This window comes from Somniosus microcephalus, chromosome 5 (assembly GCF_052327205.1).
Source record: "Somniosus microcephalus isolate GS21.2 chromosome 5, FLI_Smic_1.0, whole genome shotgun sequence".
NCBI classification, from domain to species: Eukaryota; Metazoa; Chordata; class Chondrichthyes; order Squaliformes; family Somniosidae; genus Somniosus; species Somniosus microcephalus.
Window position 1 is genome coordinate 298,134,895 of NC_140991.1, and position 72,089 is coordinate 298,206,983.

The window sequence follows — 72,089 nt, forward strand, 5'->3', positions numbered from 1 at the left end:
CAATTTTGCTGTGGACTGATCACCGTGAGAGCGCGAAGACAACAACAACAACTTACATTTATCTGGCACCTTTAACGTAGTAAAACGTCCCAAAGCACTTCACAGGGGTGATACCAAACAAAATTTGACACCGAGTCACATAAAGACAGGCAAGATTTAACCAAACAATTGGTATGATATTCTGTGCAATAATGAACAGTCAGCAAACAGAATCAGTGCAAAAGCAGATGAGAACAAAGAAGCAGTAAACTCTCATCAGGAAAACTCAACGTGAGGCAAATACTGAAAACTGAACTCTCGTAAAACCGGCAGATGGAAATGGTGAGGATCACAGATCTCTGCATACAGCAGTTTTGTTGGGCAGCAACTCAGCAGGTGCAACAAGGAAGGTGGCCGAGGACTAAAAGGCCAACTGTATTTAGCTGGTCAATTAGAAAGTCGCGCCTAGCATTGCAAATTGTGCAATTTTTTTTCCTGTAACAAAACTTCAGATAGAAACGTTAAACAGTAATGAACAACCGTAAGGAAAGCCAGCACGGATTTGTTAAAGGCAAATCGTGTTTAACGAACTTGATCGAGTTTTTTGATGAGGTAACAGAGAGGGTTAATGAGGGCAATGCGGTTGATGTGGTGTACATGGATTTCCAAAAGGCATTTGATAAAGTGCCACGTACTAGGCTTGCCAGCGAAACTAAAGTTGAAGCCCATGGAATAAAAGGGACAGTGGCAGCACAGATACAAAATTGGCCAAGTGACAGGAAACAGAGAATAGTGCTGAATGGTTGTTTTTCGGACTGGAGGAAGGTATACAGTGGTGTTCCCCAGGGGTCGATACTAGGACCACTACTTTTCTTGATATATACTAATGACTTGGATGTGGGTGGACAGAGCACAATTTCAAAATTTGCAGATGACACAAAACTTGGAAGTATAGTGAACAGTGAGGAGGATAGTGATAGACTTCAAGAGGGCATAGACAGGCTGGTAGAATGGGCAGACACATGATAGATGAAATTTAACGCAGAAAAGTGTGAAGTGATACATTTTGGTAGGAAGAACGAGGAGAGGACATATAAACTAAAGGAAGGCACAGTGGCAGCAGCCAGGCCAGCCAGAGAGTTGAACAGAGAGACCTGGGGGTATATGTGCACAAATCGTTGAAGGTGACAGGGCAGGTTGAGGAAGCAGTTAAAAAAGCTTACGGGATCCTGGCCTTCATAAATAGGAAATAGAGTACAAAAGCAAGGAAGTTACGATGAGCCTTTATAAAATACTGGTCAGACCTCAACTGGAGTATTGTGTCCAATTCTGGGCACCGCACTTTAGGAAGGATGTAAAGGCCTTGGAGAGGGTGCAGAAAAGATTTACAAGAATGGTTCCATAGAGGAGGGATCTCAGTTACGTAGATAGACTGGAGAAGCTGGGGTTGTTCTCCTTAGAACAGAGAAGATTGAGAGGAGATTTGATAGAGGTGTTCAAAATCATGAGGGGTTTAGACAGAGTAGATAGAGAGGAACTGTTCCCATTGGCGGAAGGGCCGAGAACCAGAGGACACAGATTTAAGGTGATTGGCAGAAGAACCAAAGGCGACATGAGGAAAACTTTTTTACGCAGCGAGTGGTTAGGATCTGGAATGCGCTGCCTGAAAGGGTGGTGGAGGCAGATTCAATCGTGGCTTTCAAAAGGGAATTGGATAAGTACCTGAAGGAAATACATTTGCAGGTGCTACAGGGAAAGGGCGGGGGAGTGGGACTAGCTTGCAGAGAGCTGGCACGGGCTTGACAGGCTGAATGGCCTCCTTCTGTGCTGTAACCATTCTATGATTCTACAATGAACAGATCTACATCACCACCTTTAAACTAAGCAGCAGCAGCGGTAACACTGTGTTGAGGTAGTCAATTAAAATGTAACGCACAGCATTACAAATTGTGCAAAGAAATTCCTGCAACACTTTAAATGGAAATTGTTCAACAGTTTTAAACAATTTTTGAAAGAACAAACGTGGCAACATTACTTGAGAAAAACAATTTTAAATATCAAACTATTTACAAAGAAGCACTTACAGCAAGCAATTAGAAAAGCAAATGGTATGCTGGCCTTTATTACAAAAGGATTGGAGTATAAGAGTAAAGAAGTCTTACTGCAATTATATAGGGCCCTGGTGAGCCCACACCTGGAGTACTGTGTACAGTTTGTAATGATATCAGCAAATAGTGATGGTATTTGCCTGTTTGATTATGATGCCTTACCAGCATAGTTGCCTGATTGATTACTTATGCCTGACCAGCAGAGGGCATGTGAGAGACAAGCAGTTTAGTTTCAGTTTCGCTTTAGATGGATTTCTAGCATGGTGTCTCCTGTAAGGCTGTTAACCAGAGTTGAACAAACTTTAGATTAAAAGACATTCTCTTTCATAAATGTCTCGTCATTGAACCCACAAAGAAACCAATACATGGTGTCAGAAGTGATTGAAAGAGATGAAGAGGAAAAATCTGAAGTTAAATCAGCTCTCCACATATTAGCAAGCCAAAAGAGAACATCGTTACTTACCATTGGAGAATAGCTAACGAAGTGAAAAATGGAAGCTTTACACCCACCGGCGAAGCTTCAGTTGACAGGTAATGTGGCTGAAAATTGGAGGAGGTTCAAACAACGTGTGGGGTTGTATTTAGCGGCAATCGGAGCTGACGAGAAAAGTGATAAAATGAAAGCGTCAGTGTTCTTACATGTCGTGGGTGATGAAGCGCTGGAGGTGTATAATAACTTCACATTCGCTGCTGATGGAGACAAAATGAAGCTAGATAAAATAATGGAACAGTTTGAGGCCTACTGCATACCTAAATGTTACGTGACATTTGAGAGGCACAGATTTTTCACATGTGTACAGAAAATGGGAGAGACTATTGATCAGTATGTGACTGAACTGAGAAACCGAAGCAAAGCATGTGAATTTGGGGGACTGACAGACTCGCTGATAAAAGACAGACTGGTGTGTGGTATTCCAGATAATGGTCTAAGGGAAAGACTGCTAAGAGAGCAAGATCTAGACCTGGGAAAAGCCATAGCACTGTGTAGGGCTACAGAGACTGTGAAGTTGCAGGCAAAGGAGCTGTTCAGTGACAGTAGCTGCAACGTGGGTGCAGTGAGAATGAACGGACACAAACTGTTTAACAAAAAGAGCGCCAATGTGAAAAAAGAGGCGTGGCCAGCGAACAAAAATGAAAGGGACAATCGAAAGTCATGTAGTCGATGCGGTACACAGCATACACCAAGAAAGTGTCCAGCATATGGTAAAACATGCAATAGTTGCAACAAAAACAACCATTATGCCCGTTGCTGTAAGAACCAAGCGCAACAAAGCAAGGTCCATACAGTAGATGAAAGCAAGATAGAGGAGTTCTATGTAGATGTTGTGTCTGAAAACATAAAAGAAAAAATAGACTGGATGTTGACACTAAAAGTGAATGACATACACATTCCATTTAAATTGGATACTGGAGCACAAGTTAATGTGATATCAGAGACTGATTTTAAGAAAATTAGACCCAGACCAAAGATACATGGAATAAAAGTGAAAGTGACAGGATACTCAGGTACTGATATACCAGTGAAAGGAAGATGCATTGTCAAAGTGACACACAAGGACAGAGAGCACACGTTAGCATTAATCGTGGTGCCAAAGGATGTGCAGGCCATACTAGGTTTAATAGCCTGTGAGAGACTGAACCTGGTAAAGAGAGTCCTCGTTGTGGAAAGCGAAGGAGAGACAGTCTATGATGAACTCATGAAAGAGTACAACGACCTATTTAAGGGTCTAGGCTGCCTTCCAGGAGAACACACGATCAGAGTAAATAAAAGTATGCCAACGGTCATACATCCATGCAGAAAAGTTCCGTTTGCTCTTCAAAAGCAACTGAAGGCAGAGTTGGACAGGATGGAAAGCCTGAACGTGATACAAGAGATAGATGAGCCAACAGAGTGGGTGAGTTCCCTCGTCGTTGTGGACAAAAAGAATGGAAAGCTCAGAATTTGCCTGGATCCAAGAGATCTAAACAGAGCAATAAAGAGAGAGCACTTCAAGCTTCCTACACGTGAGGAAATCATGTCACAGTTTGCAAATGCAAGGTATTTCAGCAAGTTAGATGCATCATCAGGATTTTGGCAGATGAAATTGGACGAGGCAAGTTCAAGACTGTGCACGTTCAACAGTCCATTTGGCAGATACAGATTCCTAAGGTTACCATTTGGCATTGCCTCAGCTCCTGAAGTGTATCACAAAACTATCCATATGATCTATGAGCACCTGGAGGGAGTTGATACATCAATGGATGACATCATAGTATGGGGAACCACGAGAACTGAGCATGACGAGAGACTGAAAAAAGTGCTGGAAGCAACAAGGAAAACAAACCTGAAGCTGAATAGAGAGAAATGCCAGCTCGGGGTGACAGAACTGACATTCGTGGGAGATATCCTTAGCAGTGAGGGCATCAGACCAGATCCCAGAAAGGTGTCCGCCATTGAGAATATGCCAAAGCCACAATGCAAAAAGGACGTGCAGAGGTTTAATGGAATGATAAACTACATGGGTAAATTCATATCCAACCTCTCAGAAAAGATGGCGCCACTGAGAAGACTAACTGAAAAGAACATAGAATGGGAATGGAATCATGAGCATGAGAAGTCATGGAGCGATCTAAAGAAACTGCTCACAGAGGAACCAGTTCTGAGGTTTTATGACCCAGCGAGACCCATCAAGATATCATCAGATGCATCACAGAGAGGGCTCGGTGCCGTTCTTCTGCAAAAATATGACTACTGGCAACCTATTGCATATGCATCGCGCTCAATGACAGACGCGGAGACGCGATATGCTCAAATAGAAAAGGAGCTGCTCAGCATCACATACGCCTGTGAAAGATTTCACCAGTTTGTGTCAGGAAAAGCAATCAGTGTAGAGACTGACCATAAGCCCTTGATTGCATTGTTCCAAAAGCCACTAAATAGCTGTCCGCTTAGAATACAAAGAATGATGATCAGGCTGCAACGCTATACACTGAATGTTGCGTACACACCGGGTAAGCTGATGTATACAGCAGACACGTTGTCCAGAGCTGTAGACCCAAGTGAGCCCGCAAACACCAAAATGGATGAAAAAGTGAACGCCTACGTGGACATGATCACAAGTGCACTGCCCATAGCAGATGCAAAAATGGAGCTCATAAAGACTGAGACAAACAAAGATGAAACAATGAGACGACTGAGGAAAAGCATCTTGGATAGATGGCCCAACATGAAGCAAGACTGCTCACCTGACATGGCAGAGTACTGGAACTGCAGGGCGGAACTATCGGTGGTCGAAGACATCATCTACAAAGGAAGTAAAATAGTTATCCCAAGGAGTCTGAGAAAAGAGATGCTAAAAAGTATCCATGGAGGACATCTGGGAATCGAAAAGTGTAAGAAAAGAGCACGAGAGGTGATGTACTGGCCACGAATCAACCAAGATGTGACAAATGAGGTGTCAAACTGCACAATATGCCTGAAATATCGAGCAAGCAATCCGGTAGAACCACTAAAGCCACACCCAGCGCCAGACAGACCTTACCAGAAGGTAGCTGCTGACCTATTCATATGTCAAGGGAAGGACTATCTTGTAGTCACAGACTATTACTCCCTGTATCCAGAGGTTTGTAGACTGTACACCACCACTGCAGATGCTGTGATAACATGTATGAAAGCCATATTCTCCAGACATGGCGTGGCAAGCGAGGTCTTCACAGACAACGGACCCCAGTTTTACAATGCAAGTTTCCGACACTTTGCCAAAGAGTGGGACTTTGTCCACGCAACGTCAAGTCCTCACTTTCCACAGTCCAATGGACTAGTGGAAAAATCGGTCCAGACAGTGAAAAGACTGATGTACAAGGCAAAAGACAGTGGAACTGACTTCTACCAGAACATGCTTGTATACCGCACAACGCCGCTCGAGTGTGGTATGTCACCAGCCCAACTCCTTATGGGACGTCTGCTAAGGTCAAACCTACCCATCCCGGAGAACCTCCTGAAAACAAAAGAGGGGGAGAAAGTGAGGAAGTTCAAAGAGCAACAGAAAGAAAAGCAAAAGTACTACTATGACAGAGGAACACAAAACCTACCTGAACTCCACACTGGTGACCAAGTAAGGTTCAAAGACAAAACAAACATATGGACTCAGAAGGGAACTGTCCTGAGTGAAGTTCAACCAAGATCATACACCATTCAGACAGATGAGGGTGCTGTTCTGAGAAGAAATCGTCGAGATCTTCTCATGGGACCAGCCACAGCAAGTCAAAAGACTGATACTGTTGAACAACCTGATCACACAGCTGAGAAAACATCATCTGAGGCAACAACTCAGATTCAAGGACAATCAATCAGAAAATCCTCAAGACACGTGAAGCCTCCTGAGAGACTCATTGAGCAAATTTAAGGACTATTGTTATAGAAGGAAGTAATGTTATCTTATTCTTTCTTCAAGTTCTAGTGTATTTACATATTTCATGTGAACACACAAAGCAAGGTTAAAAAACCTTGATCATGATAATGATAATGTAAGTTCATTACTTGTTACAGTTAAAATGCAGATTAATACAAAGAAAACATGTTGTTAGTTAAAAGTAAAATACTTTTGTTTTAAGAAAGGGAGATGTAATGATATCAGCAAATAGTGATGGTATTTGCCTGTTTGATTATGATGCCTTACCAGCATAGTTGCCTGATTGATTACTTATGCCTGACCAGTAGAGGGCATGTGACAGAGACAAGCAGTTTAGTTTTAGTTTCGTTTTAGATGGATTTCTAGCATGGTGTCTCCTGTAAGGCTGTTATCCAGAGTTGAACAAACTTTAGATTAAAAGACATTCTCTTTCATAAATGTCTCGTCATTGAACCCACAAAGAAATCAATACACAGTTTATGTCTCCTTAAGGAAGGATATACTGCAGCCTCAGACAGTTGCCAGGGAGAGGGATGGAGTCGGTGGCTTAGAAACAGAGTTTGTGGTGGGAACAATGGCCGAAATTTTGTTCGGGGAGGTGGGTTAGGCATGTGGGGGGGCAGGGGTGATGGGGGGGTTCCGAGGCGGGTGCGAAGCCCGGGCAGCCGAGCTTCTTGCAGGCCCTGCCGATTTATCGACAGGGCCTAATTTGAATGCAAGGCCTCGGTTTCCCGGCCGCAGCCAGCCAGCTTGAGAGGCTGACTGGCTACGGCAGGTAAGCTTCAGTTGCGAGGGGTTGGTCTGGCGGAGGGATTGCGGGGGGGGGCGGGGGGTGTCGGGGATCGGCGGGATGGGGGGAGCAATCGGGAGGGGGGTTGGCAATTGGGACGGTAGAGAGATGATCGGGGGGGGGTGTAATATATATACCTTTAAGTGGGGAACTAACTTTTACAGCTCATGTATACTGTAGTACCGGCAGTGACCACACCTGTATATAGCCCTGAGTAGTAATCTGTACAGATCAGTTCCACTGTGAGCCACATTGAGTAAACACCTGTTGTACCGTTCTCCGCAGTCTGTGTCTTATTATACATGGACACAACATTGACGACGAGGCAAGTTCGAACCTACCTGCAACTCTGCATCACCTCCCGGGGATTCGTTCCTGGAGATCAGTGGATTGGAGGTCAAGGCCAGAGACTCGGGCGTCGACCACGGGCAACCGCCCAGTCATCCAGCAGAGACTCGAGAATTGCGGGGGAGGCTGTCGAGAGCCAGGCTTGGCTTTCCAGTCGAGGTGGTCCAGCGAAACGGGCTGGCAACAGGTAGTGCGCAGACCCTTCCCTGACAGCGGCGGGCTAGAGCCCGACCGAGCGGCACAGCAAAGGGCCGAGCAGCGTCGACGGGGGAGAGAGAGAGGGCAGAGCGCACAGGGCGCAGCCGGTGTTCAGGGGCCGAGCAGCGTCGGAGAGAGGGAGAGAGAGACGCGCAGAAACCTACAGGGCACCGCCATTGCCACGAGAACCGCCGGGAGCGGCGTTGGCAGCAGCGGGGGAGGAAGGAAAGCGCGGGAGACGCCATTTTAAGCCATTGGGAGACGCCATTTTAAACCACACCCAAAATGCCGAAGAGTGGCAGTATCACCGCATTTGACAATGAAGTCGAAGATTGGACTACATATGTCGAACGAATAGAGGTGTACTGCAAGGCAAATGAGGTGTCAGATGACAAGAAAGCATCAGTATTGTTAAATTTAATGGGTGCAAAGACGTATGGTTTATTACAAAATCTAGTAACCCCAACGAAGCCAATGGAAAAGAGTTTTGAAGACATAGTAACGATACTAAAGGAACATTTAAACCCCACACCGCTGCTGATAGCAGAAAGATTCAAGTTTCACAAACGGAACCAGCATAAGGATGAAAGCAATGCTGATTATTTAACAGAACTGCACAAACTATCGAAACACTGCCAGTTTGGAGTGGGACTGGCAGATACCTTGAGGGACAAGTTTGTGTGTGGGCTTCAAAGTGAAGGAACCCAGAAACGGCTTTTATCTGAAAAGGACCTTACGCTGGAAAAGGCTTACAGCATTGCGGTATCATATGAAGCAGCAGCACGGGGCACTGCAGAGATACAACAGAGACGGCAAGAATATGGCACAAACGAAATGTCATATGGAACAGAGAAGTGCTATCGCTGTGGCAGAACAACACACAACCAGAATGATTGCTGGTTCAAAGACAAAGTGTGCAGACAGTGTGGAAAAGTAGGACACATAGCACGAGTCTGCAGGTCGGGAAAGAAAACCAGCAATAAGAAACCTACCAAAGAAAAGTACAAGAAGGTACATAAGATGACGGAGAATAGTTCAGACGAACAAAAGAGTGATAACGACTCCGAAAGCAGGGAACTGAGTTGTCTGAAACTACATAATGTGATCACAACGGAGGATCACCGAACCATTTGGGTCACTCTCAAGATAGCAGGAGTCCAGGTAAAGATGGAATTGGACACAGGATCAGCCCTAACAGTCATAAACCGACGGGACTACGAGCGGCTATTCTCACACATACCCTTGAGAGACACAAAAACTATTTTGAAGACGTACATGGGGCAAAAAGTCTACCCCAAAGGAAAAATAAGGGTGACCGTTATATATAACGGTAAGGAAACACCAAAACTAGACCTGTATGTATTACAAGATGGAGGACCACCATTACTGGGACGTGAATGGATCCGGAAAATACAACTGGATTGGCATTCCATACAGGCACTGACTGTGGCTGACAAAAAGGATGGCGACGTCACACCTGGGCGACTATCAAAGATCCTAACTGATGCGAAAGAAGTGTTCCAGCAAGGACTCGGAACACTAAAAGGCATGACAGCGATGATTAAAATTGAAGAAAACGCAAGCCCAAATTTTTTTTAAGGCTTGTGCGATCCGCCCAGCCGTCGAAGCAGAGCTGCAGAGTCTGGAACGTTCAGGTGTACTGTCCAAGGTAGACTGGAGTGAGTGGGCTACACCCATCATCCCTGTGATGAAAAAATCGTTGAGCAGCACGCCTGGGGAACCAAGGAAGGTTCGCATCTGTGGCGACTTTAAGGTAACAGTCAACCCGGTCCTTCACACCGTACAATATCCACTTCCGCGGATTGAAGATATTTTCGCCTCGCTATCTGGAGGGAAACGCTTCACTAAGATTGATCTGGCCCAGGCGTATCTGCAAATGGAGGTAGAAGAAGCATCAAAAAAATACCTCACAATCAACACCCATAAAGGTCTCTACCAATACAACCGGCTGGTATTCGGGGTAGCATCAGCTCCGGCTATTTGGCAGAGGGCAATGGAAGAAGTCCTGCAAGGGATCCCAGGGACCCAGTGTTATTTGGACGACATCCTGGTCACGGGCGAAAATGACAGTGATCACCTTGCCAACCTGGAGCAGGTGCTCACTGGATTGCAGGAATATGGGCTCCGAGCTAACTGCCCCAAATGCGAGTTTTTTAGAAAACAGATCTCGTATTGTGGCCACGTTATCGATAAAGAGGGGTTACATAAGTCCCCAGAGAAGATTGAGGCAGTAGTCAAGGCTCCAGCACCGGAAAATGTGTCACAACTGAGGTCGTTCCTCGGGCTGGTAAACTACTACCATAAGTTCTTGCCAAATTTGTCTACAATACTACACCCACTGAACATCCTACTGCAAACTGGGGTGCCATGGAAGTGGAGTGACGAATGTAGACGAGCTTTCCAGAAGAGCAAAACACTAATCACATCGAAAGAGATATTGGCCCATTACAACCCAGCATTACCAATTCGGTTGGCATGTGATGCGTCACCCTACGGCATTGGAGCGGTGCTGTCGCACAAATTCTCGGACGGCTCGGAGTGGCCAATAGCCTTTGCGTCACGATCACTAACCTCAGCCGAACGTAACTACGCCCAGATTGACAGGGAGGCCCTCAGCCTGGTGTGGGGAGTGAAAAAGTTCAATCACTATCTGCACGGGCAGAAATTCACCTTGCTGACTGATCACCAGCCTCTTGTCTCCATTTTTAAGCTGAAGAAGGGCGTTCCGGTGATGACTGCGCAACGACTACAAAGGTGGTCACTTTTTCTAGGGGCGCACCACTATGAGATTGAATATAAGGGCACGAAACAGCATGGAAATGCTGATGGGCTATCACGCCTGCCACTGCCTACTGCGGAGGAAGCACCAGCAGTGGATCCTGTTGAAATATTCCATTCGACTATAGTTGAATACCTACCGGTAACTAACGCTTGTATCGAAAAGGAAACCCGAAATGACCCGACACTGTCTCGGGTATATGATTTGACGGTGAAGGGATGGCCAGCACATGGCGACTCACTGTTGCCAGCATTCTCGACAAGGAGAGAACAGCTGTCAGTGTGCCGGGGGACCTTGATGTGTGGATCCCGAGTGGTAATTCCACCCAAGTTAAGGGATAGAGTGCTCAATGAGCTTCATGAGGGTCATCTGGGAGGGGTAAAAATGAAAAGCCTAGCCAGGGCTTATGTGTGGCCGGGAATCGATAAACAAATCGAGGACCTGACCAAGAGTTGCTCAGGATGCCAGAAAGTCCAAAATGCACCACCACAGGCCCCTCTACACCCATGGGAGTGGCCCTCATCTCCATGGCAACGGGTGCATATTGATTTTGCTGGTCCATTCATGGACTCAATGTTTTTAATAGCCGTGGATGCGCACTCGAAATGGCCTGAGGTCATCAAAATGTCCTCCACCACAACGGAGAAAACTATTGCAGTCCTACGGACCATTTTTGTCAGGAATGGCTTGCCAGAACAGATTTGCTCCGACAACGCACCACAGTTTGTGTCCGAAGAGTTCCGGAGGTTCTTGAAAAAGAATGGGGTAAGGCATTACACACCCGCCCCCTATCATCCAGCCACAAATGGATTGGCTGAGAGGTTCGTACAAACCTTAAAGAAGGCAATAAAGGCTATGTACAATGACAACATTCCGCTGCAGCACAAGGTGGACAATTTCCTGTTCACCTACCGGAATGCGACACATGCAGTCACCAACCAGGCCCCAGCCATGATGTTCTTTAACCGAAGGTTAAGATCTCACCTGGATTTGCTCAGACCAAACGTACAAAGAGATGTTGAGAGTAAGCAATTCCAGCACATCCATGAGAAGCCAACAAGAAGCTTCAATGTAGGGCAACCAGTCTTGGCCCGCGACTACTGAACAGACAAATGGCAGCCAGGAACGATATGCACACGGCAGGGCCCACTAATGTACACAGTGGACGTTGGGGAGAGCATCGTGAGACGCCATGCTGACCAGATCCTAGAGTCACAGGAACAAGTCAACCCCATGCCTCGCCCATACGTACCTGGTGATGAACCCGACGTACAGGTCGCATCTACCCCAGAAACAGTAGCATCGGAAGCTGATGAACCAACCGACGACAGGGGGCCAGAATCGCCTCCGCACCAAGAGCAAGACACTCGGGAAAGGCGCTATCCAGAAAGGATCAGGAAGCCTCCCCAAAGACTGAATATATAAATAGACTATTTTCAGCTAATGTTGCATGTTAAAAGTGTTAATTGTAATTAGTTTGATATTTAATTGTTAAATGAGTGTTATGGTACTGTTAATCTAAAAGGGGAGGAATTGTAATGTATATACCTTTAAGTCGGGAACTATCTTTCACAGCTCAAGTATACTGTAGTACCGGCAGTGACTACACCTGTATATAGCCCTGAGTAGTAATCTGTACAGATCAGTTCCACTGTGAGCCACGTTGAGTAAACACCTGTTGTACCGTTCTCCGCAGTCTGTGTCTTATAATACATGGGCACAACAGGGGGTTGCGGGATCAGCAGGCGATGGGGTGGGCAGGGATCGGCAATCAAGCGGGGATTGCGTGGGGGGGGGGTGGCAGCCAGGGACCGGGGGCGGGGTGGGTGGCGGAGGATCAGCAGGGGGGTCCGGACGATTTGGGCCGGTCACATGATCATCATCATTGGGGGGGCGGGGGGGGGGGGGAGGGAGGCTAGGGAAGGCGATCAGAGGCCTCGTTGGGGGGTCTCCAATCGCGCCTGGGTGGGTATGGTAGGGACCCTGGATCCAGGAGGCAGGTATAAATTCACTTACCTTCTGGATGCAGCAGCCACCACCTCTGTTTAACTGCCAGGTTTCACAAATTGTGTGGAAACCCGTCCACAGGCAGTTAGAAACAAAATGGAGCCTCATTACAATATTTAAATTGAGGTAACGCCCCCTGGATGTGAGTTGGTTGCCCTCCCCTCCTCTGGGAAAACCAGAAGTGGGCGGGTTGGAGGCGGGATCAGGTCGGGATGCACATTTTTAACAATTTAACTGCCCCCATGCTCCAAACCCACCCTTTTTTTTTTAATGGGAAAATTCCGGCCAATGGCTTCGATCAGATCACCCCTTAACCTTCTAAATTCTAGGGAATACAACTCCAATTTGTGCAGTCTCTCCTCATAACTTAACCCTTGAAGTCCGGGTATCATTCTGGTAAACCTACGCTGCACTCGCTCCAAGGCCAGTATATCCTTCCGAAGGTGTGGTGCCCAGAACTGCTCACAGTGCTCCAGGTGTGGTCTAATCAGGGTTTTGTACAGCTGCAGCATAACTTCTACCCCCTTGTATTCTAGTCCTCTAGATATAAAGGCCAGCATTCCATTAGCCTTTTTGATTATTTTCTGTACCTGTTCATGACATTTTAATGATTTCTGTACCTGGACCCCCCCAAGTCTCTTTGGACCGCCACTGTTTTTAGCTTTTCACCATTTAAAAAGTACCCTGTTTGATCCTTTTTAGGTCCAAGATGGATGACCTCACATTTGCTTACTTTGGAATCCATTTGCCACAGTTTTGCCCATTCACTTAATCTATCAATATCCCTTTGCAATTTTATGCTTTCATCCACACTGCCTACAATGCCACCTATTTTTGTGTCATCGGCAAATTTGGATATGTGGCTTTCTATCCCATCATCTAAGTCATTAATATATACTGTACAGTGAATAGTTGAGGCCCCAACAAAGATCCCTGCGGGACACCACTAGTCACATCCTGCCAATTAGAGTACCTACCCCAAATCCCTACTCTCTGTCTCCTGCCGCTCAGCCAATTTCCTAACCAGGTCAATAATGTGCTCTCAATTCCATGGGCTTCAACTTTAGTTAACAGTCTCTTGTGAGGGACTTTATCAAATGCCTTCTGGAAGTCCATATAAATAACATCCATAGACATTCCCCTGTCCACTACTTTAGTAACCTGTTCAAAAAATTCAATCAGTTTTGTCAGGCATGCCCTACCTTTTAGAAATCCATGCTGGCTCTCTCTGATCAGCTGAAAATTTTCACGGTGTTCCGTCACCCTATCCTTAACTAGCGGAGTGACATGCGCAATTTTCTAATCTCAAGGAACGGCTCCTGAATCGAGAGAACTGTGGAAGATTATAGTTAGGGCATCTGCAATGTGCTCACCTACTTCCTTTAAAACCCTGGGATGGAAACTATCTGGTCCTGGGGATTTGTCACTCTTTAGTGCCATTATTTTCTTCATTACTGTTATTTTGCTTATGTTAATTATGTTGAATCCCTGTTCCTGAATCAATATTAGTTTCCTTGGGATTTCCGGCATGCTGTTCTCTTCTACTGTAAATACTGATGCAAAGTAATTATTCAACATGTCCGCCATTTCTTTATCATTGACAATATCACCAATATCAGTTTTTAAGGGGCCAACATTGATCCTGACTACTCTTTTTTCTAATATAATTGCAAAGAAATGTTGTGTTGCTTTTGATATCCCTTGCAAGTTTCTTTTCATACTCCCTTTTTGTAGTTCTTACTATCTGTTTTGTCACCATTGCTGTTCTTTGTACCTTTTCAATTTGCCAGGATCTGTGCTACTTTTTGCATTTTTGTCTGCTTTGTCCTTTAGTTTTATGCGGTCTCTTACCTCTTTAGTCGTCCATGGCTTTTTCTTGGGTAAGTAGAGCTCTTGCCCCTCAGGGGTATAACCTGGTTCTGTATCACATTAAATTCTTTTTTGAACACCTCCCACTGATCTTCTGTCATTTTACCCATTAACAGATTTGCCCAGTTTACTGTGGACAGTCTCTGTCTCATCCTGTTGAAGTTGGCCTGACCTAAATCTAGAATCTTAATAGCTGTTTCGCATTTCTCCCTTTCAATTGTTACATTGAACTCGATCATGTTATGATCGCTATTAGATAAATATTCTTGCAGTTAGGCTGTTAACTAAATCTGGCTCATCACTAAATCATGGCTTGCCCCCTTGTTGGTTCTAGGACATATTGTTGCAGAAAACTATCCCGAATTAACTTAAGAAATTTACGACCATTCTGACATATGCTAATCTGCTTATCCCAATCTATATGAATGTATACCAGTCGCTGAAGGTAAGCATGCAGGTGCAGCAGGCGGTTAAGAAGGCAAATGGTATGTTGGCCTTCGTAGTGAGAGGGTTCGAGTACAGGAACAAGGATGTCTTGCTGCAGTTGTACAGGGCCTTGGTGAGACCACATCTTGAGTATTGTGTGCAGTTTTAGTCGCCTTATCTAAGGAAGGATGTTCTTGCCATGGAGGGAGTGCAGCAAAGATTCACCAGACTGATACCTGGGATGGCAGGAATGACGTATGAAGAGAGATTGGGTCGATTGGGCTTATACTCGCTGGAGTTTAGAAGAATGAGAGGGGATCTCATTGAAACTTATAAAATTCTAACAGGACTAGACAGACTAGATGCAGGAAGGATATTCCCAATGGCCGGGGAGTCCAGAACCAGGGGTCACAGTCTAAGGATAAGGGGTAAGCCATTTAGGACAGAGATGAGGAGGAATTACTTCACCCAGAGAGTGGTGAACCTGTGGAATTCTCTACCACAGAAGGCAGTGGAGGCCAATTCATTAAATATATTCAAGAAGGAGTTAGATATATTTCTTAAGGCTAAAGGGATCAAGGGATATGGGGAGAAGGCAGGGACAGGGTACTGAATTTGGATGATCAGCCATGATCTCATTGAATGGCGCAGCAGGCTCAAGGGGCCGAATGGCCTACTCCTGCTCCTATCTTCTATGTTTCTATGTTAAAATCCCCCATTAAAACTACTCTGCCTTTACTACATGCTTGTCTAATCTCTGCAGTTATAAAGTCTAGCACTTCACAGCGGCAACCAGGGGCAAATACACAACTCCCACTAAAGTCTTAAATCCTTTCCTATTTCTTAATTCTACCCATAAAGTCTCCACTGCCTGCTTACCTCTCTTTATATCCTCTCCTATCATTGAAGTGATTTCATCCTTAATCACTAAGGCTACTCCTCCCCCACTACCATTTTCCCTATCTTTCCTGTAGACTTTATAACTTGGTATATTTAATTCCCAGTCCCGACCGTCTTGCAGCTGTGTCTCAGTAATGGCTACCATGTCATACCCTCCAAGTTGAATTCACGCCTGCAGTTCATTCAATTTATTCCTTATATATTCCGTGCGTTGGTATAAAGAATGCTTATTTGGGCCACACACCCTAGCCTGTCCTTCAGCTCCTCCTCCCCCCTTAGGACAGCCTCCTACTCCAAAGTGCCATGGTCCACATTCTGTCCTTCAGACAGTCTTTATCCTTAACATTACAGGTAGCAAGTACATTGTACCCGTTGGATAGGATCAGTTTCTGTGAATCTTCGTTCCCTATCTCACCTGGGTTCCCTTTACTCTGCACACTATCGGTCACACCAACCCCGTTCTGAACTTGCACCTCTCTACAAGGTGTGACCGAAGTTTGGAGCAAACTGCCCAGATACTCTTTCCCATCCCTTATATGTCAGAGTGTCTCCAACTCGCACTTCAGCTCATGACTCTGAGCCGGAGAGATTCGAGGCAGAGACGTCTACTGCAGACGTGTTCACTCGTGACACAAGCGTACGCTTTTATCTCATTTTCTTTTAATAACTTCAAACCTAGATAACAAGAATCAGACCATTACAAACACAGAGGTGGGTTCCAGTCCCATTGAAACGAATGGAGACGGGCACGCTGCTGCACCTGCGAATCAACTGGGCAATCTAACAAGACACTGTAAGAAATAACAACAGAAAATGCTGGAAAAACTCAGCAGGCCAGGCAACATCCCTGGAGAGAGAAACAGAGTCAACATTTCAGGTTGAAACCCTTCGTCAGGACTGAGAAAAAACACAGGAAATGAAACAGATTAAAAGGCCAGTTGGGGGCCCCATTCCCACTCAGACCTCACCGTACTCGGGCCCTTGCATTGTTCCACGGAAACCCAGCGTAAGCTCGAGGAACAGCACCTCATCTTCCGATTAGGCACTTTACAGCCTTCCGGACTCAATATCGAGTTCAACAATTTCAGATCATAACCTCGGCCCCTATTACATTTTTATATATATTTTTTATCCACACCTTTGTTTTGTGCCCTTCCCCCTTTTTTTCTCTCCCACATGGCAGCTGTCTCTCATTCTGCCAGCGCATTTCACACCTAATCTAGAGCCGTCTTTTGTCTCTTTACTAGTCCATCTCGTCTCATTTTGAATACCTCTTAATGGGGGAAAAATTCAGTTGGTAGCGCCTCCCGTTAGCGCCTTAAGAGGGTGCTAAGTGGGGCGCAAACCAACTAGTGCCCGGGCGCGGCACTGCCCACACCTCCCGCAAAATTCAGCGGGAGGTTAGTGGTGGCGCTAACTGGTAGCGCCCTGCGGATAACGTCATTGGTGTGCGCAGCACCCCGCTCACGCCCCAGCCAGGATCGTCGGGAGCGCCCCGATTTACCGCCGGACGCTATGTCCGACGAGGTCAGGGGGGCGTACCTGTGGCCGGGGAGGCGCAATTTAAAGGCGAGGTGCGGGGCGGCCATTTTTGTTGCTGGCCTGCGCTCCTGTCCCAGACCTCCTGAACCCCACCCCCCCCGCGGAGTGCCGGCTGCGCTCCAAGAGCCCGGCACTTCTTTTGCCTGCACTCCCGATCCCCGGGGGCCCAGCTGGGCCCCAGGTCACGCTGCACAAGGCCCCTCCCCTTTAAGAAGGGGAGGAAGGCCTGCAATACTGCGGCACGACGTGCCACAGCTAGTGCCACAATATTCACTCGCAGCGCCCCAAGAGTGAGGCGGGGCGCTTGCTTCCCTCTTGGGGCGCAACCACTCAATTTCCGGCACGGGGGGCACTAATTTTTCCAGGGCGCTACTTTTAGCATCCCGGCGAAGTTAGCACCTCAATTGGGGCGCTACTCAATTTTTAGCCCAATGTCTCTTCACTTCTCTTTTGTTCTCTCATCCCCATTTCCCAGCCCCCAAACTGGCCTTTTAATCTGTTTCATTTCTTGTGTTTTTTCTCAGTCCTGACAAAAGGGGTTCGACCTGAAACGTTGACTCTATTTCTCTCTCCACGGATGTATGCCTGGCCTGCTGAGTTTTTCCAGCATTTTCTGTTGTTATTTCGGATTTCCAGCATCCGCAGTATTTTGCTAAGACACTGTAAGAACTGCCTGTGTATTTCTTTGGCCCACAGAGACACTGCTGCAAATGAGCGAATTTGTCTATCGTTTGCATCGCCCGCCGCCCCGGCCGCAGCAGTGACTGCTGCTAACCAGAGTGAGTGGGCTGGTTCAGGGGGGGACGATCTGCAGCGAGCAGGCGGACCCGGAAGCGGCGCCTTTGATGGAGCCGGTCCCCGGGACTGGTGATTGACAGGCGGACCCGATCCTGGGAGCGCTCAGCAATCCAGGGCGGGCAGACGCATTGAAATGAAGGTGATGGCTGCAGGCGAGAGCAGGACCGGGACCCTGTCTGTGCATAACTTTAGCGAGAAGCTGTCGGAGCAGATGGTGCATTTCCACGTCCTCAGAATGAAGGACAGCTTCTTTTTGTGGGTTGGGACCGCCCCGACTTTCTCTAACCTCGCTGTAGCCATGTGTACCAAATTTGTAAGTAACTTCGACCGTGTTTTTAAAAAAAAAAGGGTTAATGCTTGCATTGCATTTATTCCGAGGAGGCCATATTAGCAAGCATGGGGCTTGCAGAGGCTGCTTCCGCTCTGTTGTGGGTCCCAGAACTCCCCCAAGTGGTCAGGACCAAAACTCTCTATCATTGAAATAAAAACAGAAAATGCTGGAGATACTCAGCAGGTCAGGCAGCATCTGTGGAGAGAGAAACAGAGTTAACGTTTCAGGTCTGGGACCCTTCGTCAGAACTGGAAAAAGTTGGAGATGTAACAGGTTTTTAAGCAAGTGGGAGGGGAGGAAAGAGCAAACGGGAACGTCTGTGATAGGATGGAAGGCAGGAGAGATTAAGAGATGGTGCAAGGCAAAAGGAGACGGTAATGGGACAAGTTAAGGAACAAAAGATGGCTCTAGATGAAGTGTAAAAAAAAAAAAATGAATGGAAAAAAAAAGAATAGGGGCAGAGGTTATGGTCTGAAATTGTTGACCTCTATGTTGAGTCCAGAAGGCTGCAAAGTGCCTAATCGAAAGATGAGGTGCTGTTCCTCGAGCTTACGCTGAGCTTCAGTGGAACAGTGCAAGAGGCCGAGGACGGAGAGATCAGGAGTGGGAATGGAGCGGAGAATTAAAGTGACAGGCGACCGGAAGCTCGGGGTCACCCTTACGGACTGAATGGAGGTGTTCCGCAAAGCAGTCACCCAATCCGTGTTTGGTCTCCCCAATGTAGAGGAGACCGCATCGTGAGCAGCGAATACAGTATACTAGATTGCGAGAAGTACAAGTAAATCGCTGTTTCACCTGGAAGGGGTGTTTAGGGCCCTATAAATTTAAAACAGAAATAGATAGTTTCCTAGAAGTAAAGGGAATTAAGGGTTACGGGGAGCGGGCAGGAAATTGGACATGAGTCTGGGTTCGGACATGGCCCCGTGGGTAGTGGAGTGGGCCCAGGGGCCGTGTAGCCTTGTTCTGCTCCTACTGTGTTCTAATTCTGTTAGATTTCAGGAGATGGTTTTATTCCTGTTCCTGGCTGGGGTGGAGATCGCCTTTACAGAAGGTAAGTACTGTAGAAAATATAGGGACAGAGTGATCTCCTGGAAGAATTTCGATCGCCTAGATGGGTCGGAGAGGAATTTCCCAGATTTTTTTCTCCCAAATTGGCCATTGGGTCTTTATCTGGTTTTTCGCCTCTCCCGGGAGATCACATGGGTTCGGGTGGATGCAGAGTGATAGAAGATTTGAGGTTAGGATCAGATCAGCCATGATCTTATTGAATGGTGGAGCAGGCTCGAGGGGCCGATTGGCCTACTCCTGCTCCTATTTCTTATGTTCTTATGACAGTGGGAAGGGGGGCGGTATAAGGGCAGGTGTTGCATATCCTGCGCTTGCATGGGAAGGGGTGTTGGGGGTGATAGAGGAGTGGACCAGGGTGTCGCGGAGGGAGCGGTCCCTTCGGAATGCTGGAAGGGGAGGTGAGGGGAAGATGTGTTTGGTGGTGGGATCACACTGGAGGTGGCGGAAATGGTGGAGGATGATCCGATGAATGTGGAGGCTGGTGGGGTGAAAGGTGAGGACAAGGGGAACCCTATTGTGGTTCCGGGAGGGATGGGAAGGAGCGAGATCAGAAGTGCAGGAAATAGAACGGACACGGTCAAGGGCCATGTCAACCACAGTAGAGGGGAATCCTCAGTTGAGGAAAAAGGAAGACATGTCGGAAGCACTGGTATGGAAGGTGGCATCGTCAGAGCAGATGCGGCGGAGACGGAGAAACTGGGAGAATGGAATAGAGTCCTTACAGGAAGCGGGATGGGAGGAAGTGTAGTCCAGGTAGCTGTGGGAGTCGGTGGGCTTGTAGTGAATGTTTGTCAAGAGCCTATCCCCAGAGATGGAGACTTGCTCTCGAGTCAGTACAAAGAAGGTTCACTCGGTTAATCCCGGGGATGAGGGGGTGGTCATATGAGGAGAGGTTGAGTAGATTGGGACTCTACTCATTGGAGTTCAGAAGAATGAGAGGCGATCTTATTGAAACATATAAGATTGTGAAGGGGCTTGATCGGGTGGATGCGGTGAGGATGTTCCCAATGAAGGGTGAAACTAGAACTAGGGGGCATAATCTTAAAATAAGGGGCTGCTCTTTCAAAACTGAGATGAGGAGAAACTTCTTCACTCAGAGGGTGGTAGGTTTGTGGAATTTGCTGCCCCAGAAAGCTGTGGAAGCTACATCATTAAATAAATTTAAAACAGAAATAGATAGTTTCCTAGAAGTAAAGGGAATTAAGGGTTACGGGGAGCGGGCAGGAAATTGGACATGAGTCTAGGTTCGGAATGGTCATGGCCCTGTGGGTAGTGGAGTGGGCCCGGGGCCGTGTAGCCTGGTTCTGCTCCTACTGTGTTCTAATTCTGTGTTAGATTTCAGGAGATGGTTTTATTCCTGTTCCTGGCTGGGGTGGAGATCGCCTTTACAGAAGGTAAGTACTGTAGAAAATATAGGGACAGAGTGATCTCCTGGAAGAATTTCGATCGCCTAGATGGGTCGGAGAGGAATTTCCCAGATTTTTTTCTCCCAAATTGGCCATTGGGTCTTTTATCTGGTTTTTCACCTCTCCCGGGAGATCACATGGGTTCGGGTGGATGGAGAGTGATAGAAGATTTGAGGTTAGGATCAGATCAGCCATGATCTTATTGAATGGTGGAGCAGGCTCGAGGGGCCGATTGGCCTACTCCTGCTCCTATTTCTTATGTTCTTATGAGACAGAGAAGTCGAGGAAGGGAAGAGTCGGAGATTGACCATGTGAAGGTGAGGGAAGGGTGGAAATTGGAAGGAAAGTGAATGAAATTTTCTAGTTCAGGGCAAGAGCAGGAAACGGCACAGATACAGTCATCAATGTACCGGAAAAAGAGGTTGAGGGGCAGGGGAAGCACTTCAGCTTGATACTGACAGAAACTAAATTGCTGTCTCCCTATCCATATTTTCCCCACGTTTCCTGAAAGAGTATGGTTCTATAAACACTACAATTGTTAGGCTTTCTAGGAAACAACCCAGGGAGCTTCCCAGGTGGGCCATCGAACAGAATTTGATACCGAGCCACATGAGATCTTGGGACAGGTGGCCAAAATGTAGGCGGACAAAGATATTTTAAGGAGCGTCTGAAAGAAGAGAGAGGCGGAGAGGTTTAGGGAGGGAATTCCAGAGCTTAGGGCCTAGGCAGCTGAAAGCACGGCCGCCAGTGGTGGGGCGATGAAAATCGGGACGTGCAAGAGGCCAGAATTGGAGGAGCGCGGAGATCTCGGCAGGCTACAGAAATGGGGTGGGATTGCTTTGGGGGGGGGGGAGGGGCAAGTTTTGGATGAGCGCAAATTTATATGGGAGGCCGGCCAGGAGAGCCTTGGAATAGTCGAGTCTAAGGTAACAAAGGCGTGGATGAGGGTTTCAGCAGCAGATGAGCTGAGGCAGAGGCAGGCGATGTTATGGAGCTGGAAGTAGGCGGCCTTAGTGATGGAGAAGATATGGGGTCGGAAGCTCAGCTCAGTGTCAGATAGGACGCCGAGGTTGCGAACAGTCTTGTTCAGCATCAAACAGTGGCCAAGGAGAGGGTTGGAATTAGTGGCTAGGGAATGGAGTTGTGGCAGGAACCGAAGACAATGACCTTAGTTTTCCCAATATTTAATTGGAGAAAATTTCTGCTTGTCCAATACTGGATGTCGAACAAGCAGCGTGACAAATCAGAGAGAGTGGCGGGGTTGAGAGAGTCAGTAGTGAGGTAGAGCTGGGTGTCGTCTGCGTACATGTGGAACCTGATGTTGTGTTTTCGGATGATGTCGCCGAGGGGCAGCATGTAGATGAGAAATAGAAGGGGGCCAAGGATAGATCCTTGGGGGACTCCAGAGGTAACGATGCGGGAGTGGGAGGAGAAGCCGTTGCAGGTGATTCTGTAACTCTGACTGGATAGATAGGAATGGAACCAGGTGAGGGCAGTCCCACCCAGCTGGACAACAGAGGAGAGGCGTTGGAGGAGGATGGTGAGGTCAACCGTGTCAAAGGCTACAGACAGATTTGAGATGGACGAGGAGGGATAGTTTACCATGGTCACGGTCACATGGGATGTAATTTGTGACTTTTTGATACGGGCCATTTCAGTGCTGTGGCAGAGGCGGCAACCGGATTGGAGAGGTTCAAACGTGAAGCTGAGGGAAAGAATTTTGGGAAGCGACAACACGTTCAAGGGTTTTGGAGAGGAAAGAGAGGTTGCAGATGGGGCGATAGTTTACAAGGATAGAAGGGGGTCAAGGTGGTTTTTTTTGGGGGGGTGATGAAAGCAGATTTGAAGGGGAGGGGGACAGTACCTGATGAGAAGGAACCGTTAAAAACATCAGCTAACATGGGGGCCAGGAAGGGAAGTTGGGTGGTCAGCAGTCTGGTGGGAATACATTCACTTTCCAGTGGGAATACATTCACTTTCCATCAGGAATCACTGAATTAGGAGCCAGAGCACAGACAGCCCTTGGCTAATTTTACTCTCCCTATCCCAGCGCACTAAGACCAATTGTATCATCGCCAAAGCTGCTCCAGGTGAGAGCAACTCAGCAGAGCCTGGGGATCGAACCTACAACACCAACAACTACTTGAATTTATATAGCTTCTGTATCACACCAGGCAGTGCACTTACCTACTGATTCATCAGAGGAAGTTCTCAAAATTAATGTCCTAGTCGCAGGCTTTTCCATTAGAGCATTCACACTGTACAATTTGAAAATGACTCGTAGGGTGGTAGCTAGGCAACAGTTTATCCAAGGATTCAGATAGCCTCATAAACCGTGAGCAATGTTCCGATGGTTTGCAGCTGTTATCTGAATGTCTTCAGGATAAACGTGTGTAACAATTATATTTTACGTGGAAGAAACATAGAAGATAGGAGCAGGAGTAGGCCATTCGGCCCCTCGAGCCCGCTCCGCCATTTAATGAGATCATGGCTGATCATCCAAATTCAGTACCCTGTCCCTGCTTTCTCCCCATATCCCTTGATCCCCTTAGCCTTAAGAAATATATCTAACTCCTTCTTGAATATATTTAATGAATTGGCCTCAACTGTCTTCTGTGGTAGAGAATTCCACAGGTTCACCACTCTCTGGGTGAAGAAATTCCTCCTCATCTCAGTCCTAAATGGCTTACCCCTTATCCTTAGACTGTGACCCCTGGTCTGGACTCCCGCCATCAGGAACATCCTTCCTGCATCTAGTCTGTCTAGTCCTGTTAGAATTTTATAAGTTTCAATGAGATCCCCTCTCATTCGTCTAAACTCCAGCGAATATAAGCCTAATCGACCCAATCTCTCTTCATACGTCATTCTTGCCATCCCAGCTATCAGTCTGGTGAATCTTCGCTGCACTCCCTCCATGGCAAGAACATCCTTCCTCAGATAAGGCGACCAAAACTGCACACAATACTCAAGGTGTGGTCTCACCAAGGCCCTGTACAACTGCAGCAAGACATCCTTGCTCCTGTACTCGAATCCTCTCGCTATGAAGACCAGCATACCATTTGCCTTCTTAACCGCCTGCTGCACCTGCATGCTTACCTTCAGCGACTGGTGCACAAGGACACCCAGGTCTCGTTGCACTTCCTCTTTTCCCAATCTATTGCCTTTCAGATAATAATCTGCCTTCCTGTTTTTGCCACCAAAGTGGATAACCTCACATTTATCCACATTATACTGCATCTGCCATGCATCTGCCCAATTGCCCAACCTGTCCAAATCGTACTGGAGTTTCTCTGCATCCTCCTCACAGCACACACGCCCACCCAGCTTTGTGTTGTCTGCAAACTTGGAGATATTACATCTAGTTCCCTCGTCTAGATCATTAATATATATTGTGAATAACTGGGGTCCTAGCACCGATCCCTGCGGTACCCCTCTAGTCACTGCCTTCCACTTGGAAAAAGACCTGTTTATTCCAACTCTTTGCTTCCTGTCTGCCAACCAATTTTCTATCCAAGTCAGTACCTTACCCCCAATCCCATGTGCTTTAACTTTGCACACTAGTCTCTTATGCGGGACCTTATCGAAAGCCTTCTGAATGTTCAAATACACCACATCCACTGATTCTCCCATATCTATTCTACCAGTTACATCCTCAAAAAATTCCAGTAGATTAGTCGAGCACGATTTACCTTTTGTAAATCCATGTTGACTTTGTCCGATCCTGTCACTGTTTCCCAAGTGCTCTGCTATTACATCTTTTATAATGGACGCTAGCATTTTCCCCACTACCAATGTCAGGCTTACTGGTCTATAATTCCCCATTTTTTCTCTACCACCTTTTTTAAATAGTGGGGTTACATTAGCTACCCTCCAATCCATGGGAACTGTTCCAGAGTCTATAGAATTTTAGAAGATGACCAGCAATGCATCTACTATTTCTAGGGCCACTTCCTTAAGTGCTCTAGGATGTAGATTATCAGGCCCTGGGGATTTATCGGCCTTCAATCCCGTCAATTTCCCTAACACCATTTCCCTACAAATACTGTACTGATTTCATTCAGTTCCTCCCTTTCATTAGACCCTATGTTCCCCGACATCTCTGGGAGGTTATTTGTGTCCTCCTTTGTGAAGACAGAACCAAAGTATGTATTTAATTGGTCTGCCATGTCTTTGTTCCCCATTATAAATTCCCGATTCTGACTGCAAGGGACCTACGCCTGACTTTACCAATCTTTTTTTCTTCACATATCTATAGAAGCTTTTACAGTCAGTTTTTATGTTCCTTGCAAGCTTACTCTCATACTCCATTTTCCCCCTCTTAATTAATCCCTTTGTCCTCCTTTGCTGAATCCTAAACTGCTCCCAATCCTCAGGTTTGCTGCTTTTTCTGGCCAGTGTATATGTCCTCTCCTTGGATCTTATGCTATCCCTAATTTCCCTTGTTAGCCAATGTTGAATCACTTTTTTATTTTTATGCCAAACAGGGATGAACAAATTCTGTAGTTCATCCATGCGACCTTTAAATGTTTGCTATTAAACGTATACTATGTAGTTAATGGGTTTTTGCAGCTTTTTGTGGAGGTGGGTGTCTGGGCAGTAGACAAGATGTGTCATGGAGTTATCTTTGCTGAGGAATTGTGATGTAATTTATTGTAACTTAATCTGCAGTTGATTACAAGAAAATAACTGAAGGTGCTGGATCGGTGAGAGTGAATTATAAAGACAGGAGAGTAATTCAGTCTCAGAATTCAGATGAACATTGTAAAGAACATGACATTTGAGGTTGAATTGCCTGTAAGCTGTTTCTTTAGTGTAGTTGCCATTGTGTTTGCCTCGTGCAAAACCGAGCTCGGGTTTCAAACCAGTGGAAATACTGAACTACTTACAATATCGAGTTGAAGGCGCAAAATACCAGGGCACTTCGTATTTTGCGCCAGGTAGACCTAGTGACCCCTGAACCTACTACAGGAAACGGGATCGGCGTGGTGCCGGTTGATCAAAAAGTCCGGATTACAGAGAGGTATACTTACCAAGGTACGAGAGCCCCGTACACGGCCACAGGTGCAGGAGCCCCGGTTACACGGCACTTGTGCAGGAGTCCCGGTTACACGGCCACAGATCCAGGAGTCCCTGTTGCACGGCCCACAGGTGCAGGAACCCCGGTTACACAGCCACAGATCCAAGAACCCCGGTTACACGGCCACTAATATATAGTAAAACTTACCTGAACCTACTCCTGAATTTTGCCGGTTAAGAGAGATTTCCAGATATTTAGGTGCCGGTTAAAAGAGAGTTTCCTGCATAGTACTACCTGGTTAGAACCAGCTAACTTGGCACAGACGAAGGATTAAATTGGAGGCCTATGTGGTCTCTACGAATCAACAACATAAGGAGTGAGAAGACAACACCTTTCATGACAGAGAGAGAAGTGGAGAAAATTAAGCTGATGAATTTAATTTTTTTTGTTCAAGTCACCTGTCTGTAAAAGCTGTTCAAAATTTCTCTTTCCAAGCTGTTCATGGTGATGGTATCCTGTTGGAGGAGACACCTGCTGATTTTCCTGATGGCATCTTAAGTTACACTAAATCTTACCAAACATTGATCTGTTCAAAATCTACACTCCCTGATGGTTTATGGGTAAATGTATATTCGTGTTGATCAAGGATGTTGTCAAAATGTAGTTGGCAGTCTTCACTAAAAGCTCAATGGGTAAATACACCTTAGGCCTCCAATTTAATCCTTAGTCTGTGCTGAGTTAGCTGGTTCTAACCAGGTAGTGGTGAGGGTGCTATAGTTGATTCAGGGGTCACTAGGTCTACCTGGTTGGCTTGAGAGAGAGAGAAAAAGAGGTAATGTGGCAGGTAGCTGGAGCGGAGGTAGAAAATCAGCCATGATCTTATTGAATGGTGGAGCAGGCTCGAAGGGCCGAATGGCCTACTCCTGCTCCTATTTCTTACGTAATGTATCTTTTTCTTTTGTGATATGTGTGTTGACAAATTTGTGCTGAAGAAGATCTGCCAAAATAATTGAGTCAGCAGGCTGCAATGTAGTGAGTGAGGGAATTCCTCTTTCGGGTTAGATTTTTGACGGATCAAATTCAAAACCATTTGAAGAATGCAAATAAGCTGTTTTTGTATCAACTCAATGAAAGACATGATTTCCCTGAGGAACATGAATCCACTAATAATTGTTCCAGTGGGCTCGATCAAGGACAGAGAGCTGAGCTGTATTTTCTGAGGGCCTCCACAAATGATCAAGAGCTTCTCTGTAATTTTCAGCAACTCTCGACAAACCGAGGCATTCTGCACAACATCCCGCTGTGTTGCCCCAAGATTCTTCAGTGTCTTCGCCGGTGCGACTGTATGGAGAATAGGCAAGTTTTTAAATGGCGTTGTTGGGCTTTGCTTTCATAGAATGTTAGAGTACAGAAACGGGCCATTTGACCCCATTCTCTCTACGTGAGCCACTTCAACTATTCCCGCTCTCCTGCTCTATCCCTTTAAAAAAAATATTGGCCTGGAATTTGCGGTCAGCGGCAAAACAAAGACGTTCGCCGCTGGCCCCGAAGTAAGCTTTGCCCGAGGATCTCGCCATCTCTGCCGAGAATCTCGGGGTTTTCTGACATGCAGTTCAAATCAACGGAAGTTCACGGGGATTCCCAGCAAAGAGCTGCTGTGACGGCAACAAGCTGTCTAAGCAGCCAATCAAAACGCAGAATTCTCACAGGCAGCGAATCAGGAAGTGGGTAAGCTCCTAAAATTCTAACTTTTTTATAAATGTTAGAGAGAGAGCAGAACAATGATTGGGGCTCTCGCATGGGGGAAAAGGTAAACCTGAAATAAAAATGAACAAGCTTTTAAACATTTTTGTCAAAAATTTTAATTTTTATTAAAATGGATAAATTTGACACTGCACAAAATTAAAATGAGTTTTTCAGGGCCATAATCTTTGCTTAGCAGTCAATACGCTGTTAAAACCCCAGTTACACCTAATTCCAAAAGGGTCTAAAATTTAATGGGGTGTTTAGCAGCGTAATTACCGCGGAAGAGCTGAAGTTTTCGTCAGTTTCCATGATTTGAGAGATTTCACTGATTGTCAGTGGGGCGGGGGAGGGGGTGCACAGCACAGCCTGTGTCGGACCAGTGAATGACTGACCGTAATTTCAGGATTTCCGCGTTGGGGCTGGGCACGCGCTAAACCCCGGAGTTGCTGTCAGTTTCAAAGGCGGAATGGCGGCTGCCGTCAGCGGGACCGCAAATTCCGGGTCGTTACTTTTTACAAGTAATTATCTAATTCCCTTTTAAAATAATTTATGGACTCTGCTTAAACAACAGTTTGCGGCTGAAAATTCCACATTTTAACCACCCTCACTTTAAAGCTTTTTTTTTCGAACCCCTTTCATTCTTTTTCTGATTGTCTTAGATTTGCACCCTCTTGTTACCATCGCCCCAGCCAGTGGAAGTGATCTATCGCTATTTGACCTATCAAATAGGCCACTATTGGAGCACCCCTTAACCTTCAGTGGAGTGACAAAAGCTTTTATCTTCTCCACTAATCTCGCTTCCTAACTGTAATCCCCTCACCTCTGGTGACATGTTAGTGAATCTTCTCTACACCTTATCCATCTCTCTATCTTCTATATATATAAATCGGTACATCTGTCTGTCTGTCATTCTGTCTGTCATCGCGTGTGCGTCCGTCGGGCTATGCGCTCGAATGTTACAGGGCGTACCTACGCGCGCGTTACCTCCAAAGAAAGCTTACGCTTCTGAGACGGTTTTAAGCATATTTACGTTTCGGCCGGGCTAAAATCGCGCCCGCGGTATCCCAAAAACCTTCAACGTTCCGCTCATTAGCATCTCATTATCCGCTCATTAGCGACAGAGTGACCTCGAGCTCGACCAATCGTACGCCGGGTTGCTGGCGTGTGCCGCCGGGCCAATCGGTGCGTGTGTGGCCGGGCCTTATCGTTCTGAACCGAGGTGAGTCGCCGCCATCTTGATTCCAAACTTTTCCTTTCTTTTTCCCGCTTTCTGCGTCTTAAAAAAAAACGTTGCTTTTAAAACATATTTAAAAAAAAAATGATTTAGAAAGTAATTAACTTATCTAATCTCATTAATTTTCCTACCTTTCCCCGTTTTTCCAGGTAGGCCTAGAAGCCTCGGCGTCTCCTCCGCACCCACGCCCGAGCTAGGCACCTCCCGGCCCCACTCGAAGGCTGGAGGGCCGAGCCTCAGCCCAGCGCCGCTAGGGTGCGCGCGCAGCAGGAGCCGCGACGCGGCGTCTCTCTCTGGCTCGGCCAGGGGGCGGGGCTTGCTGAGCGTCAAGTGTCACCCTGGCAACCGGCCCCCCGGCCGTCTCGCACAGCCGCAATCGGCGGTCTTCACCTCGGGCGGGGGGGGGGGCGCCGCGACCCTTGGGGGGGGCCGCGACCCTTGGGGGGGGGGGCCCCACCCCTCCCTCCCCCCACCCCTCCCCCCCACCCCTCCCCCTCTTTCCCCCCTTCCCTTCCCCCCCTTCCCTTTCTCCCCCCTTCCCTTCCCCCCCTCCCCCCTTCCCTTCCCCCCTCCCCCCCCGCCCTCCCTTCCCCCTCGCCCTCCCTTTCCCCCCCGCCCCCCTCCTCCCTCCTCCCTCCCCCGCCCCCCCCAGTCGCTCTCTCTCTCTCTCTCTCCCAACAACAACATGCCCTCGAAAAAGCCTCGGCACCGCCGGGCACTTCAGCTAGTATATAAATATAAAACGGTATGTCTGTCTTTCTGTCTGTCTGTCCGGCTATACAATCAAAAGTTATAGAGCGTACCTACACATATGTTATATCAAAAGAAAGCTTATCATTAGGGGACTCTAATAGGTGTATTTACTTTTTGGTCAGACAAAAATTGTTCCGACAGTATACAAAAAAGGTTAAAAAAACAGCAACATTCCGCTCATTAGCGTTGAGTGACATGATGGTTGACCAATCGTACAGGGGATTAACCTAATCGGTGCGGCACGGGGGGCGTTTCATTGCGTGTGTGGGCGGGCCTAATCCTTCTGAGCTGAGGTGAGTGGCCGCCATCTTGATTCCTAACGATTTATTTTTCTCACTTTCTGTGTGTGTGGAGGGGAATTTGTTTTTTTAAAAAAGTAAATTAATTTGTAAATATTTTTTCTAAGCTGATTAATTTTCCTACCTTTCACCCTCTTTTTTTCCTCTTGACTCGCTACCTCCGCCGGGCGCCGCAACCTTGGAGGCTTACCCCACCTGCAGGCCTTGAAGCCTCGGCCTCTCCTAGCCAGCCACGCCCGAGCTAGGCACTGCCCGTCCCGCCCCGCGATCGCCGCCATCTTGGTAAAGGCTGGCGGCGCGGGACTGAGCCGAGCGTAGCCATCGCCGCCATCTTAGTAAAGGCTGGCGGGGCGGGAGTCAGCGCACGCGTCAATGTCGGCCCAGAGCGCGACCTGAGCTAAGGTGAGTCCGGCCGGGCCTCACGCGCTAGGCCGTGCACCGGCCGGCGCTGATCCGCGGAGGGGGAGGGAGGAAGAGGAGGAGGGGGGGGAGGGAGGGAGAGGAGAGAGGGAGGGAGAGGAGAGGGGGGGAGAGAAGGGGGGGGAGGGAATGAAAGGAATCATAGAAACATAGAAGATAGGAGCAGGAGTAGGCCATTTGGCCCTTCGGCCCTGCTCCGCCATTCAATGTGATCATGGCTGATCATCCAAATTCAGTACCCTGTCCCTGCCTTTTCCCCATATCCCTTGATCCCTTCAGCCTCAAGAAACATATCCAACTCTTTCTTGAATATATTTAATGAACTGGCCTCCACCGCCCTCTGTGGCAGTGAATTCCACAGGTTCACCACTCTCTGGGTGAAGAAATTCCTCCTCATTTCAGTCCTAAATGGCTTACCCCTTATCCTTAGACTATGACCCCTGGTTCTGGACTCCCCGGCCATCAGAAACATCCTTCCTGCATCTAGTCTGTCCAGACCTGACAGAATTTTATAGGTTTCGATGAGATCCCCTCTCAATCTTCTAAACTCCAGTGAGTATAAGCCCAATCGACACAATCTCTCCTCATACGTCATTCCTGCCATCCCAGGTATCAGCCTGGTGAATCTTCGCTGCACTCCCTCCATGGCAAGAACGTCCTTCCTCAGGTAAGGTGACCAAAACTGCACACAATACTCAAGGTGTGGTCTCACCAAGGCCCTGTACAACTGTAGCAAGACATCCTTGTTCCTGTACTCGAACCCTCTTGCTACGAAGGCCAACATACCATTTGCCTTCTTAACAGCCTGCTGCACCTGCATGCTTACCTTCAGCGACTGGTGCACAAGGACACCCAGGTCTCTTTGCACTTCCCCTTCTCCCAATCTATTGCCATTCAAATAATAATCTGCCTTCCTGTTTTTGCCACCAAAGTGGATAACCTCACATTTATCCACATTATAGTGCATTTGCCATGTTTCTGCCCAATCACCCAACCTGTCCAAATCGTACTGGAGTTTCCCGACATCCTCCTCGCAGCTTACCCTCCCGCCCAGCTTTGTGTCGTCTGCAAATTTGGAGATATTACATCCAATTCCCTCGTCCAGATCATTAATATATATTGTGAACAGCTGGGGTCCTAGGACCGATCCTTGCGGTACCCCACTAGTCACTGCCTGCCACTCGGAAAACGACCCGTTTATTCCAACTCTTTGCTTTCTGTCCGCCAACCAGTTCTCTATCCAAGTCAATACCTTGCCCCCAATCCCATGTGCCTTAATTTTGCACGCTAATCTCTTATGTGGGACCTTATCGAAAGCATTCTGAAAGTCCAAATACACCACATCCACTGGTTCTCCCTTATCTATTTTACCAGTTACATCCTCAAAAAATTCCAGTAGATTAGTCAAGCATGATTTACCTTTTGTAAATCCATGTTGACTTTGTCCGATCCTGTCACTGCTTTCCAAGTGCTCTGCTATTACATCTTTTATAATAGACTCTAGCATTTTCCCCACTACCGATGTCCGGCTTACCGGTCTATAATTCCCCGCTTTTTCTCTACCACCTTTTTTGAATAGTCGGGTAACATTAGCTACCCTCCAATCCATGGGTACCGTTCCAGAGTCTATCGAGTTCTGGAAGATGATCAGTAATGCATCTACTATCTCTAGGGCCACTTCCTTAAGTACCCTGGGATGTAGACCATCAGGCCTTGGGGATTTATCGGCCTTCAGTCCCATCAATTTTCCTAACACCATTTTCCTACAAATACTGATTTCTTTCAGTTCCTCGCTTTCATCAGACCCTATGTTCCCCGGCATCTCTGGGAGGTTATTTGTGTCCTCCTTTGTGAAGACAGAACCAAAGTATGCATTTAGTTGGTCTGCCATTTCCTTGTTTCCCATTATAAATTCCCCTGATTCTGACTGTAAGGGACCTACGCTTGACTTCACTAATCTTTTTCTCTTCACATATCTATAAAAGCTTTTACAGTCAGTTTTTATGTTCCCTGCTAGCTTACTCTCATAATATATTTTCCCTTTCTTAATTAATCCCTTTGTCCTCCTTTGTTGACTCCTAAACTGCTCCCAATCCTCAGGATTAGTGCTTTTTCTAGCCAATTTATATGTCCTCTCCTTGGATCTCATGCTATCCCTAATTTCCCTTGTTAGCCACGGTTGAGTCACCTTTTTTGTTTTATTTTTACGCCAAACTGGGATGAACAAATTCTGTAGCTCATCCATTCGGTCTTTGAATGTTTGCCATTGCCTACCCACCGTCAACCCTTTGAGCGCCATTCCCCACTCAATCCTACCCAACTCGCTCCTCAGACCATCGTAGTTTCCTTTATTTAAATTGAGGACCCTTGTCTCTGAGTCAACTACTTCATTCTCCATCTTAATGAAGAATTCGATCATATTATGATCGCTCCGACCCAAGGGGCCTCGTACAACAAGATTGCTAATTAATCCTTTCTCGTTGCATAATACCCAGTCTAAGATGGCCTGATCTCTAGTTGGTTCCTCGACATATTGGTCCAAGAAACCATCCCGTAAACACTCCAGGAATTCCTCCTCCACAGTATTGTTACTAATTTGGTTGGCCCAATCTATATGTAGGTTAAAGTCACCCATGATGACTGCTGTGCCCTTATTGCACGCTTCTTTAATTTCCCTTTTAATGCCATCCCCAACCTCCACCTTACTGTTTGGAGGTCTATATACCACTCCCACTAATGTTTTTTTCCCCTTATTATTTCTCAATTCTACCCATACAGATTCCACATCATCAGAGCTAATATCCTTCATTACAATTGTATTAATCCCTTCTTTAACCAGTAATGCTACCCCACCTCCCTTTCCTTTTTGCCTATCTTTCCTGAATATCGAATACCCCTGGATGTTGAGTTCCCAGTCTTGGCCATCCTTGAGCCACGCTTCTGTAATCCCAACCAAATCATATTCGTTTACCTCTATTTGCGCAGCCAATTCATCCACCTTATTACAAATGCTCCTCGCATTAAGACACAAAGCCTTCAGGCTTGTTTTTTTAACGAGGGGGAGGGAGGGAGAGGAGAGAGGGAGGGAGAGAGAGGAGAGAGGGAGGGAGAGGAGAGGGGGAGGGAGAGGGAGGGAGAGGAGAGGGGGAGGGAGGGAGAGGAGAGGGAGGGAGAGGAGAGGGAGGGGGAGGGAGGGTGAGGAGAGGGGGAGGGAGGGTGAGGAGAGGGGGAGGGAGGGTGAGGGAGGGTGAGGAGAGTGGGAGGGAGGGGGAGGAGAGGGAGAGGCGAGGGGGAGGGAGAGTGAGGAGAGGGGCAGGGAGGGAGAGGGGAGGGAAAGAGTGAGGGGGTGGGACAGGGAGGGAGTGCTCGCCTTCTTCCTTCCTTCCTTCGCAGGGGTCGATCGGGCCAGGCCTGAGGCGCTCCTTCCCCCCCCCCCTTTCTCTCCAGGCTAATCCCGAACTAAATCCACCAGTCTCTCTCTCTCTCTCTCTCTCTCTCTCTCTTCTCCCCCCCCCGTCTCTCTCTTCTCCCCCCAGTCTCTCTCTCTTCTCCCCCCAGTCTCTCTCTCTTCCAACAACAACATGCCCTCAAAAAACCCTCGGCACCGCCGGGCCCTCCAGCTAGTATATATAAAAGGATAGTGGTGTCTGTCCGTCCGTGTGTCTGTCTATCCGCTATACACTCAAAAGTTATAGAGCGTACCTACACATATGTTATATCAAAAGAAAGCTGATGATATGAGGAGTGTCATAGGCGTATTTACTTTTTGGTCAGACAAAAATTGTTCAGACAGTATACAAAAAACGTTCAAAAATCCGCTCATTAGCGGTTGACCAATCCTACCGCTCATTAGCCTTGAGTGACATGATGGTTGACCAATCCTACAGTTCAGTGACCTGATGGTTGACCAATCGGTGCGTCACGGGCGGGACCTAATCCTGCAGCCTCCCGAAACGTAGCCGCGATTTTTTTCCCCTGCTTTTCCTCAACAGCGAGCGGGGCAGCTGCGTCGGCCGCCGGAGCGGGAGGTGAGTTGGGGTCACTCGGGCCGGGCCTCACAACCACTCGGCCCGAGACACAGAGCGGGGGAGCGGCAGCGGGCGGCCGTGAACCGCACCCCCCTGTAAACTGCCCTGGCAACGCCGGGCCCCCCCAGCTAGTTGCTTATGTATCCTTTGCAATGGGGTGTGCTAAACTGCACACCCAACTACAGCCTAATTAAAGTCTTGTGCAAGTTCAAATTACCACCTTGATTTTGTATTCTATGCCTCTAGCTACAAAACCAAGTTTGCCTTTTTTATGGCCTTATTTACTTGCACTGCCATCTTTAATGGCCTGTGTAGCAACATTCCAAGGTTCCTCTGCTCCATTTAAAACCTTGCCCTTTAAGGTGTATTTCCTTTCCTTGTTCTTCCAGATATATTTCTGGGGGAGTTCAAAACAAGGGGGCATAACCTTAAAATTAGAGTTGGGCCCTCCAGGGTTAACGTCAGGAAGCATTTCTTTATACAAAGGGTAGTGGAAATCTGCAACTCTCTCCCCTAAAAATCTGTTGAGGCTAGGGGTCAATTGAAAATTTCAAAACAGAGTTTGATAGATTTGTGTTAGGCAAGGGTATTAAGGGATACGGAACCAAGGCGGGTACTGCCTCTTATTTGTCATGCTGCTTGTCCATCATCCAGTATTGGTTGAGCAGAAATTTCCTCCAGTTAAATATTGGGAAGACCGAAGCCATTGTCTTCGATCCCCTTCACAAACTCCTTTCCCTAGCCACCAACTCCATCCCTCTCTCTAGCCACTGTCTGAGGCTGAACCAGACTGTTCGCAATCTTGGGGTCCTATTTGACACTGAGCAGAGCGTCCAACCCCATATCCTCACCATCACCAAGACCGCCTACTTCCACCTCCGTAACATTGCCTATCTCCGCCCCTGCCTCAGCTCACCTGCTGCTGAAACCCCTCGATTATTCCAACGCTCTCCAGGTCGGCCTCCCACCCCGCACCCTCCGTAAACTTGAGCTCATCCAAAATTCTGCTGCCCGTATCCTAACTCACACCAAGTCCTGTTCAACCTCGCCCCTGTCCTTGTTGACCTTGGCTCCCGGTCTGGCAGCGCCTCGATTTTAAAAAATTCACATACTTGTTTTCAAATCCCTCCATGGCCTCGTGGGGGGATTTGAAAACAAGTATGTGAATTTTTTTTTGTGTTTGATCTCTCTTGTGAAGTGCCCATCTCTGTAACCTCCTCCAGCCCTACAACCCTCCAACCCTCCGAGATCTCTGTGCTGCTCTAATTCTGGCCTCTGGCGCATCCCCGATTTTCTTTGCTCCACCTTTGGCGGCCGTGCCTTCAGCTTCCTTGGCCATAAGCGCTGGAATTTCCTCCCTAAACCTCAGTGCCTGTTTTCCTCTCTTTCCTCCTTTAAGACGCTCCTTAAAACCTACCTCTTTGCCTAAGCTTTTGGCCACCTCTCCTAATATCTCGTTATGTGGCTCGGTGTCAAAGTTTGTTTGATCTCTCCTGTGAAGTGCCTTGGGACGTTTTACTACGTTAAAGGCAATATATAAATGCAAGTTGTTGTTGTATTCCCACTTTCCTACATTGAACTGTATATGCCACCCATCTGCCCATTCTGCTAGCCTATCTATGTCCTCTTGTCGTCTTTCACAATCTTTGTCAAAATTGGCCTAATTTGATGCCATCAGCAAATTTCAATCTTGCTCCCTTAATTTTTAAGTAGATAAATAGTAAATTTATGTAAATAGTAAATATAAGTCCCAAAATCGACCCTCTGTGGAACAGCACTCACTGCATTTTCCAGTCGAAGAAACTTCCTTTTACCCCTACGCTTTGCTTCTGTTCTCCACCATCTCCCAATCCATGTGTCAGATTTCCCGTATTTTTCCACAAGTCTCATATGTAGTATTGTGGCGGAGCCACTAAGGGACTCCGATCAATTGTATATAATTCCCTTTAATAATATGTTAGCTACAGCCTGAGTCTGTATCTTTGTTTTCACTGTTTACATGTACAGAGCGCGATCACTTTAATAGCGCGGGTAAACGCGATGACGTCACGCCGTTCATCACGTGATCCCCCACCGGTGGGAAAAACGTGATGACGTCATGACGTCAGCCACGGGACCGCCCAAGCAGTCCTCGTGGAGCCTCCGAACTGACTAGACCTATATTCGATGTTCTCCTGTAATTATCCGTTAAACTCTGTTAGTTTTCATTAAACCTCGTTTATTTGATCGCCTGAGTGGACCTCGGTCTTTTGGATAGGAACTAGACATTCCTACAGTATCTTAAATACTTTTTGGAAACCCATATAATCCACTCATTTCCTTTTATCTATCCCCTATTATTTCATCAACAAATGCTGTAAGGTTGATCAAGCGTGTCATGTCTTTAGAAATATATGATGATTGGCTCTGATTAATTTGTGTCTCTCCAAATATAATTTTATCCCGTATTATAGACTGGTAGTTTTCTTAACAATCGAAGTAAGTTTAGCTGGGCTAAATATATTTCATATATTTAAAAATTTGAGTTGAGTAATTTTAAAAGCACTTTTAAAGGGACATTGTCTTTCTGAGAATGTTAGTGAATCGCTTCAGTTAGTTACAAACATTTTCTTTTTCTCTTCGCAAAAAATGTTTTGCCAAATACTTTAATTGTCTCCAGGCAAAGTGTTACACATCAAGGCAGTGGGAACTTCCTCTCCCTACTTCGTATTCTGCTGGAAAGGGTCTAACAGATAAACGGAGCTGATCACTAGCTTTATATCTGGTAGACCATTTCCCTGGTATCATCTTGCAAGGTGAACTAAGAACAGCCTCTCACATTGTATACAGTATCATTCCTCAAGTTGTTCTTGCAGTTACAAATTTCTTGGAATGTTCATTTACAAGATTTAAAGAAAGTCTTGCATTTCTATAGCGCCTTTCACGACCACCGGACGTCTCAAAGTGCTTTACAGCCAATGAAGCACTTTTGAGCTGTAGTCACTGTTGTAATGTGGGGAACGCGGCAGCCAATTTGCGCACAGCAAGCCCCCACAAACAGCAACGTGATGATGACCAGATAATCTGTTTTTGTGATGTTGGTTGAGGGATGATGCAGGTAAAGGTGATGATGCAGGGTTTAGAACCTTGCAAATTGATGAAGATGTGCGTCTGTCGAGCAGAATAGTTCAAACGGTTTACACTCACTGATGCAGCTGATGGTTTTTGAAAGCTGAGCAAAGACGTTGCTGCGATCAAGGCTGAAGATTTACTAATGATGCAGTTCAGCCAGTGTCGCACAAACCCAGAATACCGAGGTGGAGAATAAAAGAAATATCGTAAGTCATTGTAAGGTTCCACACTTCAGTAATAGGATCGGAGTACTTGCTTTTAAATTTAAGATGGTCTTCATCAAAAGAATTAAGGGAGAAGATAGGAGAAATATTTTTATGCGGAGGGTTATTGGGATCTGAAATGTACGATCAGAAACGGTACTGGAAGCATAATCCATAGTGGCTTTGATGGTTTAATGGAATGGTTGTTCTGTAGTATGTTAGATGCAGTTGGTTTTTATACAGCCACGTAGAAAACAGCATTGTAGGGACCGCTCCCTCCGCGGCACCCTGGTCCACTCCTCTATCACCCCCAACACCCCTTCGCCTGGCACCTTCCCGTGCAAGCGCAGGAGATGCAACATATGCCTTTTTACCTCCTCCCTTCCCACTGTCCAGGGCCCCAAACACTCCTTCCAGGTGAAACAGCGATTTACTTGTACTTCTTGCAATTTAGTATACTGTATTCATTGCTCACGATGCGGTCTCCTCTACATTGGGAAGACCAAACGCAGATTGGGTGACCGCTTTGCGGAACACCTCCGTTCAGTCTGTAAGGGTGACCCCGAGCTTCCGGTTGCCTGTCACTAATTCTCCGCTCCATTCCCACTCTGACCTCACTGTCCTCGGCCTCTTGCACTGTTCCAATGAAGCTCAGCGTAAGCTCGAGGAACAGCACCTCATCTTTCGATTAGGCACTTTACAGCCTTTTGGGCGCAACATAGAGTTCAACAATTTCAGATCATAACCTCGGCCCCTATCATTTTTTCCATTTTTATTTCTCTCTCTCACATGGCAGCTGTTGATCATTCTGTCAGTGCCATTTACACTTCATCTAGTGTCATCTTTTGTTTCTTAACTTGTCCCATTGCCATCTCCTTTTTGCCTTGCACCATCATTCCTTTTGTCTCTTAATCTCTCCTGCCTTCCACCCTATCACAGACCTTCCCTTTTGTTCTTTCCTCCCCTCCCCCCTTTCCCTGCCCCTGCACTTGCTTAAAAACCTGTTCCATCTCCAACTTTTTCCAGTTCTGACGAAGGGTCCCAGACCTGAAACGTCAACTCTCTTTCTCCCTCCACAGATGCTGCCTGACCTGCTGAGTATTTCCAGCATTTTCTGTTTTTATTTCAGATTTCCAGCATCTGCAGTATTTTGCTTTTGTATTGTAGGGGTTGACGTTAAGAAAACTACTAGGCACTTGGTCTGAGTATTAAACAAGGCTTTAATCAACTGTTTTTCAACATGGAGGTCTAGTTGTGTCCTTCACTAGTTCCTGTTAAAGAATGTCCTGAGCAAGCTGGGCCCATGCCCGAGTATTTATACTCCCTGGATAGCGCCACCAGTAGGCCACTCAGTATCATTTCATAAGTCATTTCCACATGAATGACAAAATTCATGTCAGGGGTCATATTAGTTTGGTACTGGGGTTTGAGCATGCTGTCACAAACTGATAGGATATGCTTTTTTCCTCTATACAGTACATTCCTGTCGAAGGAAAAGCAGAGCGAGCGTCACTCTGAGACAGCTGATTCTTGCTTTCTGGCAAGGTAGCGGTGGCATTGGCATGAGGCTAGGAAGCTCACTGTTTTATTTGAGAGCGATGCCTGGCATAGGGAGATTGATTCAAGAGGAAAAGAAAAGAAAAGGGGCAAATAATGGGTTCTTTATTGAGGGCCCCACTCTCGGGAGCGAAGGAATAATATGTTATCTCTTCTGTTGAGAGAAAAAAAAAACTTTGTAAAATTTTCCTGAGCAGTATTTGGTGCTCATTATATTGTACATCATATCTATATAAGGAACATTTGTTCGCTTGCTATCTGTAACTGAAAATATTCTTAACAATGAATGTAACATGCTCAATGTCTCTTCAATTCAGAACAAGCTCTTCGCGTGTATAAAATTCTACTACAATTTCTTTATCTATAAAATTAATCTCTACATAAATATCTATTAGAAGCCTATCCTGCACGCTATTAGCTTGCAGGTGTTTTTACAATTCTAATAGACATGTAAAAAAAAAAAACCCAGCTGTCATTTTGTGGTATGAAATATTCAGTGTGCCCTTGTTACTGATTTACTGATAAGTGGAAATAATCATTCAGCACATTTTATGTGCTGTTCAAGGTGATGGATGTTAGTGCCGGGGAGTGGAACTATTTCAATTTCAGGCACCCGGTGATGGCATCAAAAACATTACTTGCAGAGCAGGTAGAGCATAACCAGAAGCTTCAGATCTGTCTCCTCGGGTAAAAACAAAAAAAAGTTTTTAATCAATTATATTTTTCAGGCAATGAAGCGTGAGCAGGTGACCCTTCCTTGCCAACCTCCCTCATCTGCTTGATTACCAGAGCAATTGTTTTGGGCTTTTTGCACTTTTTGTAAAATAAAGGTTACATTTTGATAATGGGATAGTGGCTGCGTCCGAAAGCGCGTTTGCTTTGACGTTTGTCTGATAGGAATTTACAAATAGACAAGTTGAGTGAATGGGCAAATACATGGCAGATGCAAATGTGAAGTTATCCACTTCGGTAGGAAAAACAGAAAGGCAGAGTATTTTTTAAATGGTGATAGATTGGGAAATGTTGACGTACAGAGGGACCTGAGTGTCCTTGTACACCAGTCGCTGAAAGCAAACATGCAGGTGCAGCAAGCAGTTAGGAAGGCAAATGGTATGTTGGCTTTCATTGCAAGAGGATTTGAGTACAGGAGCAAGTGATGTGCTATCAATTACTCATAAAAGACAGAGTTAAGAGAGTAACTAAAGGCTTTTATTAGCAAAGAACAGAGCATGCCTCTCGTGGTTGACTGGGTTCCAAGAAGGCAGGGGGCTGCAGGTCAATCACCCATATACCTGGGCCTGTGTGGGTGGAGCCAGCCGAGACATGTTGAGGCATGCATAGGTACAACAGTGTGTATCAACAACAACAACAACAACAGTGGTTTACCACAGCAAGGATGTCTTACTACAGTTATACAGGGCCTTGGTGAGACCACACCTGGAGTACTGTGTGCAGTTTTGGTCTCCTTACCTAAGAAAGGATATACTTGCCATAGAGGGAGTGCAGCGAAGGCTCACCAGACTAATTCCTGGAATGGCAGGACTGTCGTATGAGGAGCGATTGGGTCGACTAGGCCTGTATTCACTAGAGCTTAGAAGAATGAGAGGGGATCTCATTGAAACGTATAAAATTCTGACAGGGCTAGACAGACTGGATGCAGGGAGGATGTTTCCCCTGGCTGGGGGGTCTAGAACGAGGGGTCACAGCCTCAGGATATGGGGTAGGACATTTAGGACTGAGATGAGGAGAAATGTCTTCACTCAGAGGGTGGTGAACCTGTGGAATTCTCTACCACAGAAGGCTATGAAGGCCAAGTCACTAAATATATTTAAGAAGGAGATGGATAGATTTCTAGGCGCAAAAGGTGTTGGGTATGGGGAGAGAGCGGGAATATGGTATTGAGATAGAGGATCAGCCATGATCATATTGAATGGCGGAGCAGGTGCGAAGGGCTGAATGGCCTACTCCTGCTCCTATTTTTCTGCGTTTAACATCCGCTATTCTATACAGGATCAAAAAATTGGTTAGCAAAGGATGCTGGGGTCCCAGTCCAGGCAACACGTGTATGTACGCACAACCCCAAACGCACACAGGCAAAAGAATCCCCTTCCAGAAAGCAGTTAACGGAAATCAGTTTGAATTGGCCTAGCTAAAATTTAACATAGAAAGACATAGTTTAGAAATGTTCATGATTTGGAGCAAGTTGGATCCCAGTTTATGTCACCTGAGTTATTTGCTGTCCATGCAATTCAATAATACACAAATATATTGCAAAATGAAGTGTGTGGAGGGAACTTCTTCCCATACATGCACACACATTCCAGATTTTTATTTTTTACTTAATCGTTCACGGGATGCGGGCGTTGCTGGCATTTATTGCCCATCCCTAGTTGCCCTCGAGAAGGTGGTGGTGAGCCTCCACCTTGAACCGCTGCAGTCCGTGTGGTGAAGGTTCTCCCACAGTGCTGACTTTGTCGTAGCGTTTTGGTACAACTGAGTGGCTTGCTGGGCCATTTCAGAGGGCAGTTAAGAGTCAGTCATATTGCTGTGGGTCTGGAGTCACATATAGGCCAGACTGGGTAAGGACAGCAGATTTTTTCCTTCCCTAAAGGGCATTAGCGAACCAGTAGGGTTTTTATGATAATCTGGTAGTTTCATGGTCACCACCAGATAAAGGAATCTGTTCTGCATTCTGAAAAGATTTCTGTATAAGAGATTCACTGCTAGACAATGCTGTTACGGAGGGAGCCATTACTAATGTTTGCTGCATCCAAGGTCCTATTCTATTGGGGAGAATTAGAACGAGGGCCTGTGTACGGATTTGTATTTGGGATGCGACAGAGTGGGGCATCAAATCCCAATTCAATCTTCTGCTTACCCGACCAGCACACTATAGTGGAACCGTGGGATAGTTAACAGGATTGGGAACTTTGCCGCTATTTTTCCTTTCCTGAGTTCAGAGACACCAAATCCAGCTGTGGTGCCTCCGTTGTTTTGTCAGCTGAGAACAGTTTCCAGAATATCTTTGTTGTTGCTCGGGTAACAGGTTCTCAGCTCAGACTACATTTTCTGTTGGCATGTCCTGATTTCCTCGAACTAGGAATTCAATATAGCCTGATCCTACAATATTCCATATTCGTGTACACTTTTCAACAGTAAATCCTTCATTCATCAGCGGTAAACTTTTTCCTGTGTTGTGCTTGTGTGCCGGGCATTGTGACTTTCCAATGTATTGAATTTTCAGGTGACTGGTGGCGTTGCATATTGCCGGGTCAGTGCTGTAAGCCGGTTACAGCTGATTCTTTGTGCACTGTAACCTGTTCCAGCTAATCCCAGTGTGCTGCATCTGCAGTTTGTTTAATTGGTTGTCAGCTTGCAACACCATGCCTCTGAAAATAATGGTTTGGATGGAAGCAGAAAATCATGTATTATTGTGAAAGCCAGAATAAAGTATCAGACAATTAAGGATTCGGTTATTTTAAGTGTTTGAAATTTTACGGAGCCGTATCTAAATATGTAAATAGATTTCTTTAATGTAATAAGAAATGATGATGGAGTACAGTAATATTTGGGTTGAATGTAACTTGCTACTGGTTTGCAGGACCCAATGCCAGTGTCCACATTAGTCCTTGGAGATGCCTCTGATACCACACCCAACTCTGTAGCACAAAGACTAGGTAAGATGGTTTCTTAATTTTAAGAGAATTTTAGTTGCAATTTGTTTTAATTTTTTTTTTTTTTTACTTGGTCCCTTCGTGCTATCATCCATCATCCCTGTTCTCCACCCCAACCAACTCTCTTTTCCTCCTCCCCCCCCGGGAAAATAAACCCTCGGCGGAATGACTGGCTCTTACAATGTCTTGTTCACAGTTTTGGGTTTTGTGATCTAGTTCAAAAGAATCCTCGTGTCCACTGGGTTGAGGCAGAAAACAAGTTAAAATTATTGTCAGCTGTGGCTCAGTTGGTAGCACACTCGCCTCTGAGTCCGAAGGTTGTGGGTTCAAGTCCCACTCCAGGGACGTAAGCACAGAAACCTAGGCTGATACTCCAGTACAGTGCTGAGGGAGTGCTGCACAGTCAGAGGTGCCGTCTTTCGGATGAAATGTTAAACCAAGGCCCCGTCTGCTCTCTCAGGTGGATGTAAAAGATCCCATGGCACTATTTTGAAGAAGAGTAGGGGAGTTATCCCCAGTGTCCTGACCAATATTTCTCCCTCAGCCAACATAACAAAAACAGATTATCTGGTCATTTTCACATTGCTGTTTGTGGGAGCTTGCTGTGCGCAAATTGGCTGCCGCATTTCCCACATTACAACAGTGACTCCACTTCAGAAGTACTTTGTTGGCTGTAAAGCGCTTTGAGACATCCGGTGGTCGTGAAAGGTGCTATAGAAATGCAAGTCTGTCTTTCTTTCTCGTAATACATTTGGGAGGTTCCCATAAAACCCCTCTACCACCCTTGGCCAAGATGGAAGAAAAGCTCGACATCTGAAGGGCAATCACTTCATGCCTTTCGCCCCCAACTTCTCTCTCTCGCAACTTTCTTGTCCCTCTTTATTTTGTCAATACCGCCAAAGGTAGTGTTCCTCAGAACTTTCTTTGTTTCCTTCCAAGCTTCAATTACGGTGTCTTCTGTGCTCTCGGTCCTCCCTATATCTCAACTATGCTGCAACTAGAAGTTACGGTATTGTCTCCTATTCTCGCTCATTCTTTTCCAAGACCTCAAAACTGTGCTGCAACTCATCTCCCTCAGTGTTTGTTTCCCCCTTCAAGCTTTTAAAACCAAGCTTGAAATCACTATAAGCCATAGCTCTTCAGCTTAGTGTCTCAATTAAAAGAACAAGTTTATTCTTTCTCCCCATTGCACCACAAAACAAATTAAAGTACAATCCCATGGCGATTGAGAGAGAGGTAAGACCATTCCCCTGGTGAAGTTGGTAAAATTAGAGGGTGAATTTACCTGTTGCTCTCTGCTCATTTTTTAATCCACGGAATTGTTGGAGCTAGGAAAAGGAGAGATATAATGACAGCAACCTAATCAGTATTGTGGAATTTTATTCATTCTTTCATTTCATTTTATTTTTTGTCAAGTTAAAAGACCTTGTTTCTAGCTGTCATAATCCATTCCCTGTATTATCACAGTTGCCCTGATGTATTGCAATGGGGAGATTATCCTTGTCGGGTTTAAATTGTCATTTGTTTTAATGGGGTAAATTCCAGATGTGTGTTCGTTGCAAAGCAATGTGACCACGCCCACCTAGACCTCCGTAGTGTATCCATAGACTATCGCAGACATACAAGATACTCCCTTCATGAACAATGGTAGCCATTGCATTAGAAAGAGTAGACTTCACTAGTAAGGATGATAGCCAGATCGAAGAGCGGCATCACAGGATGTGTAGCACAATGCAAGGAGATGGAGATGCAAATTAACCAATAAATCTGCATGTTCTAAAATAAGGATGTAATATTGTGAAAAGAACAGAACAAAGTACCTCGATTATATTTGTGATGAGTAGGCATGCAGTGCAGTCTATTACAGATGCATTGGCCAGAATTTTCCAGGGTGTCAGTGAGCGGAATCAGTGGCAGGTCGAGTGGGAAAGTTTTTTTTTGACAGCAAGTCGGGGACGTGCAACGCGCCTTTCCCAGTGTCAGGTCTGTCGGCGCTGAGCAGACCCGACGGGCAGCGGCGGGCGACCTAATTAAAATGTACTTACCAGACCCTTAACAGGCTTTTTTACCTTGCTCTTTAACTTTAACTTCATAGCCACAGGAACCACGCTGTTGTGACCACGTCTGTCAACCTGAGGTGGGAGTTCAGTAACTATTGCTCCAGCTGATTACTTGACAGCTTCAAATGTACAGTAAAAGTTCCCACCTGACAGATCATCACTTTCCTCAGCCACAAGCTGTTTCTCAGTCCATTTCCAGCACAGATTCAGCAGGCTGCAAGTCTTTCCACAAGTCTCCATCCAGTCTCACCTCATTATCTCTCTCTCAACATTGACATCGCTTCTGTCATCTGTACTTCACCTACCATCTATTCCATCAGCATGGATGCCGTTTATACTGTCTCACCTTGGTCCTCAGAATCGGACTATGATCAGCCCCAACACCAGCAGCACCAACAACACCGACCTTCTCCGCAATCACCTGATGCTGCACAGGACACAGGGCATCAGCACCCGAGCACATTGCCGCCATAGCCAGATTTACTTAACTTTACGCTGTGCACCCTGGCTGCCACATGATGCGCCAGGTTACCACCACCCCACACCAGCACCATAAAGCATCCCTCCAATGCCCAAGCCATTCCTTTCACACTCATCACCATTGTGGGGGGTACCCTTATGTCTCACCATTCACTGCAACTCACTAAACCACATCCAAAGGTGCACATAAATCTGTCCAAGAACACAAAGTGTTGAAAATAAAGATTTCAATGTTTGACAGCACATTAATAGGAACTTTACATGACCATTGGATAAAACACCCAAGTGGCTACCGTTGTGTGTTGTTAGTTGCTATGATTGCACTAGGATGAGGGTGAGTGTGAGGGGTGGCTAGTGAGATGGGAAGTGATAATGTAGATAGAGGGGGATGGGTGGAGATGCAAGGTAAGTTGGTGTGAGTAAGGATATGCAGGAGTAGGGTAGAGAAGACAGAGTGATGGGGATATGACGAGAGGCACAGCCGGATGAGGTTGAGTGTGGCTTTGTACTAACGTTTCCTGATCTAATGAGATAATTGAAACGTTTGCGGCACTGCACCCAGGTCCTCCTGACCACATCCCTACTTGTGCCCTCCTGTGCAATGTGCAACCAGGCTGCGTTGGTCTCCTGGGGAGGTGTCTTCCGCCCATCGGAAGGGAAGAGGACCTCCCTGCGTGCTGTGACTCCCTCCATAAGCATATGGGAGAACCAGGGTGCAGCCCTGCACCTCTGTGCAGTCATTGTCAGTGTTTACAGCCCCTCAATGCTGTAGAACACTGACGGCACAAATGTCAAAAGAAAGTTGGCCATGGTCCCTTTAATTAAACTGGCTGATGACGTGTCATCAAATGAAGTCACCAGACCCGCTTCCTCTAATTGGTCCGGGAAATGCGCTAGGCGGGCTTAACAAGCTCTATCGACGTAAATTCAGTTTAGGCAGTGGGATGGAGCTAGCAGTGGGGCCATGACCTGCCATTGACTTCGCTCGCCCCCGACCCGCCCAGGTAAGTAAAATCCCGGCCATTGTATTTCAAGACTGCTTCTGGAAAGGGAACAAATATCCCAGTTATATATAAATAAATGTCAAATATCGAACTATTGAAACGTACTGAAAACCTGTGATCCACAATAGCTTTTAACTGTACTTTCATTTGTTCCCTTGCATTAAATCTCCCATCCAGCTAAGAAGACAGGAAAGCAGGTTTTCATCAGTTATAACCTGCCGAACACCGGCACCAGCCTATCGCTGCAGGTGGAAAACCGAATCAAACAAGAAATGGACGCTCATCCAGACAAATTCTAATTGTAATTTTCTTATTTTTAATTTTTTTATTTTGTTGACTTGTTTAATAAAACGTTCTCAAAGTTGCTGTCTTTTTCTTTGTGCCGTCTACAAATTGGAGATCGAGCACTGAAGTGAGGGTTGTTATGGAGGTTTGCTGATTGCAGCCAGCTCAGTGATGGAACAAGATGCTTTTATGTCATTGTTTGCATCTCCTATTACCAATGTTCCCTCTAAACGCGAAGGTCGTCCCACGCAGGCCGCTCACCGGCTTTTACTATGGGCCAGAAATTCGGGTCTCTACGGGTAAGTACGCGCTGGGTACTCATGCATAGGGCTAACGAAAGTGTCGGTTTCGTGCATGCACTGCACATGCACGGGAAACCAGAACTTCCGTTCCCTTGAAAGAAGGGGTTCGCAGGTCGAACGTGTGCGCCGGAGAGGCAGCGCATATGCCTGGAACTTCCGTTGTTTTTACAGGTTTCTCCGGGAGGGTAAGTCTCCAGTAGCTACGCTTTTAAAAAGCAGTCGCAAGGCCTGCTTTTAACAAGGTAAATGATGAATTAAGTAAAATTAAAACATTTTTTCCCCAGGTTTATTATTTTTAAATACTTTAAAGAAAGGTACGTTTATTTTTAACCCCATTAAAAATTTAAATTATTGTTTAAAATAGTTTTATGTAATTTATAGTGATTTAAAAAAAAATGTATTTGAAGTTTTGGTTAGGTTTTGGGGCCGATCTCTATTCATAGATTTGACAGGTCTTCCTGTTAAATCTATGAATAGAGATTCCCTGCTACGATTGGCTCTCCATGACCCCGTAATCCCAGGGGACGCTTCGAACTAACTGCGCCCCTGGGATATGCAAGCACTGCTCGCCGGCAGCTGGAGGAGGCCCAGGATCGGAATCCCACGCGGGCCCACAGCAGAACGGCCGGCGCGCTAGGTAAGTGCAGGTTGGGGGCTTACACCCGCGGGAAGCCCCTGACCCAAATTTTTGGCCCATTGTGAACACGGCATGCGCAGAAATTTAAAGGGACCGTGCGTTAAAAGAAACCGGCCGCGCAGAACAAAGCGCAGCTTAGGGGGAACATTGCCTGTTACGTGTATGTGAGCTGATTGTTATTGAAGTAACATCCCATGACACCCCGGCTGAAATGGGCTAACTCAGCACGGACCGAGGAACAAACCAGGGATGCTCCTAGTCTACATGGTCTCCAGCATCTTGTTATACACTAAGCGAGGTGTTAGAAGGCTGGAAGACGGGTTACCCCTGCGCTCCAAGCAAAGATGAGTGCTCTGCCAAACTGCATAAGTTTTCATTTAAAAAAAAATTAAGGACTGGAGACTATAAGACTAAAACTTTATTGGGGGTAATGGAAGAGAGGAATATTTGGCATGGTGATATGGGCAAGCTCTACAACCGCGCCTGCAGTCCACACAAAATACAGTATACAGAAGCTTGCTTAGGCTAAGTTCCTTTTGCAAAGCAGTAACCCAGAGGTTCATCCCTGGGGATACTCATCTACACCTGCGATTGTAACCACATAAACTTGATTGAACCAAGCTTCAGCCCTTCAGCGTGGGATATGCTAGACTCGTGTATGGGGAGAGATGGCGAGGGGATAGAAAGCAGAGTAGGAATAATTGGATGGTTTTCAGATGGGTGGGAGGTGGGTAGTAGCAGTGCCCAAGAATGCTGGCATTTTTTTTCTATTAATATAAATGATTTGGACAGGGACACGAGGAATGATACCTGAATATGCTCAAATTAAGGAACATGGTCAACAGATTGCAGGGGTGCGTAGCTGGGTGGCAGATGCTGATTGATGCAGAGAAATATGAAATAGTATAATGGGGGGAAAAGAACAGTGAAAGGAAAAGTACCCTAAATGTTAGAATGGAGGAACAGATTTTTAAAGAGGGGAGTGCAGCTAGAAAGGCAAATGGGGAGCGTGTTTTATATGTAGTGGCATTGAATATAAAAGCAAGGTACTGATGTTGAATTTGGATAAGACGTGAGCTACCACAGTTGAAGTACAGAGTGCAATTCTGGAAACCCCATTATAGGAGAGCTATGACAGCCGTGGAAAGGTACCGCGACGATTCACTAGGATACCGAGAAGGTGATATCAATATAGGCTTTGAAATTTGTGCCTTTTTCACTGAAATAGAGAAGGTTAAAAAGCACCAAACAGAGGTTTTCAAAATGATAAAATGTTATGAGTGAGTCAACAGTGAAAGACTATTCCCAGGGGTTGATGAGTAAAAGCAGCTGGGAAATGGATTAGAGTAGATAACTCCAAATCAAGAGCTGGCACTGCTATAGGTGCAATGGGCCAAACAGCCTCCTGCACTGCAATTCCTGTAATTCCACTGCAGATCCAAGGCGGAACTTGGAGCCCCCGTGCCCCTAGTAGGGTCTTGCATGTAGTGGATGGCTCATGGGCGCTTTGCCCGACAAGCCACCCGCTGCATGGGAAGCCTCACCCGTGGCTTCAAAGTTGTGCCCCCAGTGTCCAAGTAGGATCAAAGTCCTGAATTGTTGCAGTAAAGGATATTTGTTATGGGGCAGCCTATAAAAGATGTACTGGATAGAAAGAATAGTACAACTGTTCATAATTAGAAATTCACGGAAATAGAATTCCTCAGAGCAACATAGAAACCCCAGTTTGCAATATTAGCAAACATGGTTTTAGCACATTCTTTTGCTATTTTTAAAGGAAGTGTTAATTCATTTAAAATGAAGAGGTTACAGTTTCTGTTAAAATAGATAGAGAAATGTTAATGAATGTATTAGTACGCTGATGACTAACAGTAATTCCAGGCCAGTGTTACATCTCACTGATCTAATTAATTACTGTTGATGAACATGGAGCGATATCAGGAACCAAACAAAACTGCTCTGCCGCCTGTAGTATAAACAAATACATTGGAGGGGTGACATGATACCTAAATTCACCTCGTGACCCCTGACGGTTCCTTTTCCGTTTGACGGTTGCCTGTTAATCGTGGCTCTCAAAATAGCAAATGCTTGTAAAAGCAAAAAATAGCAAGTCAGCTGGGTATTCCATTAGAATCATTGAAATTTACAGCACAGAAGGAGGCTATTCAGCCCATCGTGTCCACGCCAGCCGATAAAGAGCCACCCAGCCTAATCCCACTTTCCAGCACTTGGTTATGGCAAGTACTTTTTAAATGCCTCAATGCGGGGCCGTTCCTTCATGTCCCCGGTGGCAGCCTCCTTGCTGCCCGACATTTGCCCGTCCGCCCGCCAGCTAGCTGCCGCTTCCCACCGGGTTCGGACAGGACACGGAGTTAAAATCTCCCGAGCCTCACGCTCTGGAGCTCAGGATGATTTGCTGTCCACCTCGGCCCCTGCCCGCATGACTCTCTTGCCAGTTAAAATCGGCCTGATCGTTTCTCATTAATTTTACCCAGTCATGTATCCCTATCTTTCAGCATTTAATGCTAATTTTAACCTTTGGATAGATTGCGTCACTGAATACAACCTAGAATCATACAATAGTACAGCACAGAAGGAGGTCATTCGGCCCAGCGAGTCTGTGCTGGCCTAGTTAGAAACATAGAAAAATAGGAACAGGCGTAGGCCCTTCGAGCCTGCTCCGCCATTCAATATGATCATGGCTGATCCTCTATCTCAATACTATATTCCCGCTCTCTCCCTATGCCCCTTAATGCTTTTTGTGTCTAGAAACCTATCTAGCTCCTTCTTAAATAGATTGTGACTTGGCCTCCACAGCCTTCTGTGGTAGAATTCCACAGGTTCACTGTTGTGTATGTACCTTTAAGAGAATAACTGGTCTCAGACTGCAGTACCGGCAGTGACCACCCCTGTATAAAAGACGCTAGAGAGCCTCTGTTAGTTTCGCTATTGACTTCCACCAGTAAAGACTTGTTTGTTTTCACTCCTGCTGGTCCGTGTCTCAATCATTCACGGACTTAACACTGGCGACGAATAAGAAACGAACTTACCTGCAACTCGGCAGCACCTCAGACGACGTTGTTGAAGGTCGGAGCCAGAAGAAAGAAAAAAAAAAGAGTCCAAAGAAACTCGGGAAACGGGCGTCGACCGTCAATCATCGGTTTGAAAACTTGCAGGAGAGACTGTTCAGAGCCAGGCTGGGTTCCTCGGTCTGTGGCTTCCCAGCTAATCGGGCTGGTGGCAGGTAGTGCTCTGATCCTTCCTGGGCTGCGGCGGGCTGAAGCTCGATCGGGTGGCTTTTCAACGGGGCCGGGCAGCGAGTCGGGAAGCAAAGAGAGAGAGAGAGAGAGGGTGGAGCACACAGGGCGCGGCCGGTGCTTCGAAGCCGGGCAGCGTTCGGACCTAAGAAGAGGGAGGGAAGTGTCCCAGAGGGTCCGCTCCACGACGGGAAAATAATAAAAGAAAAAGAATCAATATTTAACGTGCAAGAAACCGTGAAAAGCAGCGCGAACAACAGCGGGGAAGAAGGCATGCGCGGGAGGCGCCATTTTGTTAAATTGGGGAAGAAGGCAAAGCGCGGGAGGCGCCATTTTAGATGCCGAAGACTGGCTCCACGTATGTGGAAAGAGTCGAGGTATATTTCGAGGCAAACGAAATAGCGGAGGGGAAAAAGGCATCGATATTGCTAAACTTAATGGGCGCTAGAACGTATGGCCTATTGCGGGACCTGATTACTCCAGCCAAACCGAAGGCGAAGAGTTTTAACGAAATTGTTGCTGTCCTACAGGAACACTTAAACCCTGCACCGCTGTTGATAGCAGAAAGATTTAAATTCCACAGGAGAACTCAGCACAAAGATGAGAGCAATGCTGAGTATCTTACGGAACTACGCAAGCTATCAAAGCACTGCCAGTTCGGAGCAGGACTGGCAGATACCCTACGGGACAAATTTGTCTGTGGACTCCTGAGTGAAGGAACACAGAAGAAGTTACTCTCAGAAAAAGAGCTGACGCTAGATGAGGCTTTCAGCGTGGCAGTATCGTATGAAGCAGCAGCCAGGGGAGCTGCAGAAATTCAACAAAAACCACAGGAATACGGCACCCACGAAATGACACGGGGATTTGCAAAATGTTATCGCTGCGGCAGAACTAACCATGACCAGAAGGACTGCTGGTCCAAAGACAAAATATGCAGACAATGCGGGAAGATTGAACACATTGCACGAGTTTGCAGGTCTGGGAAGAAGACCAGCGACAACAAAAAGGCTACTAAGGAACCGTACAAGAAAGTACAAAAGATGACGGACAGTAGTTCCGAAGATCAGATGAGCGATAGTGAATCCGGAAACAGGAGACTAAGCTGTCTCAAACTTCACAATGTAATCGCAAAAGAGGATCACCGAACCATTTGGGTCACCCTCACAATAGCAGGGTCCCAAGTTAAAATGGAATTGGATACAGGATCAGCGCTAACCGTCATGAAATCGACGAGACTACGAGCGGCTATTTTCACACATACCCTTGAGAGAGACATCCATCATCTTGACGACGTATACGGGGCAAAAAGTATACCCCAGAGGAAAAATAAGGGTGCCTGTCGAATACAATGGCAAGAAAATACGGAAATTGTATCTCTACATACTGCCAAATGGTGGACCACCGTTATTGGGACGGGAATGGATCAGGAAGATAAACTTAGATTGGCATTCCATTCATGCAATGACGGTGGACGGTAAAAAAGATGAAGACGTCACTCCTGGACGATTGTCAACAATCTTAGCTAACGCCAAAGAGGTATTTCAACAAGAACTGGGCACGCTTAAAGGCGTAACCGCCTTGATAAAAATAGAAGAGAATGCAGTTCCCAAGTTTTTCAAAGCAAGACCGGTACCATATGCAATTCACCCAGCCGTCGAGGCAGAGCTGGAGAATCTGGAGAAGGCGGGTGTGTTGTCTAAGGTCGACTGGAGCGAGTGGGCGACACCCATCGTTCCTGTCATGAAGAAAACGTTAAGCAATAAGCCCGGAGAGCCAAGGAAGATTCGCATCTGTGGGGATTTCAAGGTGATGGTGAACCCTGTCCTTCACACAGTACAATATCCTCTTCCAAGGATAGAAGACATCTTCGCCTCACTGTCTGGAGGGAAGCGTTTTACAAAAATTGAACTAGCACAAGCATATTTGCAGATGGAGGTTGAAGAGTCCTCTAGGAAGTATCTCACGATAAACACTCACAAAGGTCTTTACCAGTATCATCGATTGGTATTCGGAGTAGCATCGGCTCCGGCGATATGGCAAAGAGCGATGGAACAAGTCCTGCAAGGGATTCCGGGGACTCAGTGTTACTTGGACGACATCCTTGTGACAGGTGAAGATGACAGTGAACACCTTAACAACCTAGAACAGGTGCTCACTAGACTACGGGAACATGGACTGCGAGCCAACCGCCCCAAGTGCGAATTTTTTAAGAAACAGATATCGTATTGTGGCCACGTGATTGATGAAGAGGGGTTACATAAGTCCCCTGACAAAATTGAAGCGGTTGTTAAGGCCCCAGCGCCTGAAAATGTGTCGCAACTGAGGTCATTCCTCGGGTTGGTGAATTACTATCATAAGTTTTTGCCGAATTTGTCGACAATTTTGCACCCACTGAACGCCCTGCTACGAACGGGGGTAGCATAGAAATGGAGCGATGATTGTAAGCGTGCTTTTCAGAAGAGTAAGGACTTAATCACTTCAAGGGAAGTATTGGCTCACTACAACCCAGCACTGCCAATCAGGCTGGCGTATGATGCGTCTCCCTACGGCATTGGGGCGGTACTGTCACATAAATTCCTTGATGGTTTAGAGAGGCCGATAGCTTTTGCGTCACGCTCGTTAACTTCTGCCGAGCGTAACTACACCCAGATTGACAGAGAGGCCCTCAGCCTAGTGTGGGGGGTGAAGAAGTTCAATCACTATCTGCACGGTCAAAAATTTACTCTACTAACCGATCATCAACCTCTTGTCTCCATTTTCAACCCTCAGAAGGGCGTACTGATAATGACGGCACAACGGCTGCAGAGATGGTCCCTTTTCCTAGGGGCACACCAATATGACATCGAGTACAAAGGAACTAAACAGCATGGAAATGCTGATGGATTGTCACGCCTACCGTTGCCGACGGTGGAAGAAGACCTTGCAGTGGATCCAATGGAGTTATTCCACTCGACCATAGTCGAATGTCTCCCTGTGATGAATGCAAACATAGAAAAGGAAACACGGAATGACCCGACACTATCACAGGTCTATGATTTAATGGTGAAGGGATGGCCAGCACATGGCGAACCACTGCTGCCAGCATTCTCGCTGAGAAGAGAACAGCTGTCAGTGTGCAGAGGAACCTTGATGTGTGGATCCAGAGTAGTAATTCCACCTAAGTTGATGGATAGAGTACTCAATGAGCTTCATGAGGGTCATCTGGGTGGGGTAAAAATGAAGAACTTAGCCAGAGCGTTTGTGTGGTGGCCGGGAATCGATAGAGAAATCGAAGAGATGACCAAGAGCTGTGCAGGATGCCAGAAGGTCCAAAACGCCCCACCACAAGCTCCTCTGCATCCATGGGAGTGGCCCTCATCTCCATGGCAATGGGTGCACATTGATTTTGCTGGTCCCTTCATGGACTCGATGTTTTTAATTGCGGTGGATGCACATTCAAAGTGGCCAGAGGTAATAAAAATGTCCTCAACCGCCACGGAAAAAACTATCAGTGTTGCGAACCATATTCACCAGGAATGGGCTGCCTGAACAGAATTGCTCCGACAATGGACCACAGTTTGTGTCTGAAGAGTTCCGGAGGTTCTTAAAGAACAATGGCGTTAAGCATTACACATCTGCCCCATATCATCCAGCCACTAATGGATTGGCCGAGAGGTTTGTCCAAACATTCAAGAAGGCTATCAAGGCAATGTGTAATGAAGATATACCCCTACAACACAAGGTGGACAACTTCTTGTTTGCCTACCGGAATGCGACACATGCGGTTACCAACCAAACCCCAGCCATGATGTTCTTCAATTGAAGACTACGATGTCGCTTGGATTTGGTTAAGCCAAACGTCCGAAGAGATGTGGAGAACAGGCAGTTTCAGAATATGAATGAAAGGCCGACCAGGAGTTTTAAGATAGGTCAACCAGTTTTGGCCCGGGACTACCGCACTGAGAAATGGCAGCCAGGAACGATTTGTACACGGCACGGACCTCTCATGTATACCGTGGACGTTGGAGAGAGCATTGTAAGACGCTATGCTGACCAGATTCTAGAGTCAATGGAAAACGTCAACTCCACACCACGATCTGATACACCTGGCAATGAAATCGACGTACCAATTGCAGCTACCGCAGAATCGGTGATATTGGAAGATGAACCAAACAACGACATTGATCTCGACTCAACATTGCCAGAAGAACCTGATACCCCAAAGAGGCGTTATCCAGATAGAATCAGGAAGCCTCCTCAAAGACTGAACTTATAATTGCTTAAACTTAACCAATGTATCTAGCAACCGCGATTGTGATTGTAATTAGTTATCATTTAGTTGTTAAATGAATGTTATGTACTGTTTATCTAAAAGGGGAGGAATTGTTGTGTATGTACCTTTAAGAGAATAACTGGTCTCAGACTGCAGTACCAGCAGTGACCACCCCTGTATAAAAGGCACTAGAGAGCCTCTGTTTGTTAGTTTCGCTATTGACTTCCACCAGTAAAGACTTGTTTGTTTTCACTCCTGCTGGTCCGTGTCTCAATCATTCACGGACTTAACATTCACCATCCTCTGAGTGAAGAAATTTCTCCTCATCTCAGTCCTAAATGTCCTACTCCATATCCTGAGACTGTGACCCCTCGTTCTAGACCCCCCAGCCAGGGGAAACATCCTCCCTGCATCGCCCTGTCAGAATTTTATACGTTTCAATGAGATCCCCTCTCATTCTTCTAAACTCTAGTGAATACAGGCCTAGTTGACCCAATCTCTCCTCATACGACAGTCCTGCCATCCCAGGAATCAGTCTGGTGAACCTTTGCTGTACTCCCTCTATGGCAACTATATCCTTTCTTAGGTAAGGAGGCCAAAACTGCACACAGTACTCCAGGTGTGGTCTCACCAAGGCCCTGCACAACTGTAGTAAGACATCCTTGCTCCTGTTGATAAAAACACAAAGCCCGTTCACCTCGACAAAGCAGTGGCAGCAAGAACTTCCAGCATTTGGACTGCCACAAAATGCAATAGTTCTTTCCTATTTTGATTATATAGTTGCTCCGTTAATGTCTTGTGAATTAAGCAAAACCTGACATTTCTCATAGCTCCACAGATGAATCATCTACAGTTTTGTTACCGGGGTCAGAATTGGCAGCAAGACATTAAGATCTCAGCAGAAGGAGGTTTATCTGTGGTCAAAACAAGGGACATATGTGGCTGAGGAGAGCTTGGAAACAGAAGACTTGCAACAAGAGTCCTTGTGGGGAGCAAACACTCGAATGTACAAGCAGATGGTGAAAGGCAATGACTTGAACGTAGATGCATCATACACTGATGCCATCGCACCTCAGTGGAGCTTATCTCTCCCATTCCACAGATGATTTGTGATGTCCATCACAGCCGAATAGCACCTGGGTGTCCCATATACCAGAGGCTAGATGCCCCTGCCCAATGCAGCTTCAGTGAGGTGCACAACATAAATACATACGAAAAGTACGTACTTGCAGCATCTTGCTGATCTCATCAATGTGTTGCATACACAGGGCGTCTATCAGTCCTCCTCTATACTGGTCAGACTGCCACATAGCCACTGGGGGATGGGGATATCTATCATAGATTGGCTGATGTGCTGGCCAACAAAAAAAAATCATTTCCAGTAGTACTAATAGATAAAAATTAATATAGTGCAGAACTAAATATAAGGCACAGCAAACAATAGACTCTTACAGCACAGAAGGAGGCCTTTCTGCCCATCGTGCCTGTGCCAGCTCTTTGAAAGAGCTCTCCAATTAGTCCCACTCCCCTGCTCTTTCCCCATAGCCCTGCAACTTTTTCATTTTCAAGTATTTATCCAATTCCCTTACTGTTGAATCTGCTTCCACCACCTTTTCAGGCAGTGCATTCCAGAGCACAACAACTCGCTGTTATGAGTAAAAAAAAAGTCTCATCTCCCCCCTGGTTCTTTTGCCAATTATCTTAAATCTGTGTCCTCTGGTTACCGACCCACCTGCCAGTGGTAACAGTTTCTCCCGATTAAAACCCTTCAGAATTGTGAAGATCTCTATTAAATCTCCCCTTAACCTTCTCTGTTGTAAGGAGAACAATCCCAGCTTCTCTCCACATAACTGAAGCCCCTCAACCCCGGTACCATTCGAGTAAATCTCCTCCGCACCCTCTCCAAGGCCTCGACATCCTTCCTAAAGTGTGGTGCCCAGAATTGGACACGATACTCCAGCTGAGGGCTAACCAGTGTTTTATAAAGGTTTAGCATAACTTCCTTGCTTTTGTACGCTATTCCTCGATTTATAAAGCCCAGAATCACAGAATAAAAACAGCCTTATTTCCTTGTCCTGCCACCTTTAAAGATTTGTGTACGTACACCCCCAGTTGTCTCTGTTCCTGCACCCCCTTTAAATTTGTGCCATTTAGTTGATATTGCCTCTCCTCATTCTTCCTTCCAAAATGCTTCAGTTTACATTTCTCTGCATTAAAATTCAACCTCAAAGTGGAGTATAAAAGCCTCACAATAAAATTAGATCTTATCCTGCATGCAGTGTTGGAGATACACAAGAGCTGATACATTATGCTAGCTCCTCATATAGTAGAAAATAATAAATAGTTTGCAACTCTATTGCGATGACTCTTTTTTGAATTTTTAAAATCTTTTCCACAACAGCTACAGACGTTGTCTGGCTTACTGTATTTTCCTCAGAGGGTCGAGTTAAACAAACTCTCCTCAAAGGCTTCAGATTAAAATCCCATGATTTGAAAAAAAGGCAGGCTGATAAGCACCCTAAAACAGTAACCTAAGCATTGTGAATTTAGATAACTATTGGTTAAATTCAAAAGGTTGCCAGATACATATTGCAACAAATCACACAGCACATTTGTATTTGAATTGAATGGCTTGACTTCTCCCCTAACATAGGAACAGGAGGAGGCCATTGAGCCCCTCCAGCCTGTTCCGCCGTTCAATGAGATCATGGCTGATCTGCGACCTAACTCCATATACTCGCCTTTGCCCCATATCCCTTAATACCTTTGGTTAACAAAAATCTATCAATCTCAGATTTACAATTAACAATTGATCCAGCATCAATTGCCGTTTGCGGAAGAGAGTTCCGAACTTCTACCACTCTGTGTGTAGAAGTGTTTCCTAATTTCACTCCTGAAAGGTCTGGCTCTAATTTTTAGACTATGCCCCCTAGTCCTAGAATCCCCAACCAGCAGAAATAGTTTCTCTCAATCCACCCTATCTGTTCCCCTTAATATCTTGAAAACTTCGATCAGATCACCCCTTAACTTTCTAAATTCCAGGGAATACAACCCTAGTTTGTGTAATCTCTCCTCGTAACTTAACCCTTGGAGTCCGGGTATCATTCTGGTAAACCTACGCTGCACTCGCTCCAAGGCCAATATATCCTTCCTAAGGTGTGGTGCCCAGAACTGCGCATGGTACTCCAGGTGTGGTCTAACCAGGGTTTTGTATAACGGCAGCATAACTTCTACCCCCTTGTATTCTAGTCCTCGAGATATAAAGGCCAGCATTCCATTAGCCTTTTTGATTATTTTCTGCACCTGTTCATGACATTTTAATGATCGATGTACCTGGACCACCCCCAAGTCTCTTTGGACCTCCACTGTTTTTAGCTTTTCACCATTTACAAAGTACCCTGTTCGATCCTTTTTAGGTCCAAAATGGATGAGCTCACACTTGCCTACATTGAAATCCATTTGCCACAGTTTTGCCCATTCACTTAATCTATTAATATCACTTTGTAATTTTATGCTTCCATTTACGCTGCTTACAAAGCCGCCTATCTTTGTGTCATCGGCAAACTAGGATATGTGGCTCTCTATTCAATCATCTAGGTCATTAATAAATACATCTAAGCAAACCGCTCAGTGTCTAAGTGAACTATTATCATAATATGTTGAGTTAAATTGGACATGATTTCTGTGACTGAAGCTGTCTTAATCCTTTATGTACCATGGCAATAAAAAGCCAATGGTAAGCTTTTTGTCACGAGCATATTTTGTGGCCTTGCAAGCGAGATAAGACAGAAGAAAACTAGGCAATTTTAATCATGTTGTCAATTATGTAAATTTCCATGTATTTACGTTAGAAAGCTATTTACCACATTAGATATTTCAGTTATTGAGACAATAAAGGGTGAAAGGATTTTCAGAAACGCTTGCGGTGACTGGATTGTTTCAGCTTCCCATTTCTCTTCGTAGAATCACAGAATAGTACAGCACAGGAGGCCATTCGGCCCATTGAGTCTGCGCCGGCTCTTTCGAAGAGCAATCCAGTTCGTCCCACTCCTCCGCCCTTTCCCCATATCCCTGCAATTTTATCTCCTTCAAGCATTTATCCAATTCCCTTTTGAAGGTTACTATTGAATCTGTATCCACCATCTGATCAGGCAGCGCATTCCAAATCCGAACCACTCGTTAATTCTCTTACTTGTATGTTTATCAACCATTTATGCATTGCTATTTTCATCCATCCTTGGTAGTTCATTTATTTACCTGCTTGCCTTACGTTTCATTTTCCATCATTCAGTTGTTATCTGTTGCTCTTTTATGAATATGTAATTACAGATCCAAATGTGACAAATTTACATAACAAAGGCATGACAGCAAAGTGGAACATGAGACAGGAAATGTGTATTGGATGCAAATATTTTTAATGTGTTACTAGTGGATCTTTTGCGGTGTTTTTCCATAGTTAGTCAGAGCCTGTTACTGATTTTTGACAGTAGAGGGTTTATGCTATGTAATACATAATGCGTTGTCAGGCCCACATGATTTAGTGACTGAATAAGTCAATTTCTGTATTTATTGCACGGTATTTAGGATTTTTACTGATACTTTAATCACAGAAATCACAGAAACCCCACAGTGCAGATAGAGGCCATTTCAGCCCATCGAGCCTGCACCGACACATATCCCACCCGATCCCCGTAACCCCTACACCAACACATATCCCACCCTATCCCCGTAACCCCATGTATTTTAATCCCCCTAACACTAAGGGTCAATTTATCATAGCCAATCATCCTAACCTGCACATCTTTGGACTGTGGGAGGAAACCGGAGCACCCGGAGGAAACCCACGCAAACACGGGGAGAATGTGCAAACTCCACACAGACAGTCACCCGAGGCCGGATTTGAACCCGGGTCCCTGGCGCTGTGAGGCAACAGTGCTAACCACTATTGCCACCGTGCAATTACAGATTGAATTGCACCACACTCTTCATTTGTAAATCAGGGCACTTATTATCATGTTTGTCACATTTTGGGATTTTTGACCAATTCTTTTTCATGGAATGGATTTTGGGATTGCATTACTGTTCAGTGTTTTGCTTTAAATTAAAGTGAATTCATAAAGTTTTTTTTACTTTAAAAAAGGCTACTGGCATTGAAGATGTGTTAAAGCCACAAAACCCAATTGGCAGAGTAACACAGGTCACAGTCTATTTCAAACAGATACAATGAGGGGATCTACTGTCTCGTCCCTCGCCCATTAGTCAGGACGGTCAGCAAATCATTATCTTGTCTCAGTAGACCAACAAATATTCACAATCAATTGTGATCAGGTAAATTCTATTCATGTGAACCTTTGCTCCCTGAGATCAGAATTATCGAAAAGAGAGGGAAAAAATATGTTTGGGGCAGTCAGATTTCACACAAGAGACGTAGAGCTGTGGCCATGGGTGGAAACAAAAAATGGAAGTGGTCAGTTTTTGCAGTTAGAAGTTGTCTCGCTGGAAGGGTAATGTTGAGACAAGCTGACAAAAGGGACTGACTGTGCGGTTTATTAATTTTTTTCCCACCTCCAAGAGGAGAAGTGAGATTGAGTTAAGCAGATGGAATTTGCTTTGACTGTTACTCCATATGTTCACTTGCTGCCTTGCGAAATAAAGCAGCTGACTAATTTGTACCTGACCTCATCTCACCAAATGTTTCTCGGTCTGCCTTCAAAAAGAATGGTGAAGCACATGCGAGGGCATGTGAGAGAGACACACCATCGACTTTGAATCACAAGGGCGTCCCAGTGATACACCCCTGGGTTACGCTATTGGATAATTAGATATTGGGCAGTACGGGCAGAACTCCAAATTTAAGAGACTTAGGGTGCAAAATTGGGTCGCGCCCCCCTTTGGGGCGCTAACTTCGCCGGGGCGCTACTTTTAGCGTCCCGAAGAAGTTAGCGTCCCAGTGCCCGAAATTCACTGGTAGCGCCCCAAGAGGGAGGCAGGGTGCTACTGGAAGCGCCCCACCTCCCTCTTGGGGCGTTGCGAGTGAATATCGCGGCGCTATGTGCCGCAGCGCCACGCTCTGCGGCACATTCCGCCGCGGTACTGCAGGCCTTCCTCCCTCCCCTTATTAAAGGGGAGGGGCCTTGCGCAGCGCGACCCGGGGCCCAGCTGGACCACCAGGGATCAGAGTGCCGGCAAACGAGCCTAGCACTCGAGGAGTGGCGGGCTCACGGAGCGCAGCCGGCACCCAGAGGGCCGGGGACAGCAACGGGGAGGGGGGGGGGCAGGTGCTGGCAGGCGGCCAGCAACAAAAATGGCCGCCTGGCACCTCTTTAATTTGCCCCGCCCCACCCTGGCCGCAGGTAGGCCCCCCTGACCCCGTCGGACATAGCATCCGGCGGTAAGTCAGGGGGGGCGCTACCGAAGATCGCGGCCGGGGAGCAAGCGGGACGCTGCGCACGGCGTTGACGTCATCGGCGGAGGCGCAGCGCCGCGGGGCGCTAATGATTACCGCCGCTGCTAACCTCCCGCTGAATTTCGTGGGAGGCGTTAGCAGTGCTGCGCCCAGGTGCTAGGGGTTTTGTGCCCCGTTAACGCTCCCCGGGGGCGCTAACATGAGGCGCAAAGCAATCCAAATTTTCCCCCTTAGACTGCTGCAGCAGTGACCAGCATTGTTATACCAGAGAGAATATCTAAGACAGATCTGAAATATGTAACAATGTTCCTTTATCTATATATACTCAATTTTAATGTTTAAAAAAAAGTCCAGCATATACAGCAAGATGGTAGCCAACATCCAGCAGATTAGAGATAAGTACCTGACCTTCATCAGAACTGGAGAAAGGATGGTCTTGTAGCTTGGCTCCACTGGGATAAAGTCCTGGGCTTTGGTATTACTGTGATGGGGTTCCTGCAGTCTTGCAGCATTGGAGAATGATCTGGGATTTAGCAGGTGGGACCGGAGGTATGAAAGCAGTGAGGTGAGGTTTCCGGGACTTCAGCCCAGTACGAAGACCCTGGAGTTTGGCAACACAGTGCTGGGGAAATCTTGGGGTTGGCAGGATTTATGGGTGCAAATGAGGAATTTCTCATTGGGAGATTTCTGCTTTTGGAGTGCCAGGAAAGGGTTGGAGGCCTGGGATCTTGCAGCACTGAAGGAGCAGGTTCCAGGGTCTGGTAGCCTGGCCTGGGAAGGGGGTGTCAGACTTTGGGGAAAAAAGTTTGTAAGATTCAGATTAGATTTATTTGCCATATGTAACAAGTACAATGGAATGCTTGTTCCCCGTGGGGACGCGTCAGCTATACATACAGCGCTGCGTTCAGAGTCAATACAATGGCTTCCCGTGGCAGTAGGAGCACGATGTCCCTCAGCCGCTCCGTCCTCCTCTTCACCGCGGCCTCCTCCTCACTGTTGCCGGCTCCACGTGTGGTGGCCTGCTTCTCCTGCTCTAGCCACCATGCCCGGCTCCCCTCCTCCCATCCGGACTGCGAGTTACCCGAAATGGAGCTGCTGGCCGACGTGAGATCTTCTCTGGGATAATGAGGTAAGTTTTTTTTAAATTGGTACTTGCAAAATAAATGAGTGTTTCTCTTACTCAATAGAGGGAGATTAAAAAAAAAAGCAGAGTAACAAAAAGCAGTTTCTGAATTCAGTAATGAAATATGAAGATTCTACTCTGTGTCTGTCTCCTCACCTCCAACCACCCCTTCCCATGTCTATTTCTGGAACATTAAATAAACATAAATTATAAGAAAAATCATAAAATGCTCAAACATTCATGTTTCAAGCCACGTCCATGTTTTTAAAAAGAAAATATTTTTTTTTTTTTTTTTTTTTTTAAACTTCAAGCCCCCAAAATTATTTCCTATCTTTGTTCTGTCAACAATTTTCAAGCGCTTGGAAAGAGGGATGTGAAGTGACAGGTCTCTCAAGTTCTGGCGTGCTCTAAATGACCAGCCTTGCGGTCAAGTCATTAAAAACATTGTAGAATTTTCCTCCGATGAACATAATTGATCAGCGTTTACATATCCTAAAGGTTTATGTTGTTTTCAGGATTCCTGTAACATAAAAGAATGAACTCTCCTCTCCAGTGTGCTGCAAGGGAATGGGGACGTACACACAAGCCACTGACATGCTCTGTGGGTGCTCAGTCAACTCAGAAGAGAATGATTCTTAACTGCATCTAGAGCCAAAATGGCCAGGACACCCGGGAGCACTCCCCAGCACTTCTTCAAAATAGTGCCGTGGGATCTTTTACATCCACCTGAGAGAGCAGACAGGGCCTCGGTTTAACGTCTCATCCGAAAGACGGCACCTCCGACAGTGCAGCGCTCCCTCAGCACTGCAGTGGAGTGTCAGCCTAGCTTTATGTGCTCAAGTCTCTGGAGTGGGACTTGAACCCACAACCTGCTGACTCAGAGGCGAGTGTGCTACCAACTGAGCCCAGCTGACACTAGTATGATATGTATGATACCAGCACATGACAAAGGAAGTGCAATGCCGAAAGTGTCATGGACAACAGCTTACACCACACTACGGTTTTAATAATATTACTAGTTACATCCTGGAGCACTGCTCATTACATTATTGTAGGTGGGTATTGCAAATTATTCAGGTACTTTCCCCCTCCCTTTAAAAACAGCCATCATCACTCTCCTCAAAAAAACCACCCTCAGCCCCTCTGTCCTTGTAAACTACAGCACAGCTGGAGGCACTGGAGAGGGTGCGGAGAAGATTCACAAGGATGATACCAGAAATGCGAGGGTCTACCTAGCAGGAAAGGATGAACAGGCTGGGTCTCTCTTCTCTTGGAAAGGCTGAGGGGTGACCTAATAGAGGTCTTTAAAATTATGAAAGGCTTTGATAGGGTGGGGAAGAGCAAAACTAGAGGCCATCAATATAAGATAGGGAATTCAGAAGAAACTTCTTTACCTAGAGAGTGGGGAGAATGTGGAACTTGCTACCACAGGGAGTGGTTGAAGCGAATCCTATAGATGCATTTAAGGGGAGGCTAGGTAAGCATATGAGGGAGAAGGAAATAGAGGGTTACGCTGACGGGAGGAGGCTGGAGCGGAGCATAAATACCTGGTTGGGCCGAATCTGTGCCCACCTTTCCTGCAACTCCAAGTTTGAATTTCCCCAATCAGGTTTCTGCCCAAGTACAGCACTAAAACGGCGCTATTCAAAGTTACAAATGATATCCTCTGCGACTGTGATCATGGTGCATTTTCCCTCCTTGACCTCTCTGCAACCTTTGACATGGAGGACCATACCATGGTCCTCCACTGCCTCTCCTCTGTTGTCCAGCTCAGTGGGACTGCCCTTGCTTGGTTTCACTCTTACCTATCCAATCATAGTCAGAACATCTCCAGCAATGGCTTCTCTTCCTGCTCCCCCACCTCCCACACACCGTTATAACGACCTGCATTTATATAAGCACCTTTAACATCACAAAACGTCTGCAGGAGCTTCACAGAAGCATAATCAGACAAAAATGAATGAGCGGAAGGTGGTATTAAGAGGGATGACTAAAGGCTTGGCTAACGAGGTGAGTTTCAATGAAGATCTTAAAGGAGGAAAGGGAGGTGGAGAGAGGGAATTCCAGAACGCAAGGCCTAGACGGCTGAAAGAACTTCAGGATGCACAATGCTCAACTTCAATTTCACAACTGATCCATGTCTTTGTCATCTACAGACTTGGCTAATCCAATCCTCGCCTGGCCGCCCATCCGCTATGCTCTGTAAACTTCAGCTTATCCAAAACCCTGCCCATATCCTATCCTACACCAAGTCCCACTCCCCCACCACCCCTGTGCTCGTTGACCTACAGTAGCTCTCAGTTCCCCAACGCCACAAATTTAAAATTCTCAACTTCATCTTTAAATACCTTCATGGCCTCATCTCTCCCCATCTCTGTAACCTTCTCCAACTCGCTCAGTACTCTGGCCTCTTGTGCATCTCTCCTTCCCTTTGCCCCATCATTGGCAGTCGCGCCTTCAGTCACCTAGGTCCCACGCTCTGGAATTCCCTGCCTAAACCACTCCGTCTCCCTTTCCTCCTTTAAAGACCATCCTTAAATCCCAAGGGGGAGAAATTCAGTATCGCCCCGTTTGGGGCGCAATTATCAGCCGGGCGCAAAGATTAGCGCCTGGCGCTAATTATCGCCTCTGACTGCAAACTTGGCTTTTATTGCCCCTGGCGGTGATTGGAGCGCTAAATCAGGTGCTACACACCTGTCTTAAGGCGCAAAGGCCGAGGAGCGAGGCGCTACCTCAGAGCGCTGGCAAAGCTCATGCGATGTCAGTCAGCAATGGAACACAGACACACTGGCGCCGGCCAGTTCTTAAAGGGGAGTTCTGACGAAAGGTCATCGACCTGAAACGTGAACTCTGTTTCTCTCTTCACAGATGCTGCTTAACCTGCTGAGTTTCTCCAGCATTTTTCTGTTTTTATCTTAAAGGGGAGGGTTGATTTTGCACTCCATCCACATCCTGCTCATCGCAGCCTTGAATCCCGGCCTGAATCTCAGCCTGGAGAGACCTGTACATCAAATCTGCTGGAAAGAACAATGGAGAGGCCCAGGGAAAGAGCTCAGAGTGCAGCCCCCACAGTCTCTTCTAACTCGATACAAGGAAGGGCAAATCAAAACCAACCTGCAAAGTGCTGCTCAGTACCCAAAACTCCTTCACACAGCGTTGAATCTCTCCAGAAGTCTCTCTCTCTCTCTCTCAGAATGCATGGTGCAAAAATGTCACCGACAAAAAAAGGCAGGAAGCGGTCACCTTTAAATAGCGCTCCCCTAGTCCCTTCCCGACTGCAAAACGCTCCCCTCAACCTGTCGTTGCTAGCGGCAGGCGGTAAAGCAGGGGGTGCCACTCAATATCCGGTCTGGGGCGTTGCGCACTTGACTGACGTCACAATCTGCTGGCGCAGGAGATCGTGGCGGTAGTGTTTAGCGCCGCCGCAAAATGTCTAGTTAATATCGCGAGCGGTGCAAACATCGCTGCGCCTGGGCGCTAGTTACTTTGCGCCCCATTAGCGCCCTCTTAAGGTGCTAACGGGAGGCGTAAGCAACTGAATTTTTCCCAACTCTTTCACCAAAGTTTTGGGCACTCCTCCTAATTTGGCTTGGCATCCATTTTTTGTCTGATTACCCCTCTGTGAAACTGCGCGAGATGTTTTTCTACATTAAAGCACTATATAAATGCAAGTTGTTGTTGCATTGTGTTCATTTTAAGTTGGAGGAAGAGATTTTTTTCTTACTTATGTAATGAAATGCAACATTACTGAGAATGTACATTATAGAACTGGGGCATCAAACAAAATATACTAGTTTGGTTTACCGCTGCAACTAAATTTGATAGATAGTAAATACCATTGTACAATGTGCGATATTTTGAATGATGTTACATTAAGTAGGTTTTCTGTTCTTCTTCATGGGCCTGTTGCATTTGGTTTCAATTCTGTACCCGAGGAGAGATGTTAATTTATTGTAGACAAGGTGAGGGCAAAGTCGACTGAATCTACACACTGAGAAATGGTTCAATTTAGCAGAATTCGCAATAATACGGGGAAAAAATGATGCCCAGTTTAACACAGCATGGATCGTACAGAATGGTGAAAACTCTACCGAAACCTAACTTTCCGCCTGGTCAAGACCAGAGAATTTACAGTCAAATGGAAAATGTGCCTCTAAGTGTTACTTCAAAAGAAAAAAGACACAACATTCTATGTAACAAGAAGCACTGCAGCAACTCGCCAAGGCTTCTTCGGCAGCACCTCCCAAACCTGCGACCGCTACCACCTAGAAGGACAAGTGCAGCAGGCGCATGGGAACACCACCACCTCCAAGTTCCCCTCCAAGTCACACACCATCCTGACTTGGAAATTTATCGCCGTTCCTTCATCGTCACTGGGTCAAAATCCTGAAACTCCCTCCCTAACAGCACTGTGGGAGCACCTTCACCACACGGACTGCAGCGGTTCAAGGCGGCGGCTCACCACCACCTTCTCAAGGGCAATTAGGGATGGGCAATAAATGCTGGCCTCGCCAGCGACGCCCGCATCCCATAAACGAATAAAAAAACCCCCGCCATATCCAAGACTTTAAGCTTTGACCAGAAACTGTTTTTGGCGTTGGTGCATGGAAGACCAGCTTCTGTATGGTTTAATGTCAGATTGTAATAGTAGATTGTTGGTGTTGGGTGGATATAATTCGTCAGTAGTTCCACCAATTGTGTCAACCTTCTCTAAAGACCATAGGCAGACCTAAGAGATGGGTGCTTTGCTCTCTCAATGGCTAGAATGGTAAGTACTCTATCTGGTGACAAACTGAGCCATGTAGATCTGAGGTTTCGTTCCTAATGTCTGCTGAGTTAGCTAATCACATTTGGGACAGTGAATGGGGTTTTCCCAAATAGTCTTGGTGCCCCTGAGCCAGGGAGAGCAAGGGGAGAAAAAAAAAAATCAGTCAATATAGCGCTATCCAATGATGCATGCGCTTTCCAGCATCAATGTGGATATCAAGTGAGGACATGGTCAGGCATTGTTGCGAGGCCACCCACGGTTGAATACCCCACTGAAACCCACGGCCTATGCTCACATATAAAGACTGGCTATTTGGGCAAGACACGTGGAGAGAGCTGTACCCCAGTATGAGCTAGTTATTTCAGGAGAAGAAATTGGAGGAGGAAAGAATATTCCTTTGGGCAGGGGGTGGGTAGATGCAAGAATGGTAACCTAGTGCCACTGAAGCCAGGTGAACAATTAAGTTATAACCAGCAGTGACGTTTCTGAACAACACTAAATAGAACATGCTCCCCGTTCTCTCTTTCAAATTATGTACATAGGCTTTAATGCATTCATAATCCTATGTACTATTAAATTGTGAATCAAACACTGCAGTAACATCCTCAGCCACAAGAGGGCATGATTATACGAACATACGAATTAGGAGCAGCAGTAGGCCACTCGGCCCTTCGAGCCTGCCCCACCATTCAATAAGATCATGGCTGATCTGATTACTCCACATTCCCGCCTACCCCCGATAACCTTTCACCCCCTTGCTCGCCAAGAATCTATCTACCTCTGCCTTAAAAATATTCAAAGACTCTGCTTCCACCGCCCTCTGAGGAAGAGAGTTCCAAAGACTCACGACCCTTAGGGAAAAAATTTCTCCTCATCTGTCTTAAATGGGCGACCCCTTATTTTTAAAACAGTGACCCCTAGTTCTAGATTCTCCCACAAGAGGAAACATCCTCTCCACATCCACCCTGTCAAGACCCCTCAGGATCTTATATGTTTCAATCAAGTCACCTCTTATTCTTCTAAACTCCAACGGTTTCAAGCCTAGCCTGTCCAACCTTTCCTCATAAGACAACCCGCCCATTCCAGGTATTAGTCTAGTAAACCTTCTCTGAACTGCCTCCAACGCATTTACATCCTTCCTTAAATAAGGAGACCAATACTGTACACAGTACTCCAGATGTGGTCTCACCAATGCCCTGTACAACTGAAGCATAGCCTCCCTACTTTTGTATTCAATTTCCCTCGCAATAAACAATAACATTCTATTAGCTTTTCTAATTACTTGCTGTACCTGCATAGTAACCTTTTGTGATTCATGTGCTAGGACACCCAGATCCCTCTGCATCTCAGAGCTCTGCAATCTCACACCATTTAGATAATATGCTTCTTTTTTATTCTTCCTGCCAAAATGGACAATTTCACATTTTCTCACATTATACTCCATCTGCCAGATCTTTGCCCACTCACTTAACTTATCTATATCCCTTTGTAGCCTTCTTATGTCCTCTTCACAATTTACTTTCCTACCTATCTTTATGTCATCAGCAAATTTAGCAACCATACCTTCGGTCCCTTCATCCAAGTCATTTATATAAATTGTAAAAAGTTGAGGCCCCAGCACTGATCCCTGTGGCACACCACTCGTTACATCTTGCCAATCAGAAAATGACCCATTTATGCCTACTGTTTCCTGTTAGCTAGCCAATCTTCTGTCCATGCCAATATGTTACCCCCTACACCATGAGCTTTTATTTTCTGCAATAAACTTTGATGTGGCACCTTATCAAATGCCTTCTGGAAATCTAAGTACAGTACATCCACCGGTTCCCCTTTATCCACAGCACATGTTACTTCCTCAAAGAACTCCAATAAATTGGTTAAACATGATTTCCCTTGTACAAAACCATGTTGACTCTGCCTGATTACTTTGAACTTTTCTAAATGCCCTGCTATATATAATGCCTTTAATAATAGCTTCTAACATCTTTCCTGACAGATGTTAAGCTAACTGGCCTGTAGTTTCCTGCTTTCTGTCTCCCTCCCTTTTTGAATAAAGGAGTTACATTTGCTATTTTCCAATCTAATGGAACCTTCCCCAAATCTAGGGAATTTTGTAAAATTAAAACCAACGCATCAACTATCTCACTAACCACTTCTTTTAAGACCTTAGGATGAAGTCCATCAGGACCCGGGGACTGGTCAGCCCGCAGCTCCAACAATTTGCTCAGTACCACTTCCCTGGTGATTATAATTTTCTTGAGTTCCTCCCTCCCTTCCATTTCCTGATTTACAGCTATTTCTGGGATGTTACTTGTATCCTCTATAGTGAAGACCGATGCAAAATACCTGTTCAATTCAACTGCCATCTCCTTATTTTCCATTATTAATTCCCCAGACTCACTTTTTATAGGACCAACACTCACTTTATTAACTCTTTTCTTTTTAAAATATCTATAGAAACTCTTACTATCTGTTTTTATATTTCTAGCTAGCTTTCTCTCGTGCTATAATTTTTCTCTCATTAATCTTTTACTCATTCTTTGCTGTTTTTTATATTCTGTCCAACCTTCTGACCTGCCACCCATCTTTGCGCAATTATATGCTTTTTCTTTAAGTTTAATACTACCTTTAACTTTTTTAGTTAACCACGGATGGTGGGTCCTCCCCTTGGAATTTTTCTTTCTTGTTGGAATGTATATATATATTGTGTATTTTGAAATAACCCCTTAAATGTCTGCCACTGCAACTCTGTTGACCTACCCCTTAACCTAATTTGCCAGTTCACTTTAGGTAGCTCTGCTTTCATGCCCTCATAATTGCCCTTATTTAAGTTTAAAATACTAGTCTTGGACTCACTCTTCTCTCCCTCAAACTGAATGTAAAATTCAATCATATTATGATCGCTGCTACCTAGGGGTGCGTTCACCTATGAGGCCATTAATTAATCCTATCTCGTTGCACAATACCAGGTATAGCCTGCTCTATGGTTGGCTCCAGAACGTGCTGTTCTAAGAAACTATCCCGAAAACATTCCATGAACTCCTCATTTAGGCTACCTTTGCCCATCTGATTTTTCCAGTCTATATGCAGATTAAAATCCTTCCTGATTATTGCCGTACCCTTCTGACAAGCTCCCATTATTTCTTCCTTTGTACTCCATCCTACCGTGTGGTTACTGTTAGGGGGCCTGTACACCACTCCCACAAGTGACTTCTTGCCTTTATCATTTCTCATCTCTACCCAAACCGCTTCTACATCCTGGTTTCCTGAACTTAGGTCATCCCTCTCTATTGTGCTAATACCATCGTTAATTAACAGAGCCGCCCCTCCACCTTTTCCCAGCTTCCTGTCCTTCCTAAATGTCAAGTACCCTTCAATATTCAGGTCCCAATCTAGGTCATCCTGCAGTCATGTTTCTGTAATGGCTATCAGATATTTATTTATTTCTATTTGTGCTATCAGTTCATCTGTTTTGTTTTGAATGCTACGTGCATTCAGATGCAGAGCCTTTAGTTTTGTCTTTTTATCATTTTTGTAACCTCTAGCCTTATCTGTTGATTTACTCTTAGATTTGTCCTCTCTATCCCTTCCTGTCACGGTCTGTTTATCATTTCCCATATTAATACCTTTCTCTATTGCCTTGTCTCTAATCTTTGATTTACCACATCTTCTCAAATTTGATCCCTTGCCACCACTATTTAGTTTAAAGCCCTCTCTACCACCCTAGTTATACAACTCGCCAGAACACTGGACCCAGCACGGTTCAGGTGAAGACCGTCCCAACGATACAGATCCCACTTTCCCCAGTACTGGGGCCAGTGCCCCAGGAATCGAAGCCCATTTCTCCCACGCCAGTCTTTGAGCCACGCATTCATCTCTCTAATTTTATTTACCCTATGCCAATTTGCTCGTGGCTCAGGTAATAATGCAGACATTATTACCCTTGAGGTTCTGCTTTTTAATTTAGCCCCTAGCTGCTCACTCTCTCAGCAGAACCTCTTTCCTAGTTCTACCTATGTCGTTGGTACCTACATGGACCACGACCACTGGCTCCTCCCCCTCCCACTGCAAGTTCCTCTCCAGCCCAGAGCAGATGTCCCGAACCCTGGCACCAGGCAGGCAACACAGCCGTCTGGACTCTCGCTCTTGGCCGCAGAGAACTGTATCTATCCCCCTGACTATGCTGTCCCCAATTACCACTACATTCCTATTAACTCCCCCCGCTTGAATGGCTTCCTGTACCTCGGTGCCATGGTCAGTTTGCTCATCCACCCTGCAGCCACCGCTTTCATCCATACAGGCCGCAAGAACTTCAAACCTGTTGGAAAATTGCAAAGGCTGAGGCTCCTCCACCTCCTGGGTCCCCCATACCTGCCTCACTCGCAGTCACATCCTCCTGTCCCTGACCACTGACCAAATCAGAAGACCTTATCCTAAGGGGTGTGACTGCCTCCTGGAATAAAGTGTCCAGGTAACTTTCCCCCTCCCTGATGCATCGCAGAGTCCGCAGCT

At 46.1% G+C, this 72,089-nt stretch overlaps 1 protein-coding gene across 1 annotated transcript; it reads left to right on the top strand.

Annotated features, from left to right (window-relative positions):
• The first annotated feature begins 18,129 nt into the window (after positions 1-18,129).
• Positions 18,130-46,911, top strand: psmg4 (proteasome (prosome, macropain) assembly chaperone 4). Its single transcript, XM_085989220.1, has 3 exons — positions 18,130-18,469; positions 42,931-43,006; positions 46,725-46,911. Exons 1-3 carry the CDS (start codon positions 18,290-18,292, stop codon positions 46,844-46,846), a joined length of 378 nt encoding a protein of 125 aa, XP_085845346.1. The 5' UTR covers positions 18,130-18,289; the 3' UTR covers positions 46,847-46,911.
• The last annotated feature ends 25,178 nt before the right edge of the window (positions 46,912-72,089 follow it).

What these genes read in the sequence shown, in the direction of transcription:
- psmg4 (XM_085989220.1), top strand. Translation starts at nt 18,290, where the DNA reads ATGAAGGTGATGGCTGCAGGCGAGAGCAGGACCGGGACCCTGTCTGTG. An exon ending in TAGCCATGTGTACCAAATTT is followed by an intron (nt 18,470 to 42,930) that starts GTAAGTAACTTC and finishes ACTGGTTTGCAG; the next exon opens with GACCCAATGCCAGTGTCCAC. An exon ending in CTCTGTAGCACAAAGACTAG is followed by an intron (nt 43,007 to 46,724) that starts GTAAGATGGTTT and finishes TCTCCCATCCAG; the next exon opens with CTAAGAAGACAGGAAAGCAG.